The following is a 72,089-nucleotide window of genomic DNA, read 5'->3' as shown; positions in this document are numbered from 1 at the left end:
TATTCTACAATTCTGATTTCATTTGGAAGATACTTATTCTTGTAACAGTCGAAAATTGCTCCTTGAGCCGTGTCCAAAGATCTTGTGCGCTGGTGTGAACACGAAAGTTCCTTGATACAAGAAACAAGAATAACGTGTACAAAATAATATTTTTTGGTTTGATGATTTTGGGGTTACGATCTCTCTCGAATTTGGTCCTCTGATTCTATCTTCGTAAGATGTAGATTTGTTGATCCAAGGGCCGTCGAGGCTTGATCTTGGATGAACAGTTGTAAGTTTCTTCAAGGGCCTTTGTGGCTTTGATCTTGAAGGTTGATGGAAGTTTCTTCAAGGGCCTTCGGGGCTTGATCTTGAATGTTGATGGATGTGCGGATCTTCAAGGGCTTTTGGGCTTGATCTTGAAGAACAGTTGGTTTTCTTCAATGGCCGTCGAGGCTTGATCTTGAATGAACAGTTGGTTTTCTTCAAGGGCTTTTAGGCTTGATCTTGAAGAATAGATGTGTGGATTTGTTTATTGATCCAAAGGGCCGTCGGGGCTTGATCTAAGGATGAACAGTTGATGAATGGATCTTCAAGGGGCGTTGGGCTTGATCTTGAAGAATGGGTGTATGAGTTTGTTAAGGTCGTTGATCCAAAGGGCCGTTGGGGCTTAATCTTAGGATGAACGGATGATGAATGATGAACGCTTTCTTCAAGGGCCGTTGGGGCTTGATCTTGAATAATGGTTGTGTGGATTTCTTCAAGGGTTTTTGGGCTTGATCTTGAAGAATAGTTGTGTGTTCTTCAAGGGCTTTTGAGCTTGATCTTAAAGAACGGTTGGATGTGTGGATTTGTTGATGTTGTTGATCCAAAGGGCCGTTGGGGCTTGAGCTTAGGATGAACGGATGAACACTTTCTTCAAGGGCCGTCGGGGCTTGATCTTGAATAATGGTTGTGTGGATTTCTTCAAGGGCTTTTGGGCTTGATCTTGAAGGTTGATGGATGAGCGGATCTTCAAGGGCTTTTGGGCTTGATCTTTGAAGAACGGTTGGTTTTCTTCAAGGGCCGTCGAGGCTTGATCTTGAATGAACAGTTGGTTTTCTTCAAGGGCTTTTGGGCTTGATCTTGAAGAATAGATGTGTGGATTTGTTTGTTGATCCAAGGGCCGTTGGGGCTTGATCTTGGATGAACGGATCTTCAAGGGGGGTTGGGCTTGTTCTTGAAGAATGGGTGTATAGGTTTGTTGAGGTCGTTGATCCAAAGGGCCGTTGGGGCTTGATCTTAGGATGAACGGATGATGAATGATGAACACTTTCTTCAAGGGGCCATCAGGGCTTGATCTTGAAGGTTGATGGGAGTTCTTCAAGGGCCGTTGGGGCTTGATCTTGAAGGAGGATTTGACGAAGAACGAAGAGTGTTTTCTTGATCCTTCGGGATTTTCTTGGGAATTTGGGGGTTGGATGCTTGAGAGCTTTAGAGTTTCAAAGCTTCAAGGATTTTGGATGTGTGGGGAGTATTCTCTTCTAATTTTGGGAGTAGAGAAATGTATTTGTGAATTGGTTGATGCCTGATACCTTGATGGAGAAGCCTATTTATAGGCTTTGAGAATGAATCACCACCACAAAATATTTTTTTTCCTTTCCAAGCACCATTGCCTAATTTTCCCACTTAATGCAATATTGAAATTGAAGTGGTGTAACTTATGGCCTAATTTCCCACTTAATACCATTTTAAACTTGAAGTGGTGTAACTTATGGCCTAATTTCCCACTTAACACCATTTTAAACTTGAAGTGGTGTAACTTATGGCCTAATTTCCCACTTAATACCATTTTAAACTTGAAGTGGTGTAACTTATGGTCTAATTTCCCACTTAACACCATTTCAAACTTGAAGTGGTGTAACTTATGGCCTAATTTCCCACTTAATACCATTTTAAACTTGAAGTAGTGTAACTTATGGTCTAATTTCCCACTTAACACCATTTTAAACTTGAAATGTGTATGCTTTGTCATTGCCCAAAATGAGAAGAAAAACTTGTTTAATCCTTCAAGGGTATTTCTTCCTATTTTGTTGAGTCACACACCATGTGTACAATTTGTACAACACGTGGCGTATGCCATGTATGCCTTGACACGTCAAAACTTTAATGCATTGGTGAACATTTGTTTTACTGAAATTTCGATGTCTACAAATGCCCCCACTTCAAGGCGCGTCATAGACATGTGCTTGACACGTGTAGAAGATGCGTTTTGAAGTCCCTTAATGTAGATGTCAACCCAAGGGCCGTCGAGGCTTGATCTTGAATTGGGCTGGAAATTTCTTCAAGGGCCATTGAGGCTTGATCTTGAGTTCGACTGGAAGATTTTCTGGTTTCCTCCAATCGTTGATTTTCCACAGGCTTAGTCTTGAATTGGGCTGGAGGATTCTTTTGGTCTCCCCCGAAGGCCTGAACTTACTCCTTTTATCTGGAGTTGAATTTGATTCAAGGGTGGTGAACACTTGATTTTGAATCGGACTTGTGATTTCTTCAAGGGCCATCGAGGCTTGATCTTGAATTGGGTTGGAGGATTCTTTTGGTCTCCCCCGAAGGCCTGAACTTATTCCTTTTATCTGGAGTTGATTTTGATTCAAGGGTGGAGAACACTTGATTTCGAATCGGGCTTGTGATTTCTTCAAGGGCCATCGAGGCTTGATCTTGAATTGGGTGTAGGATTCTTTTGGTCTCCTCCACTCGTTGATTTTCCTTTGTGCTACTCTTGAACTGGGTAGCAGGATTCTTTTGGTCTCCCCCGAAGGTCTGAGCTTACTCCTTTTTTCTGTTTCTTTGTTCAATCTCTCCAATTCGTATTGAAGAGGGTTAGAGGATAGCTCAGCATATGCAGTTGTAGCTTGTCTCCACATGCTTCAATGTATCATTTTCACTTGCCTTACTTGCTCCCCTTTGCAGAAGTGGTATTTCCTTATGCAGGTTTGGCATCTTCTCTTGTAGTATTTGTCTTCTGATACAGGAGTAGAATGCAAACCTTGCATTTGAATGGACCATCACTTCTTGGTGGCAGCGCAAGTTTGAGTGGAGGTTCCGACATATTGCTCTCTCTGTCCTTGTCTTGGCAGGTGAGAACAAGGGCAAAGGAAAAGACAGGGAAAAAGCATGATATGAGATACCTTTGCTTTCGCCCTTGATGATATGAGATACTTTTGCTTTTGAAGAAGCAGCGAATGAATCAACACATATATTTGTTGTGCTTGTCTCCACATGCTTCGATTTACCGTTTCCTCCTGCCTCATCTGTATTCCAGGCATCTGGTATCTTCTTTGGGGGTACATCAATAGTTGAAGATGAGTACTTGAGAGCAGGGCTGGGAGTGCACTCTCGGAGGTGAGGAAGAGTTGGGCATTTTTTTTTTTTTTTTTTGTTTGCAGGTCTGCCTTGCCATAAAAGATGAAGGTCGACATATATAGGGATTTCCCAATAGCAAGTGGTGGTACTGTTCTTTTACCCTTGTCGACAAACGTTTTGATCCCGCAAATCCGGCTTTTTGAAATAGTGACGACTCTTCGATCTTTGAATACGCCTCTTTGATTTCTAAACGACGCCTCTTCGATTTCTGAATGAGCGCCTCTTTTGACAAAGCTGCACGCATTTTCTGAAAAGCAGAGAAAGCGTCGCCAACTTATGCCGGAAAATCCAGCTTTTGAGATTTGCAGAGCGATGTCTCTTCACTTTTGAATAAGCGGCCCTTCGATTTCTGAACCAACACCTCTTCCTTTTTATAGAGGTATTGATCACCTCTATCATGCACACTTTGAAGGTTGCTCATTCCTGAAAATCATCTCCGGCCTTTTGAGTTTTAACTCCATCCACCCATCTCTTTTAACACCTTTTGAAAAATGGCTAACCCATCGAACCTTAGCTTAGAATTGAGTCTCAGCAGTGATCCGGTTGTGCCGCGTCAAGGTAATGTATGGTGCCCGTCTTTCTTATCTTCTAACGGTCCTCTTACAGGTGAAGACTCAGTGATGCAGAATGCAACAACAGCTACAATAGTTGCTAGGAACCTCCTCACACCAACAGATAGTAGGCTGCTTTCAGGACGGTCCGATGAGTTGGCCGTTCAAGAGTCCCTCGCTCTCAGTGTTCAGTGTGCGAGCTCTGTGTCCAACATGGGCCAACGTCTGCTTGCTCGGTCTCGTCAAGTGGAATCATTGATGGCAGAGGTGGAAGATCTTAAGTAGGAGATTAAACAGCTTAAGTACGAGAATAGAAGTTTGCATGTGCTTGCAAATAACTATTCGTCGGGCATGAAGAGGAAGCTTGATGAGATGCAAGAATCTCAAGGTCGAATGCAAAGTGACCGTCAAAGGCTTGCGTCTTTCTTCCAGAGGCACCTTTTTCCTGGGTCATCCAGCGTTCCGCCAAGTATTGAGGCCTCGAATGCTCTATCTCCGATGCCTCTTGCTCCGATGCCTTCTGCTCCGATGCCTCCTGCTCCGAGAGTGTTGCCATGTAGTGGGGCTTCACGTACACATCCTTTGTGAAAGCTTCATCTTTTTTTTTTTTTTTTTTTGTACACACTTGTAATTTTTCGGAGATCAATGTACATGGTTTATTTTATTCAGTGTATTGTGCTAAATACAGATAAAACATATACATCACCAAGATGTGTTTTTTCCCTTTTTTTTTTTATTTTGATGATGTGACTGTACTTGAAGTTTTGAAGTTTCAAGTTGCCTACGTACCCTTGGTTGAGGAGGGATCAAGTCATGACGTAGTTCAAATGAGTGATGGTTTTTTTTTTTTTTTTTGATGATTTTGCCGTACACAGTTTATGCTCTTGCGGGCCAGGAGCGTGATACATGGAAGACTTGTGCTGCTTGAACTTGTATTTGTCGCAAAGCTTGTCCACGAGTCGGTTGGAGAACTGCTTTCCGTTGTCAGTGATAATGTAGCGAGGCACCCCATATCGGTGGATGATATGCTCCTTGATGAAACGAACAACAGTTTCCTTTTTTACTTCCCTTAAAGGGATGGCTTCAGCCCACTTGGAGAAGTAATCTGTTGCAGCTAGGATGTAAGCTTCCCCTGCAGATGACTTTGGCGTAATTGGTCCTACAACGTCCAATCCCCATGCGTCGAACGGCCATGAAGCAACTGTAGGGTGTAATGGTTCAGGCGGTTGATGTATGAAGTTGGCGTGGAATTGGCAGGCTTGGCACCTTTTGGCGTGTTCCAGGCAGTCCTTCACCATGCTCGGCCAGTAGTAACCCATTCTTTTAAGCCGGAAATGTAGCTTTGGTCCAGACTGATGTGCCCCACACACACCTGAATGTGTTTCTTCCATGGCTAGATTAACTTCTTCCTCACCTAGGCATCTCAGGAACACTCCTTCAAAAGAGCGTCGATAGAGTGTTCCTTTGTAGTAAAGGAAGCGAGGTGCTCGTCGACGTATTTCGAAACGGTGTCTGAGATCATCTGGAAGCTTTCTGTGCTCTAAGTAGTCGATCAGCAGCTGTCTCCACTCTTCAGCATCGACTGGAAGTACTGAGATGACATTTGTATCATCTAGTGACATTTCATTAACGAGCGGAATCACCCATCTTTGGAAAACTGGCACGTCTGCAACTTCATCTTTTCCTAGTGTCATACTCGAGGCTAGATTGGCGAGAGCGTTGATAGGAGCATATTCATGCGACTTAAATGGCTTGTTCTCGTGCATTTACGTTATGTTTCTCTAGTTATTTTAGTCCCTTATGCTTCTTTTGTGTGTTTTCAGGTTCTAAGGGCTTAAGGAAGAAAAAAAGATGCATTTTGGAGCATTTTGGAGCAAAATTGGGCTTGGAATGGATGGCATATGATTGGAGCCAAAATGTTGGACGAATTTGAAGGCCTTGTATTCACTTTGGACATAAAACAAAGGGCCTAGCCCATTCTCTCTTAAACCAAGCCCTTTGCCATGCATTTCCTTCCAATTCCAAAGCCCACAATCAATTCAAATGCCATGCAAATCCATATTCAACACCCTAAACTACAAGCATGCATCATCTCACCAAGCAATCAAACAAGCCACATGCATGTCCCTTTAATCATTCAACCACATTCCCACTTTCCTAGCTAACCCTACATGCATTCTTTATTCACTCTTCATCATTGCACCACAAATCATTCAACCACATTCCCACTTTCCTAGCTAACCCTACATGCATTCTTTATTCACTCTTCATCATTGCACCACAAATCATTCACCCACATGCACTCATATTCCCATTTCCTTTCCAACATCTCACATGCATTTCCACCTTCCTACTTCATCATTTCACCACATTCTCCCTCTTTAATTCCACATGCATTCACTTCATCATTACACCACCACTCATTCTTTAATTCCACATGCAATTCTTCATCATTCCTTCACACAAATGCTTAAACAAACATCCATATGTTCCCTCCACTCCTCCTATAAATACCCTTGCATTCCCATTCATTCAAATCATCTCATTCACAACACAACAACACACCACAAACACATTCCTTTCTCCCTTAGAATCCAAAAACCATCTTCCATTTCCACCAATCCTCATCCATTTCCATAATTCCCCAACACTTCCATCCCCCCAACCAACCTATCCTTAAACCTTGTGCTACAACAACGAGGAAGAGAAGAGTGCCTAAACGTTCATACAATTCAAGTTTTGAGTTGTTGGAATGTTTAGGTGTTTCTTTGATTTCAAAGTTTCATTTTAATTCTCTTTGTTTTGTACGTATGAGAAATGGAAGAAAAGAGTGCTTAAACGTTCATACAATTCAAAGTTTTGAGTTGTTGGAATGTTTAGGTGTTTCTTTGATTTCAAAGTTATGAGGAACTAAACCCCCTTTAGCTAGGGGGTAATTCGAAACTATGTTTATGTTTGTAATATGATTTGATTACTTTTAATTACGTTTCATAAGTTGTGAATTCAATTTGTTTAACTGTTTGATTGATAACCTATTTATGTATGTTTATTAAGAATGAACGCTTAATTTTCATGCATGAATTTGACGCTAGAATATAAGTGAGTTTCACGTAATAGTTATGAACTTATATTCACAAGTAGTGGAGGTTGCTTATAAACAATCGTGTTAAACATATTCTTGGCATAAGTTTCATGCAATCATAGTAACGAATGCCTCGTCAACACTTATAGTTTTCATGATGCTTAATGATTCTTGCTTGTATCTCTATTATGCAATTCATGTAGGGAACTTGTAAGGAATGCTTTGGATTGTCGTATGCAATCATCCAATTCATTAACTTAAGGAAAACTTGACGGTTAATTTAAGCGGACCTAATTAACCCGGAGCGTTGAGAATTCATGGTTTATTGAAAAGCAATTAGACATCGTTTTGTATGCAAGTATAACATATGTGGAGATGAACCCCTTAGCTAGCTTCTCATCCATTCATTTCCGTCAAATCCATATTTACAATTTGTTTTGTTTCCAAGTTTCCATTTTTAGTTTAAAGTCATCCAAATCCAATCCCCCTTTACTTTATTGTTCAATTTAGTTAGAAATCAATTTAGTTTGTGTTTTTAAAGCATTTTGAGTCTTTTGGTTTGTCTTAGTGTTTTAACGTTTAGTTTCACATTCTTTGAGTCTAGTTTAGTGTTTTATCTTGTTTTTACGTTTTTGAGTCAGTTTCCAAGAGATTAACAATCCCTCCTAATCCCCGGTCCAGAACGATCCCTACTTATACTTATACTACAATTGACAAAAAGAGGGTTTAATTTGTGTGCGTACAATTCATATTGCAAACATAAACATAGTTTCGAATCACCCCTAGCTAAAGGGGGTTTAGTTCCTCATAACTTTGAAATCAAAGAAACACCTAAACATTCCAACAACTCAAACTTGAATTGTATGAACGTTTAGGCACTCTTCTCTTCCATTACTCATATTACAAAACAAAGAGAATTGAATTTAACCATTGAAATCAAAGAAACGCGTAAACATTCCAACAACTCAAACGTGAATTGTATGAACGTTTAGGCCCTCTTATCTTCCTCTTTATTGTGGCACAAGGACTAAGGGATGTTGTTGGTGTGTTGAATGGATTGGGAATGAGATGATTTGAATGAATGGGAATGCAAGGGTATTTATAGGAGGAGTGGAGGGAACATATGGATGTTTGTTTAAGCATTTGTGTGAAGGAATGATGAAGAATTGCATGTGGAATTAAAGAATGAGTGGTGGTGTAATGATGAAGTGAATGCATGTGGAATTAAAGAGGGAGAATGTGGTGAAATGATGAAGTAGGAAGGTGGAAATGCATGTGAGATGTTGGAAAGGAAATGGGAATATGAGTGCATGTGGGTGAATGATTTGTGGTGCAATGATGAAGAGTGAATAAAGAATGCATGTAGGGTTAGCTAGGAAAGTGGGAATGTGGTTGAATGATTTGTGGTGCAATGATGAAGAGTGAATAAAGAATGCATGTAGGGTTAGCTAGGAAAGTGGGAATGTGGTTGAATGATTAAAGGGACATGCATGTGGCTTGTTTGATTGCTTGGTGAGATGATGCATGCTTGTAGTTTAGGGTGTTGAATATGGATTTGCATGGCATTTGAATTGATTGTGGGCTTTGGAATTGGAAGGAAATGCATGGCAAAGGGCTTGGTTTAAGAGAGAATGGGCTAGGCCCTTTGTTTTATGTCCAAAGTGAATACAAGGCCTTCAAATTCGTCCAACATTTTGGCTCCAATCATATGCCATCCATTCCAAGCCTAATTTTGCTCCAAAATGCTCCAAAATGCATCTTTTTTTCTTCCTTAAGCCCTTAGAACCTGAAAACACACAAAAGAAGCATAAGGGACTAAAATAACTAGAGAAACATAACGTAAATGCACGAGAACAAGCCATTTAAGTCGCATGAATATGCTCCTATCAAGCGTCTGCCATTTGATTTTCCTTTCTTGGCACATGTTCCAGTGTCACAGCTTCGAACTTTTGTAGCAGTTGGGTCGCTAGCCGGAAGTATGGGACGAGATCATCTTTCCTCACCTCATATTCAGTTCAGAGTTGATTGATTATGAGCTTGGAATCGCCATATACCTCAAGAGCTGTGATTTCCATGTTGATCGCCATTTGGAGCCCGATGATCAATGCTTGGTACTCAGCAACATTGTTGGAGCATAGCTCATTCAGTTGGAATGAGTAAGGTAGTATTTGCCTTTGTGGCGACATGAATACTACTCATGCCCCCGCTTCGTCTGCTCGTGCGGATCCGTCGAAGAACATCGTCCATGTTGGGAAGATGTCGATGTAGAACACCTCCTCGTCAGGCAAGTCGTTTAAGATTTTCCAATCAGCTGGGATTGGATGATCGGCAAGGAGCGTTTGGTGCTGTTTGCAGTTTCAGTTCGTGCAGGCAATGAGCGTTTAGTGCCGTTTGCAGTTTCAGCTCGTGCATGCAAGGAGCGTTTGGTGCCGTTTGCAGTTTCAGCTCGTGCAGGCAAGGAGCGTTTGGTTGTCACCTTTTAGGCTCGTGCGAACGAGGAGCTTTGGTTGTCGCCTTTTAGGCTCGTGCGAACGAGGAGCTTTGGTTGTCGCCTTTTATGCTCATGCGGACCAGGAGTGTTTGGTTGTTGTGGATTTGTCAAGCGGTCTGGGAGAGGCGTTCCTCGCAATCTTCATAGGAAGGAGCCTTGACCGAGTAATTAAAGAAGTCTTCTGGGAAGAGGTCGCACATTGTGATGGGGATGGACGATCTTTGTGTCGAAATTTCATTATCTCCAACACTTTCACATTGTTCTGGAGGTTGACAAGAGCTGTTTTGCCCCCTTTTCGACTGATAAACTTGTGGACAAGATGGTTGCTGCTTGTCCAATTTCTTCGAAGTGATATTCGAAAGGCATTCCTCACAATCTTCATAGCAATGAGCCTTGGTCGAGATATTGAATAAGTCTTCGAGGAAGAAAAGATCCCGCATGAACGATCTTTGTGTTGAAATTTTCTTATCTTCAACATTTTCACATTGCTTTGGAGGTTGGCGAAAGCTGCTTTCCCCCCTTTCTGATTGGTGCACTTGTGGAGAAGACATATGTTTCTCGTGCAGTTTCTTCGAAGCGACATGAGTCCATCCTTCAATTTCACTTGACTTGGAGCATGCCCCCAACAGTCGAGGTGAAGACTTTGAGTCGAAAGAGCCAGAAGTGACATATTTCTTAGGGATTTCATCTTCAGTGCCGTCCTCTTGGGTTTGTTGGCATGAAGATTTGCCAGTGTGGACGATGATGCGCCTCCTTACCTTCAGTGGTCCTTTTGTATCGACCTCTAGGATTGCTTGGCGCTTCATCCTTGAAGGAATCAAGCTTCGAACGTCACCTTTTTCTGCTAGCCCATCGAACTTTTCTTCCTTTGGTGTTGTCTTCCTCTTTCCAAAAGGCTTCTCATTATCTTCAAATCTTTCCGAAGTTGATCGTCGCAGAGGAGAGATAGCTGTGTTGCTTTGTTTCTTAGGCTTTAACAACCTTTCAAAAACAGAGCTTTGGGATGTTGGCGTGCTAAGCCTTTTGAAGACAGAGGTTCGGCCTTGACTACCAATGCGATTAAGCACTGAAATTCTGGAGCTTGAATGGCTCATCCTATCGAAGACCGACGTCCGAGGGGCGGGTTTAGGCTCTTTTTGGTCTTGTTCAATGCTCACGCTGATGTGTTGAGCGCTAGCTTTCTTCACTTTGCTTGAAATCTTCACAGGTGCATTTGGTGTGAAGCCAAGTCCGGCTTTGTTGTTGTCAACTCCGTAACCATGCTCCTTCAACTTCTTTTGAGTTTTGGTGAGGTTACGTTCTTTGTCATTGACGGTGTTTGAAACCTTCTTTCCAAGATTTGAAGAGGAAGCAAAGTCATGCCTAGCCTTTGACATGAGTTCGTAGGCATTTGGGTTAAAGCCTTCTTCAGTCTTCTTAGTTGGAAGAGAGCTTGGTTTCATTTTGACGCCATGATGTGCCTCCAGACGGTTGATGAGTCCGGCGGTTTGCAAGTTTTTCTCCTCTGCAGTCCGTGTGAGCTTTGCGATTGCTTCATTCATCTGAGCCAGCTGCTCCTCAATTGAAGTTACTCCAGTGGTCATGACTTGCATGGTTGTATTGCCGCTCGAATCAGCGTCGGAGAGTAGGGACTCTGAGTATTTCCTCAAGCTTTCCCCTCTTGATGCCCTTAGCGAGGCTAGGGTGATCACAGGCTCGTGCCTCAGGTGCTCTTGTTCCTTTGACAGAGTTAATGCAGGGGCGGAAGCCGCGGCAAAAAGAGCTCTTGCCTTACTTCGGGTTATGGTGCCCGAAATATCACCACTTGCGGCGATGATGTTCTTGTTCTTTGCTTTGATTGCAGGAACAGCTTGATCCTTTCTTGATGCCATTTGCGTTTTTCGATGATTTGAGGATAGAGATGAGAGGTAGAGATGTCCCACTGGGCGTGCCAAATTTGTGAACACGAAAGTTCCTTGATACAAGAAACAAGAATAACGTGTACAAAATAATATTTTTTGGTTTGATGATTTTGGGGTTACGATCTCTCTCGAATTTGGTCCTCTGATTCTATCTTCGTAAGATGTAGATTTGTTGATCCAAGGGCCGTCGAGGCTTGATCTTGGATGAACAGTTGTAAGTTTCTTCAAGGGCCTTTGTGGCTTTGATCTTGAAGGTTGATGGAAGTTTCTTCAAGGGCCTTCGGGGCTTGATCTTGAATGTTGATGGATGTGCGGATCTTCAAGGGCTTTTGGGCTTGATCTTGAAGAACAGTTGGTTTTCTTCAAGGGCCGTCGAGGCTTGATCTTGAATGAACAGTTGGTTTTCTTCAAGGGCTTTTAGGCTTGATCTTGAAGAATAGATGTGTGGATTTGTTTATTGATCCAAAGGGCCGTCGGGGCTTGATCTAAGGATGAACAGTTGATGAATGGATCTTCAAGGGGCGTTGGGCTTGATCTTGAAGAATGGGTGTATGAGTTTGTTAAGGTCGTTGATCCAAAGGGCCGTTGGGGCTTAATCTTAGGATGAACGGATGATGAATGATGAACGCTTTCTTCAAGGGCCGTTGGGGCTTGATCTTGAATAATGGTTGTGTGGATTTCTTCAAGGGCTTTTGGGCTTGATCTTGAAGAATAGTTGTGTGTTCTTCAAGGGCTTTTGAGCTTGATCTTAAAGAACGGTTGGATGTGTGGATTTGTTGATGTTGTTGATCCAAAGGGCCGTTGGGGCTTGAGCTTAGGATGAACGGATGAACACTTTCTTCAAGGGCCGTCGGGGCTTGATCTTGAATAATGGTTGTGTGGATTTCTTCAAGGGCTTTTGGGCTTGATCTTGAAGGTTGATGGATGAGCGGATCTTCAAGGGCTTTTGGGCTTGATCTTTGAAGAACGGTTGGTTTTCTTCAAGGGCCGTCGAGGCTTGATCTTGAATGAACAGTTGGTTTTCTTCAAGGGCTTTTGGGCTTGATCTTGAAGAATAGATGTGTGGATTTGTTTGTTGATCCAAGGGCCGTTGGGGCTTGATCTTGGATGAACGGATCTTCAAGGGGGGTTGGGCTTGTTCTTGAAGAATGGGTGTATAGGTTTGTTGAGGTCGTTGATCCAAAGGGCCGTTGGGGCTTGATCTTAGGATGAACGGATGATGAATGATGAACACTTTCTTCAAGGGGCCATCAGGGCTTGATCTTGAAGGTTGATGGGAGTTCTTCAAGGGCCGTTGGGGCTTGATCTTGAAGGAGGATTTGACGAAGAACGAAGAGTGTTTTCTTGATCCTTCGGGATTTTCTTGGGAATTTGGGGGTTGGATGCTTGAGAGCTTTAGAGTTTCAAAGCTTCAAGGATTTTGGATGTGTGGGGAGTATTCTCTTCTAATTTTGGGAGTAGAGAAATGTATTTGTGAATTGGTTGATGCCTGATACCTTGATGGAGAAGCCTATTTATAGGCTTTGAGAATGAATCACCACCACAAAATATTTTTTTTCCTTTCCAAGCACCATTGCCTAATTTTCCCACTTAATGCAATATTGAAATTGAAGTGGTGTAACTTATGGCCTAATTTCCCACTTAATACCATTTTAAACTTGAAGTGGTGTAACTTATGGCCTAATTTCCCACTTAACACCATTTTAAACTTGAAGTGGTGTAACTTATGGCCTAATTTCCCACTTAATACCATTTTAAACTTGAAGTGGTGTAACTTATGGTCTAATTTCCCACTTAACACCATTTCAAACTTGAAGTGGTGTAACTTATGGCCTAATTTCCCACTTAATACCATTTTAAACTTGAAGTAGTGTAACTTATGGTCTAATTTCCCACTTAACACCATTTTAAACTTGAAATGTGTATGCTTTGTCATTGCCCAAAATGAGAAGAAAAACTTGTTTAATCCATCAAGGGTATTTCTTCCTATTTTGTTGAGTCACACACCATGTGTACAATTTGTACAACACGTGGCGTATGCCATGTATGCCTTGACACGTCAAAACTTTAATGCATTGGTGAACATTTGTTTTACTGAAATTTCGATGTCTACAGCTGGTACTCCCGATGGCACAAGAAATCGCAAGTGATGAAAGAGTTGTAGTAATGAGCTGCATCAAGGCTCGATCGTGCATCTTCCAAATCTTGTAGTCATCAGATTCTTGGGAAGAACCAATTTCATCAGGACAATGTGTGAATCGAGCAGGACAATGTGTGGAACCATCCACAAATCCCATGATTCCATACCCCTCGAGCAAAAGCTCCATCTGAAAATGCCAAACCAAGTAGTTTGTCTCATCAAGCTTGACCGTGACAGATGTTGACACAGTAGAAATGAGAGAGGTAATGGGGGGATTGAACAATTTACAGTTGAGAGGCAGAAACCATTGCTGCAAGAAAACCAAAAACTTGTAGCAGAATGGTAATTGCGGACTTTTGTCGAACAGTTGGCATACACGAAAACAGACGCCAAGAACTATGAGCTATGAGATCTAGAATAATCTCCACAGAAAACAGAGGAAGCAAAAGGCAGCAAGGAGATCAGAAATAGAGAGCGGAAGCAAACCAAGATCGGAAAATCGCACGATTAGCTATACCAGCGACAATACCATGTTAACCAAGCTGTGATTATAAGAAGAAGTTCACAGTATTGTTCTAAGAATATGAAAAGAGAGAGAGAGAGAGAGAGAGAGAGAAAGAGAAAGAAAGAAAGAGAGAGAAAGTATTCTTCAACTGATGTTTTTATATTTTCTCCCTTACAATCTTACAGCCTCAAGTTTATATACTACCTTTTACAAATCTTACTGCCTAAGTCACAACATAACCAACTTTAACTACCTTCTCTACCTTCTTTATCTTTTGACAAGTGTCATCTTTTACTACCATTGGATTACTACCCTTAACAGGACTGTGATTTAGAAGTCAGGTGTACAGAATTCAAACGATGGTTCCGATGAGGGGTGCTGTCAAGCACAAATTCTTCAAAAAATCAAAAATAAAAAATCAAACAACTGCATACCATTATTATTGTGATTGATCAGATCAGAGCTCCGACCGTTTTGCTCCCAATCATAGCGTGTGGGCTTCTGCCCTCTTGGCCAACCGATCTCGCTGGTCTCTTTATTTGGCAACCCATCGTCGTCATCTTCTTCTTCTTCTTTAGCTTGATTTTCTAGTTTTTCTGCGATGAGTTCAGTTTGCTCCTTGATGGGTTTGCAATTGCAAGCTGGACGAGCAGCTGGATTTGCCATTGTTCGATGAGAATAGATGCTCCAGATTAACCCATTTGGTTTAACTTTTGGTTTTTATTTATTTTATAATTAGTTTTATTAAAACTTAACAGCGTTAGATGTGGGTGTAAAGTAAGAGATTTTAATTATAATTTTGACAAGTTTGATGTCAATTTATTACTTCACCTTTAATATAAATATATATTTGTATAAAAAAAACATGTATAATTTTACATAATAGTTGTTTATGTGTATATATGGAAATCAAATCTTCTACACCCAAAATAGGTGTGGCCTCTCTGTGGCTTCAATAAGTGTTTGACACGTATTCATTATCTTAACTTTTCTTAATTTTGTTGTCATAAATTTAATATGTGTCAATTTGATCTCGTGTATATGTAGGTCTCTCTATTTTTAGCAACATAACCACTAAAATATTTAGATCACATCCACACCGTACTAGGTTGGAGTATAAATTTTCTTCACACCGACCACAAATAAGCTTTTCTCTCGAGCGACGAAATTAGGTTATGGTGCAATATGGTTATGTTAGTGCAGGAAGAAGGAGAAAGATGAAGATAGATTCATAAAGGGGAAGTGTCATTGAGTTTGTTGGAATCTTTGTGTGGGCTTAGTATATAGGGGCAGTTTAGTCACTCAATTCATGAGGAAAAAAATAACCATTTAATTTGTAATTTAGTTCCAAATTTAGTTTTTTTAACATTATCCTTAGAGAATTCCATAACAAAAGCAAGAAGAAAGTTGAAATGGAGTATCATGATGTTTGTTTGTAGTACAAGAAAGTGTTGACCCTAAATTTTATAAAGCGTAAGTGGCGCGCTAGCCATGTAACTATGAGCTAACTACATTATTTTTGTGAATGTGGGCATGCCAACTCGCATCGTGCTCGGTCGGGCGAGTAGAATAGATGTGGTGATGGTGGTGTCCAATGCTTGCCGACTTCTGAACTTGAGCAACTACGACCAATGAAGGAACTCGTCTCCGTCTTGGGTTCGAGAACCTAAAAACAAGGTTGCCTAGTTCATTGCGAAGTTTAGGATCTCATGTACCAAGTTTGGCTGCCTCGACTATATTCGTGAGAATATAGGCACACCGAATTGGTACTAGGCTGTAAGGACACATATACTCAAAGGAGATGAACGTTTTTATGGTGAATACGGTTCAATTGTCTGAATGCCAAAATGCAAAATGCACCTAAGAGTAACCAATCATAGAACATTTCACTTCGCTAGAAAGCTAATGAAGCTACATTTTTGGGCAACAGAATTAAGAACTCTTTGCCTAGCCAGAAAAAATGGAAATCCTGTCGGTTATAACCGACAAGAATACATTTGTATTACTTAATATAAATATATTACTGTCGGTTGTTAATGCTTTGAATTTTTTTTTTTACAGTTTTATTATTATTTTTTATTTACAAAAATTTTCCTATAACTTCTATTTTTCATTTTTTTTAAATTCCATTTTTTTCCTATAAATTTTATTTTACAAAATTTGTTTCATATATATTTTTTTTAAATTCCATTTTTTTCCTATAACTTTTATTTTACAAAATTTTTTTCATATATATTTTTTTTAAATTCCATTTTTTCCCATGACTTCTATTTCACAAAATTTGTGTCATTTTATTTTAAATTCTATTTTTTTCCCTATAACTTCTATTTCACAAAATTAGTGTCATTTTATTTTAAATTCTATTTTTTTCCTATAACTTCTATTTCACAAAATTTGTATCATATTTTTTTTTAATTCTATTTTTTCCCTATAACTTCCTAAGCCATTATACAACACTAAAGTAAATTAAGTAACATGAAACAACATTAAACAATATGAAACAACATTAACCAACATAAAAATTATACTACATAAAAAAAAACATTTAAAAATATGAAACTTAAACAACATTTAAGTTGTAGTTTTTAAATAATAAATTATGTTTGGCCCTCAGTTGGAGACGGTTTTTTGTGACAATGCTAAAACGAGCCCTCTGACCCTTTGGTCCTTGATTGGAGACGAAGACAAATATGACCATGTACTGTTCATTAAAATATTAATATCTTGGAGGGCCAGAAGGCTAAAGCAAGTCGTCTGGCTAGCCCTCGGTTGGAGATGACCTTAGAAGTAGTGCTATTTATCCAAACTAAAAGTGCTCCTATGCTGTTTCAATCTACGGTGCCAATGTTGTTTACTTATCCAAATTGAAGGTGTTGCCAGTTGTCAACACAGTACTATTTACTTATCCAAATTGAAGATTTGTTGACAAGAGGGTTATGATAGTGTGTTTCTTAAAGGTGTGAGAAGGGTTTCGCGTAGAGTATTTGAGTTGTTAATTGGTTGAAAGGGCTCTCTACATTGCAAATCCTCTTGTATTTATAGGAATGAATACGTGATGGCCAAGTATACCGAATGGTATCATTATGATATTCTAGTTCTTCGACGTATTCTCTAAATATACTCAAAATTATTCTCGGCCAAAACTCTATCAACACCAAGTCTCGCCGTTTTCGATTAGGATTCTAAACCTGAATTAATTATGCAATTGATTCAACTTTTATCCGGAAACCAATCTTGATCTTTAATATTTCTCTCATCCAACAACTTAGAGTATAAGCTGAGTGCGTGCAAAATCGGTCCAAACATAACCTTGTGATTTATGGAGGATTTAAGTCGGCAGCCTATATATGTCGTTGGCAATGACAAGTAACATGTGAAAATGGCAAACCGAGGAAGAAGTATGTGCAGATCAAGGCCATTCCCATGACATTTGGGACACGTTTTGCAAGACCCGAACGATATAATAAAAAAACAAACAATAAAAATAAGTTAGAAAGAGAAAGATTTATAAAATAATTATGTGAAAATGAATTAAAATACCACAATAATTGAGGCAGCTGGGAGAAGAGATAGAGATCTTGAAAACGAGGTGTGAAGATTTCTGGAGAGAGGATTGGTGGCATTTGGAATCCTACTCGACTCCACAGATACAGAAAGTGCAGAGCTTTTTACATGGAAAAGCAACATCTCTTAACAATAATTTTTGGGGTTTGAGAGTTGGTTGGAATCAAATCTTTGTAGGTATCATCATCTATGTTGTGCTTAGTTGGACTAATAGCAATCTGCCAACGTGTGATGTTAATTTTCTAAGTTAATTTTGTTGTTTTGGTCATTAAGTACTATAGTCTAATAATATTTATCTTCACTTGTAAACGAGAGATTTTATGTTTGATGCTGATAGATTACGAGTTCAAACCAAATTATTGATGCTAACTCATTACGTGGCTTAGCTAAATCTCTCATCACTTATTGTAAATATATCCTTGTGTTAAGAAAAAGTCAAACATACCAATTTACATTTTCTTCTATTTATTTATCTATTTATTTTTTATCCACTTTCAAAAGAATTACATGTGAGGGAATAAGAGGTGCATTTCGACAACGCATAAACGACAAAAGTTGATAATTATGTTCGATGCAACTACAAATTGGCTCGATACAACTCGAGTTCTGAACATATTTAGGTCAAAATAGAAGGGTAGAGAAGGCTAGAAAGGTGCTGGTACATGAAGAGAATGTAATAGAGCAATACTGGCGGTGCCTTGAGTATGTTCTAGGGTTGATTCTGTTTCAACTATATGTTTTACTTGGATTTGGATCCTCTCCTGACCTAATGGAGATGATCCTCCTGACCCATCATCGTGAGCCGTTGGATTTTTATCCAACGGCTACAAACAGGGGGGTCCTTTTAAATTTATAATAATTGTAGCCGTTGGATAAAAATCCAACGGTCTACGATGATGGGTCAGGAGGATCCTCTCCATTGGCTCAGGAGAGGATCCAAATCCGTTTTACTTGTCACAAATTCTGGATTTGGATCCCATCCGAATCCAAGTTGCGGGGATTCTAAGGATCCTCACATTATAATCATTCATCGTGTATTATGCAGTTAAAAATCATTTGAATTTTTTTATTTAAAACTAAATATAAATAGTACCTGATGATAATTGACTGCACAATATACAATAAATAATTAAGAAGTAAAAATTCCTACCATCCCCACAAAGTAGATCGAGAGAGAATGCTCTTCCACAAATTCTAGCATCAAATCATGAAGATGTGCATATACTATCTAGTGTGGACCCCAAGGAATAAGCAATTAGAGGAAGAATGGCTGGCCCATGATCAAAAGGAATCTCCTTGGACCCATGTTACCAAAAATTAAAATAAAATAAAAAATAGGTTTTTTACAAAATGATCTATAAAATTTGTATAACTTCTCATTTTAGTCTTTGAGATTTAAAATTGATAGAGTTGGTCCCTGCGTTTGTCCATCATCAATCATTTTTGTCATTTTGTAAAAAATCTTCATTAAATAAAGATAAAATGACAAAAATACTCTTAATTTTTGTCACATAATTTTGGCCTATGTTTATTAAATTGAAGGTAGTTTTGTTATTTTAATCTTTATTTAACATAACTTTTCACGAAATGACCAAAATGATTGATGATGAACAATCTCAAGGACCACTTGTATTAATTTCAAATTCCAGAGATCAAAGTAAAGAGTTATACAAATCTCAATGATCATTTTAGCTTGAAAGCCTAAAAAAATAAAAGAAAGAAGCAGCGGCCGAATTGAACGAACAATTTTCACTTCTATCAGAGTTTGGGCTGGATCAAGTCACTACATGTTTGTGATGGACCAACTTAACTTGAATTGGGCTTCTTCACACCAAAACCCATAAGCTATTGACCGACAGCGTTGACTTACCCTACTGTGTTGACTGCTACCTTGATGATATTTGATGTTCAAATGCTAACATTTATCCTTACACAAGTCAATATTTTTATATTATTCCTAATTATACTTGTAATAAAGTCATTTTCTTTTTATCCGTAACACCGACGTTTAAACTGAGCATATATTAAAGCCTTTATTTTGTCACAATGTCACAAGACAAAATCTCAAATCTCTCCAGGTCACCTATAAAACAACAATGCCAATTTAACATGCCCAAATCCTCCTCTCCATCAGCCACCATCTTTATCTCTGATCTCTACACCATGGCCGACGGAGAACCGCACCACGGATACCAACTCACCCCCGAACTCATCGGCCTACTGGGCGTTGCAGCCGGAGCCATAATTGTCACGACGTACCAACTCCTTGTCATCCACTTTTGTTGCAGCCAAATGCGCGAAGAAAACAACATACAACAAGAGCAAACACAACATGAACAACGTCGTCAATGGCATGACGTCAACCGAAACTTCAGATCAACAACTGTACGCAGCGTTAATTCGCCCTCCTACAATAAGGTGATCCCGGTTTTGAAGTACACCAAGGAATGCAGTGAAGGAACCTGCGCCGTTTGTTTGTGTGAATTTACTGACGGCGAGGAAATCCGTGTGCTGCCGGAATGTGCACACTTGTTTCATGTGGGGTGCATTGACATGTGGCTCAGCTCACACTCTAACTGCCCTCTTTGTCGAACTGATATTATTCCTAGACGAGCACCGCTACACGTTGTTCCTCCTCCGCAAGATGTTGAGGCTCCTCCTCCGCAGAATGCTTTGCCTGCACCACATGTTGTGATACTGATGACAAGTGTTGGAGTTTGAGTACTTGTTCTGTGGAGTCATGGATTGATGGCTTTTATTTTGAGTTGATTAAGCCACTTTTGTTGAAGGAGGTTTCATGTAAGGGTTGTGATTTTGACGCTCCAATTTAGCTTCTGATACTGTGACTTACGTAACTATACACTCGTAATGAGAGTGACAAAACCTCAAACGAAAGTGGAGTTTTCATTCATATGTAACTGTAACTATAATCTAAACTGCTTTTGAATTACTGGATGCATATGTGCCCTTATTGCGAGGGACTATAGGATTGGAATAATAGTCATCTCAGCTCGTTTGGCAGCTGGGACGAAGCGGATTGAAACTAAGTCCAATCTGAATGAAAGTCTCACCTTTTATGTAGAAAAAAATTTCTAGAGTCCGCTAGTCGAACCATAAAAAGGGTCCTTTATGGTACAATTTGGTATGCAGACAGGACAGAACGAGACAGAACGGGACGGAACGGAGATTCCATGCTACGTTTGGTGTACGCTAGGCCGGAATGGAATGAAGGATTAAACGACAATCGTACCATCCACTCTTACGAGTTCGACCTTACCTGAGCCATCCACTCTTACGAGTTCGACCTTACCTGAGCCACCGTCGACGAGTTCCACGTCATTCTTCACATCTTTTGCCTAATCCTCGCCACGTCATTCCTCACATCTTTTGCCTAATCCTCGCCGTCCCATCCCTCGAGCAACGGTGTTGGCCACGTCCTGCGAGTGGGTGGTCTTAAGGTTTTCGCGGTGGAGGGTGATAGTCTAGTTGTGGGACTAGCTAGCAGGGAGGAAGGTGGGTTTGGGTTCGGATGGGTTGCTGGGTTTATGGTGGAGGAGGAGGAGGCTACAGGAGTTGGCAGGGGGGGAGTCGAAGAGAGGGAGGCTACGGGAGAGAGAGTAGATAGTGAAATTAATGAAAAAAAGGAGGGGTATTAGTATCTAAAAAGTTATAATTTTGTGTTTCATGGGCTGGAACAAGTCGTTACAGGGGGAGGGTGGCACAAAAAATTGACATTTTAGTTCAATGGGACAGTGCACCCTAGGAAAATTGGTGCACCAAACGTGGGATGAGTACGTCCTATCTTACTGCGTTCTGTCCCATCCACGTACTAAACAGTATAAATGTTGGAATCGTCCGTTGCGATATACTACCTTTTTCTGCAGTCCCTATCCGTAGTCTCACGGTCTCACCCAGTTCTCTCTAAAACTTGGGCGGTTGATGAAAGTTTTTTCTTTCAGTAGAGGAGATTTGTAAGCCACTACCCGATACGATATCATAGATTGTTAGTTTGAATCCATTTAGTCATATCATGCACAACATGTCTTACCCTTAAACAAGTAAATATATCGTTCCATTTAAAAGAAAAACAAATCAATCCAACATGCCAAACTTGCACACCAACAGCCAATTACCAATTGTTCGATAGCAAGTGAACTTCGAATCATATTGCAAAAGGTCGCAAGGGCCCAGATAGGTAATCATGTTTTAGAGTCATTAGGGTGGGAAATCCCAAAATTAAGCCTCATAGTTTCAACTATTCATCTATATGTATGATTTTGTTAAACTTTTGTACTTCATTGATTTTTTTATATTAATAATTTTGGAATTAGTTTATGTATAATCTATCTAGTTTTATTTTTACGAACATTTTGATGTAACAAAATTCAAATTCCAAAAAAAATTTGCTCATATATTTTTGAGTCGGATGGGTATTACAAAGTTTTTTTTGGATTACTTAATAATATTATTTTGATTATAGATTTAAATTTAAGCTGTTTGATTTTTTTTATCGTTAAAATTGATTAACCTAGATGTGAGCTGTTGGGTTTAAAAAAATTAATCGTTGAAAAAAAAAACAAAAAACTAAAAAAATGACCATTGGATTGCAATGGTAAAAAAATATGCGCCACACAACAAAAACGCATTCAAGTGGAGTGTAGTTGGGTGCCCCGCAATGGATCATAATGAAAAAAGTTGAGGTTCTGTCATAAAACTAATTAGCAATATGGTGAGTAACCCAACCTCTTAGACCATCTCCAACCCTAAGGGATAAAACTTAAAAATTTAAGTTAAAAAAATTTTAAGCTGGAAAATTTTAAGCCATAACTCAGAAATTATTTATCTCCTCCAACTCTTATTGTTTAAAATTTTAATTTGAGATTATTAAATAATGATTATAGCCTAATTTTTTTTTTCGGTATTTTTTTAAAAAAAATAAATTTTATGTAGATTATCCTTTGTTGCAGTCTTATTAGATTAGGGATGTGATTGTGTAAATCCTAGTGTATATAGGGGTATCTTAGAATATTCCCTAAGAGTTAGATATTATCCTATTAGAATAGTAATCCTATTAGGATAAAGATTTAACCTATCATACTACTATAAATAAAGGCACAATGGACTGATACAACACACACCTCAGAATTACATCTCTCTCTTACCGCCGGCCCTCTCCTTCTCTAGTCCCAAATACAGTTCTGTAAATTAGGCCTACAATACGTTATCAGCACGCTCTTGCCAGAAACTAAGAAACTGAAGGATCGCGGAGGAGGCTCTTCTACACAATCAAGGGCTTAATCATTTTCTGCCAATCATGTTCTTTAAAAATAAATTAAGATATTTGAAACAACCTTTAAGCATGAAAACATTCCCCATGATGCATGAACACTCTATATTTATATTTCCTTTCAATTATATATATTGCATATGTGTTAAATATTTTTTCAATATATATATTTGTTCATGCAATACGCAATTAAGCTATATGGAATTTGTGAGTCAAACCATCGAAATTAATTTAAAAGCAATTAGGGTTTTTAACCTTAGAATTCGAAGAAAGAAAAAATTGGATTTTTCATGGTTGAGTCACAACTCCATGCCGCGCCGTCGAGCCGACATGACTGGCCTGCAGCCACGCCACAAGGACAGCGTCGTTTCGACGTCATGGACCATCTTGCAATAGCCCCGTGGGCTTGCTGCCCCTGCACTGACAACCAAGCTTCGACCTGGGTTGGGTTTTACGCGGGCCTAAAGCCTTGAGCCCACCAACAGGCCTACAACTTTGCTGGACCGTCCCTTACAACTTACCCCAACCTGCCAGCAAGCCTTGTGCTTGCTGAGCTTTGTCTTAGCTCCGACCTGCCTGTAGCAAGCCTCGGCTTGCTGGGCTTCACCATTTATCACGGCCTGTTATCACCAAAGCTAGCCCAGATGGCTGGGCTTGTTTCCCAAGCCCAAAATTGAAGCCAGCATGCGGCTAGGCTTCACGTGCACACCCCCAGGCCATCACATGTGCTGGGCTCATTTCCCCCCGCACCATTTTGGCCCAAAACTAGTTGCTTGGGCTACTAGGTTCCTTCCCATAACCGGCCCGTGGCCTACAGCCATGATTGGGCTGCCTTTGCAACCAACCCGTGGCCCATTAAACCCCTTAAGGGCTTTGCCCTGTACACGACAACCAGCCCATTAATATTAGGCTATGATTTTTCAAATCCAATGCTATTTGTTTAGCATTCCTGCTAATATTACCCCGAATGTTATTATATTGCTCCTACATTAAACCTGGATGGTTACAATCTATTAAATTAATTAAAGTGACCAGCAGTCCATTAATCTGACAATTAATTCAAAATTATTGGCCTGAAGCTTATTTTTTAGCAATTAACGATTCAATAAATTATTTCTTTTCTTTGAACAGTTGACTATCTTTCGTAGTCCCGACACACTCACACATAGGTTCCTGAAGCAATCCACAAACTCACTACACTTAGTTGTATATTGTATTCTGTGTTCTTGCAGGTACCCCTATATATGAACTAAACATTCATAACTAAATCGAACATGTACTTTGGAATTTAGCGCCTTTGAAACCCGAAGTTTTCATTCAAAACTTACCACATGAAACCCGTAGCTTTCATACTTAAATTAAACCAATACGTCTATAGAACCCAAATGTTCTATAATGTATGTCTATGGTTTTCCGTATGACTAACCACGTTTTTGTTGTACCATCTATTTTAGGGACATATCGAACTTAAACAAGCTCGATTTCACTGCTTTGGAAGTATTTGGCAGAAACTACCTAAAGTGGATTCAAAACATGAAGCTTCATCTTACTGCAAAGAGTCTTCGAGCCACCATCGAGGAACCTACCGACAACCCACTCAATAAAGCTCAGAAAGCTACTACTATGATCTTCATCCAAAGACACATCCATGATGCACTGCAGATTGAGTACTTCACTAAAAAGGACCTTCGCACCCTCTGCGTTACTCTGGCCAATCGTTTCGATCACCAAAAAAACATTTACTTGCCTGAAGCAAGACACGATTGGCAGCATTTACGCTTCTAAGACTTTAAGTTTGTGAATGAATACAACTCTGAAGTTTGTTAAATCCGATCACTGCTTAAGTTCTATGAAGAGAACTTAACTGAAGAGGATCTCATAGAGAAGACCTATTCGACCTTCAATGCCACTAATATTGTCCTACAACAAAAATATAGGGCACAAAGTTCACCAAATTTTCGGATTTGATTTTTGTTTTACTTCTCGCTGAAAAGCAGAATCAACTTTTGATGAAGAATTATCAAGCTCGACCTACTGACTCGAACGCTTCGCCTGAAGCGCATACAACGAATTCTAGCATGCACAACAAACAAAAATCCTGTCATGTCCGTGGAAATGGGTGGCAAGCCCCACAATGAGCCTAAGGTCAACAAAGCAAAGGCCCACCCAAAGGAGGAAATTTGACCCAGAAACGCCAACCCATTACCCTTACGGCCCCAAACTTCAAGAATAAGAGAAAAGTTACAGTTCAATTGAATTTCACTGAGCTGGACATGTGCTACCGCTATGGATCAAAGGATCATTGGTCACGCATATGCCGAGCTACCCCCAAGCTATTGCCAATTATCATTCTCGTCGTACATGTGGAACATCCCGAAGATGCTACTACAACTATGGAGGTTTTAGATATTCAAGAGGTATCCGCTCCCATGGAAGAATAAAGTTTTATTTTCCTAAGACATGTTAGGGTGTTTTACACCCCTAGTGGCCAAACCCACTAGGTGTGGCCGAACCCCCTTATTTTTCTAGGTTTATCTTTAATTTTTGGACAATTTTTCTAAGTCTTTGGAATTATTTGTTTGGTTTTGGTTTGTTTTGAATTATGGATAACAATTTTTATGGATATTATTTCTCGATTGATTAATTGACTTAATGGAATTATATTTATGCATGTGACCGATTCAATTAAATTATTTCTAGGTAAGACTAGTGGAGAAGTTAGTTATCTGGCTGATAGTGCTACCTTGCACACCATGTTGTGTAAGGAACACTATTTTACTAACTTCATACCTAAAAATGCACATTTGACAACCCTTTTAGGCCCATCCAACCTGATAGAAGGATACAGAAATGCCCATAATATTGTCTAATGGTACTTAATTAATCATTAAAGAGGCCCTCTAGTCTCCAAGTTCCGAAAGAACGTTGCTGAGCTTTAGAGATATTCATGAGAATCAATATCATGTTGAAACCACCGAAGAGAATGGTTCTGAATTTCTTTGTATCACTTCTTACGAATATGGCTAGAAACGTATTCACGAGAAGCTGTAACGTCTCCCGAGTGGGTTGTACATAACAACCATTTGATCTGTGGAGACCCACCCTATGCCTGGGTTCCAGAGCACTCTCTTGCTTTGGCATGATCATATAGGACATCCTAGACGGGATATGATGCGCCGTATCTTCAAAGTATCACATGGGCATCACCTAAAATCTTATCCTGACCATCTACCATGCAAAGCATGCTCCATGGAGAAGTTGAATATTCAACCCTTAGCTATAAAGATTATTCACGACCCCCTTAAGTTTCTTCAGAGGATTTAAAGGGATACTTGTGGACCTATCGAACCAACATGTGGACCATTTAAATACTTAATGATATTGGATAATGCATCAACACGTTGGTCACATGTCTACTTATTGTGCACACGCAAATCATTAAGCTTAGGGCTCATCACCCTAATTATCCGATTAAGTTAATTCGACCGGATAATGCTGGAGAGTTTACGTCATAGACTTTTGATGATTATTGCATGTCAGTTGGGGTTGAAGTTGAACATCCATTACCCCATGTTCACACCCAAAATGGCCGAGCAGAAGTTTTCATAAAGCGCATTCAAACGATAGCTCGGACTTTGGTTATGCGAACCGAATTGCTAGTATTTGCCTGGAGCCAGGCAATATTGCACGCAACTATACTGGTTCACCTGAGGCCTACCTCTATGAAACCTCATTCATCATTATGGTTGGTTACTAGATAGGAGCTTGATATCTCGCATTTACGTGTGTTTGGCTGCGCAATTTATGTGCCAATAGCGCCGTCGCTACGTACCAAAATGGGTTCTCAAAAAAGAATGGGAATATATGTCGGTTATGATTCACTATCAATTATTCGCTACTTAGAGCCCTTGAAAGGAGATCTCTTTACCGCACGTTTAATGGATTATCACTTCGATGAGACAGTCTTCCGATCGTTAGGGGGAGATAAGATCACTAACGTTCCTATAGAACGCTGCGAATTGTCATGGATTACTCCCACTTTTGTATCATTTAGATCCCTGCATTGCCCAGTCTGAAATTGAAGTACAACATATTCTAGATCTTCAGAGCATTGCTCAAATGATGCTGGATGCTTTTATTAATTTAGCAAAGATGAAGAGATCACATATACCCGCTTTTAATACACTTGCAAGGATAAACGTACTTAACGTATGCCATAACACCACATTGGAAGGCCGAACCATCCCCAAAGGTGGGGTGGCCGCACCTCCCACGCAGCCCAGTACATTAATGGCTAGCCAATCATTTGCTTTTACCCAAAAGCATGGCAAACCCTTTGGTTTAAAGGATTCACAACCCCGGAAGAGGAAAATGACACAAACTAGTGACTCTAGTCTAAATCCGACCACCGCTTACTCTTCTGTCCAACACATAAGGTTATTCTAGATTATAATGATGCCTTAAACGAGACTAACCGGCCTTCCGAGAATCATGAGATTTCAGTCCATTACACAGTATTGGATGAGGTTTGGAATCAAAATGAAAGGATTGTCGATCATGGGTTAGCGTATATAGTTGCTACCGACATCATGCTTAGCGATGACATTAGACCACGTTCCATCGATAAATGTCGACGTAGAGCCGATTGGTCAAACTGGAAACAAGCAATCTAGGTCAAACTCGATTCGCTTGCGAACCACAAAGTGTTTGGGCTCGTAACTCTTACTCCACCACATGTGAAGCCTGTAAGCTACAAGTGGGTTTTTCGTGATGAAGCGTAATGAAAAGAATGAAATAGTGCGAGCGATACAAAGCACGCCTCGTAATGCAAGGCTTCTCTCAACGCCCTGGGATTGATTACGAAGAGACGCATTCCCCTGTAATAGACGTCATAACGTTCTGCTATTTTATCAGTTTGGTAGGTTTCAAAAAACTGAATATGAAAATTATCGACGTGGTAACCACGTATCTCTATAGGGATCTAAATACGGAAATCTACATGAAAGTTCCAGAAGGATTTCCATTAACTAGATCAAATAGTTTTAGACTGCGGAACACCCTCTTGATTCGATTGAGGAGATCACTCTACAGATTGAAACAATCTGGACGGATGTGGTATAACCGTTTAAGTGAATATTTGACAAGTCATGGTTATGTGAACAATGAACTATGCCCATGTGTGTTTATCAAGAATTCACATTTGGGATTTGCGATCATTGCAGTTTATGTCGATGACATGAATCTCATCGAAACTCCAGCGGAGTTTGAGGAAATTATTTACTTGAAATCGGAATTTGAGATAAAAGATCTTAAGAAAACTCAATATTGTTTCTGCCTGGAGATCGGGCATTGTTTGGATGAAATCCTAGTACATCAACTAATCCCGTAAGGTGTTGCGATGTTTTAACGAGGATAAAGCAAAGCCTTCAAGTACTCATATAGTCATTCAGACTCTAGACACTAAACAAGATCCCTTCCGTCCCAAGGAGGATGATGAAGATATTTTGGAGCCTAAAGTTTCATACCTAAGTGCAATTGGTGCCTTATTGTACTTGACTTAATGCATTAGACCCGACATCTCCTTTGCTTTTAATCTTTTGGCTAGATACAGCAACGCGCCTACAAGTAGACATTAGAATGGTGTTAATGACATTTTCCACTACCTCAAGGGTACGACGGATTTGGGCTTGTTTTACACTTATGAATCCTTGAGAGAGTCGCCGCCCTTCTTGGTCATCGGGTTGATTCTCGCCTTGTTAGTTATGCAGATGCTGTTTATCTATTTGACCCACATAGGGCGCATTCTTAAACGGGCAATGTCTTTACCGTTAGAGACACTGCACTATCTTAGAGGTCTACCAAGCAAATGCTAGTTGCAACTTCTTCGAACCATGCTGAGATTTTCGCCTTGCATGAAGCCTCGCGTGAGTGTTTTTGCTTGACAGTAGTCATGGAACACATTCGAAGCACTAGTGGTCTTACTACCGTCGTTGACCTTCCTACAACGATCTTTGAAGATAATGCAACATATATTGAGCTATTAAAGAAAGGATACATTAAGAGAGACAATACCAAGCATATAGCTTCGAAGTTCTTTTGATCTCACCAACAATAACATCAGAACATTAAAGTTAAGCAAATTTGTTCCCATGAAAATCTAGCTGATCTCTTCACCAAGTCTACTTTTCAGAAACTCGTCCAAGGAATCAGAATGCTTAAACTATCCAAGTTGAATTGCTTGTAGTTTTTTTATTTGGAAATTATGTCCAACTCAGGGGGAGTATCCAAAAGCATACTTACTTGATCTTAATGTACTCTTTTTCCTACAATTAGGAGCATTTTTCCCATTTGTTTTTGCTACTTAACGAGGTTTTGATGAGGCACCCATTATGGGATGATCATATTCCATTGAGTTCACTACTTTCATCCCATTTGACGTTTGTTTTAGACATTATGTATACTTCTCACTCTTCTTCTTAGTCTATGGGTGTTTACCTACCTTAGGTTTTACCATAGCGAAGTTTTGTGAGTTTTTACTACTATTGAATACTTTCTTTAAATTTGAGACTCACATTTGCCCGTTGTGCCGATGGCTTCACTACTGGTCAACCTTAATTGCTGAAGACCTGATGCGAAGTTTTGTTTGAGTATTTGCACACTCAAGGGGGAGTGTTGCAGTCCTATTAGATTATGAATGTGATTTTGTAAATCCTAGTGTATCTAGGGATATCTTGGAAATATTTCCTAAGGTTAGATATTATCCTATTGGAGTTGTAATCCTATTAGGCCTCGTTTGGCATGCCGTATAAGATCATCGGATAGTACTAATAATACGGAGCGGATGTTTAGTGAGTGTTGTATTAAATAAGCACCAGATTATTGAATCTGGCCCCACTTGTTTTATCCCCTTCACACTCGCTTGTTTATCCCGTCCCAAACCTCTGTATTATTAGTCGGGTGCATCTCTCTCGTTCACACTGGCTCACTCCGTCCCTCTGTCACGTACTCTCCTTCAATTCTCTCACATTGCCTGCTATCTCTCGTCTACTTCCAGGTTCATCTTCGTTGCCATCTTTTTTTTTTCTCTCTCTTCCTCCCTCCTTCTTTGCACACACACCTCCCACATCTCTGTTCGCCTTTGATTTATGACAACAAAACTTTCCATGGGTTGAAGGAGGAAGACGATGATTCAAATTTTTCCGATCTGGGCTCCGACGACGAGAAGGACGACAAGGAATGGAGCTAGGCTTCGACAAGGAAGGGGATAACAATTTGGATCTGGGCTCCGATGAGGAAGGGGACAGGAATTCGAATATAGGCCCCAAGTTCTTGACCCAGGCCCCTACTCCTCTGCAATTGGTCGCCAAGGGTGGGATTGATGTGCAAGGAAGATGGTGAAGAACGAAGATGTGATTGAGAAGAGTCGTGGGTTTTTTTGTCTTCCTCTTTTTTTTTATTTATTTATTTATTTTAACAACAATTATTGTGAATTTAAAAAAAAAATTATTATAGTCGGATGTATTATCCGATGCATAAATTAATCCGATACAATACCAAACGCCTGACTAATTTAGTCAGTATCATCCGACGACTATTTATCCTATCCAACTGAAATAGTCAGTACAGTCCGAGCTACCAAACGAGGCCTTAGGGTAAGGATTTAACATATCCTACTATTATAAATAAAAGCACAATGGGGGTGATACAACACACACTTCAGAATTACATCTCTCTCATCTCTTTCTCTTGTTACTGGCCATCTCCCTCTCTAGTCCCAAATACAGTTTTGTAAATTAAGCCTACAACACTATTTGTTTTTATGAACATTTTAATCTAAAAATATTTAAATTCTGATAAGTAATTACAAATCATACAAACACATAGGTATATAAAAAGTTTTAAGTTAAATTTGATTTAAATAATTATCTTAAATTATTTTAGATGTTAAATTTAATTTTGGGCCGTCAAATCAATTTTTTTACCATTAGATTTGGTTGCATTTGATCATAACCGTTAGATTATAAGTTAAAAACAAAAAAAGGTTTGAAATATGACAGTTTGGCGGTCCAGAAAAATTTAAGTCAAGCTTAAATCCTGAGGGAAATTTAGCCCCAGAGATATATTTTCTCTCCACGGCTTATTTTAGCTCACTGGTTGGAGATGCTATTAGGGGGAGAGGGGTTTAAAGCTTATATTTTAAGCTTTATCCCATGGGTTGAAGATGATCTTATAAGTCTATGTAAGATCCTTTATTTCATCAATGTTGAACTCATTCTCAACAACATAACGCAGGAACGTGCGCCAGCCATTGGATTCCAACAGTGCACCAATCCCAGTCGTTGAAAGGTTGCTTGTTGTGCACTCGCCCATATACAATCTCTCCACGCTTCTGCATCTGACGCACAGGGCCTGCTTTTGTCTTGTCTTCACGTGCACTGCAAGCTGTGGCCCTCGACCCACTTGTTTCCCTTGTCCATCCGGGGGAATAGGTGGCAAAACCAAATTCCCACCCTCAAACTCTTCTTCTTCTTTTTTTCCACCCTCAAAATACGTCATTAGAGATATTGTGGGACCCAGAATTCAGGTTTTTCTTTTTTTGGGGTTTTTTCCGCCCTTCCTTGAAGACAACCTTACATAATTAGCAATACAACTAGGCCATACTTTGTAGAGCTTTTGTCCATATTTTCCTGGGCTGGTTTAATCCAGTCTGTTCTACGAAGTAGGATTCTCTCTCATTCAATGATCTTTATCTTTCCTCAATTCGTCTTACATTTTTGTTTTTATCTTCTTCTTTATATAAAAAATTTAAAATAAGATATGAACGTAATTTAATCGTAACTGCTTAAATAAAAGAGAAGAAAATGAGAGAGATTAGAAAATGAGAGAACACTCAAGACCAAGTACACACAAGATCCCTTATTAATAAGGCCTAGACAAAGCTCCAAATTATTGAATATCTACCAAGAAATTTTTTAGTCTGGCTATAATTCCGCTCCGAATGATACTAATTTACTAATAGTAGCACCTATGATGGCTATAGGAATTGTGGTTGGCATTTTGAAATAATGATTATGTACTTTTTATATTAGCACGTATCACTTTATCAAAATCGTTTTTAGCTAAAATAGTGATAATGCATACCTCAGTTTTATGTTTTATGAAAAAAAAATTGAAACGAGACGTATTCATGACTACGATTTTAGGTTGCCAACAATGAATAACATGTAAATTAATAATAACCCCATGATACATAACACATAACGAGTAAATCAATAATAATAACATGAATATGTACATATTAAAAAATAATATCACATCGAAAATGTAACGTAATAATGTGTAACTTAAATGTAAGAACTTTCATATCTGACTGTTTAAAATTGTTTAAAATGTACACTATCTAATAGGCGTTTGTTACGTGTACTAATTGGGGAAAAAATACGCATCCATCATGAAATTACTCGAAACTTGTCCTCAAACCCCACACATATTCCCATCAATAGTTGCTCTTCACAAACCCAAAGAAAACTCCACCACAACGATAAATTTTTAATTGTGATAGAAATACGAATAGTACATCACGTGTTTTTATGTAAGTGAAAGAAAATTTTAATTTTTAAATTATTAATCTTTTAACACACATAACTCACAATTTATATAAAGATACGTGATGTACCAACTCGTGTGACACTCATACCAAAAAAATCTATCCACCACAACACAACACACAAACAAAAACACAAACACACTGCTTTTTTCCAACTCCACCAAACTCCAAAACCTCACACACGCAAACACTCACACACGCAAACACACACACACACACACACACACACTCTCTCTCTCTCTCTCTCTCTCTCTCATATCATGGACAGCCCACCCACCGTTTTGAACAAACCACCGCCACCTTTCCCAGCACCGCCGCGAAGCGTCGACTTCTCTGCCCTCGAATTCATCCTTGGCCTCTTCGCCGTCATCACCATCCCCGCTCTCATCTACGCCTTCTTCTTCGCCATCAAGTGCCCTTCCAACCCTTTCCGCCGGCGACCCCGCAGGACCTCCACCACCGTCCCCAGCCCCACCCAACACGAACCCAACACCGAAAACAAAAACGACGTCATTTCGGAGCTCAATTACCAGAAGGAAACTCACGTTAAGGAAATCGGAACTGAGTGCCCTGTTTGCTTGTCTCTGTTTGCCGACGGCGAGGAGGTCCGGCAGCTCTGCGTCTGCAAACACTCTTTCCACGCTCTGTGCATAAACATGTGGCTTAAGGAACACTCCAACTGCCCCATTTGTCGAGCTTCGGTTGCAGTTGATCGGAGCAGTAGTAATAATCGGACGGCGGGTGCTGCAGCTAGAGGTAGTGATGATCTGCAACAAGGTTTGCCTGATGATTCTGCCATGGTTTGACTATTAATTGTTTCTGGGTTTTGGTGGCTTAATTCTTTTGCTCTTTTTCTGTTAAGTTATTCAAAAACTCGCCGACAAAAGTTGTAAACCTGCAGCTGGTATTTTATTAGCTTTTAGTGATGAGAATTAGGGTTTGAGAGAAATGTAGAAACGAGTAGTTAATCTATGATTTCAATAATTTGAAGACCCTTCGAAATTTGAACTTTCACATTTTTCTGGGTAGCGGGAGGATATACATAATATTTGGGGGTTAAAGATTGAGACTTGAAACTCATACTGAAATTTCAGTTACTAGTTGGTCTCGTTATTGTAAATTACTGTCTGACGCATGCAAATATAATTTATTAAATCATTGAAACAAAATTTATGCAGGTATATAAAACTGTGATTTCTTTTTGGAGATGAATGACTTCTTATGCATGAACAAAGAATTAAAAATTAAATTAAACTTGTTCTTATTGATGGAGAACATTTTACTACTGTTTTGAAGTTCTTTACTTAGATTTATATATATATATATATATATATATATATAAAGTATAACTTTTAGGGTTTTCATTATTTTATTTAATTATTTTTTTTTGCTTAGCGAGCAGCTGATAAAGAATGTAGTGGTTAAATTTTGAATCCTCTCTGGATTCTTATTGTTAGGATTCTAAATTAATCAATCTTAGCCGCTCACCACATATTTTGCAATCTGAAATTATTTGAACAGTTAATTCTTTTTACATGGCATAATGATTTTTAACCGCAGCATATGTGGTGTGCAACTAAGATTGGTTGATCCTATAATCGAAAAAAAAATCCAAATCCGAGTGGCTGAGTCATAAAAGTTTTACTTTTCATCAGTCTGAGTTCATACTACACATAATGGTGCTGTTGTTGTTTGCAATTTAATTAAAAAATAAACAACCAAATAAACAACACGTTTTATGGGTCCATATAGCTAGATTGATCAATTTCAATATTATACCAAGAACCTACATTCGGTGAGTTGTCAACAACCCATTTCACCTTGATGAATAAGTTGCCACATTCTTTCAAATTAATAAGGACTACTTGATTGTTCATTAAGAAGTAAGATGGATGATCATGTATAATTTATAATCTTATCATGAAAGCGGTGAGATTTTCAAATACAACAAAGGATATGTCCTGCTTATCATATGGTATACAGCCGACGATATGCTTTACTAATCATGTGGTCAGTGTTGTATAATATCAGTGCTTAGTGCTTATTTGGACAGAGACAATAAAAAACTCACCCTATGGGAGATTCCCAGTGCAATCTACCAAGTCTAAAGTCTAACTTGGCGATGGAAGCGTCATGGTATGGGGAGGAAATTTCCAATGTCACATTAATCAATTGAGTGATCGGATAATGTGGCCCATTTTGTATCAACACCTGTATTTTTTCCATTGTCTCATAGTCCTACTTGTGTCTTCAAGCACATAAACTTTTTTTCCCAAAGATTGACTCATACGGTCCTTTATATTTCTTCGGAGCATACTTTGGTTACTCAAATGATAAGTTGAAACTTTCACTCACAATTTATTATTTTTTATTCAAAAAATACGTATTTAGATCAGAACTGTTCATATTATAAATTATTATATAAAAATCATTTCTGCAAAAAAAAAAAAATCAATTAAAACTAAGATCGTTTAGTCATTGAAATGTATAAAAACTTAGGGACAAAAAAGGTAAATGCAATACAAACCGTCTGTCTATTTGCTATAATTGATTGTTTAATTGACCTTAGTTTTAATTTATTCTTTTGCACAAATATGATCTTCACATAATGACTAATAATAGGAACGATTCGGATGGTAAGCGCAAAGTTCTTTACGTCAGACACAAAGAATTTTGAGTAGGAGTTTTTGTTCATCCTTGAGTCATCAAGCATTATTGTTTATTTTTTTCTCGCACCACTAATGAACCATCAGTCACAATAATTTCAAAATGATAGATATGTTAAAAACTTGGAGGAGTATAGTTGAATTCCTCCTACTAATGGTCACAAAGACCACACTATATATTATCTATGAAAAGCTAGATATAGCCATTGCCAACCCTCAGTGGATCAATTTATTTCCCAACTTCAAAATACACAATTTCCCCATCTTTGGTTCAGACCATGGTCCAGTTAACCATCCTGAGTTTAAAAACTTAGTTAAAGCCAGTTGGGTTTGTAACTTTCAGGGCCACCCTAACCACCTCTTCCGAACCTGTGCGAACACTTTTAAATTTAAAGCCAAGACTTGGGGGAAAAACACATTTGGTAATGTTACCAAAAAGATAAGAGAGCTTCAATATCAACTTTCTCTTGTCCAAGAAAATTGTTTGAAGAACCCCTTAGACAACAGATGGATTGAGTAGGAAAATAAAATCAACGAGACCCTTCTAAAATCTTTACAGGGATGAAGAGAGCCTCTAGGCTCAAAGGGCTAAGGCTAATCGGCTTCAACTTTGGGATAGGAATACTAACATTCTGTTTGGATGAAGAAATTTAAGATTATTAAACCATTTTAAAATGACGAAAATTGAAATGATAAAATTTTATTTTCTAAAATTTGTAAATTTTCTTGTTTGGTTAACGTAAAAAAACAATGGAATTTGAATACGGAATTGTTATTTTTAAACTCTCACTCATAGAAATTGGGAAGTGACACATAATTACTTGAAATTTAAACTTGGGAATTGGAGGCTCCAAATTCCAAGTTTTCTTCCAAGCGGAAATTCCAAATTTTTATGTTTATAAATCCAAACAAGAGAATTGGCTCATGCCAATTTATAAATTTTGACTTTTATCTAAATTTCAAGTTTATTTCTCTCATCCAAACATAGTGTAAGTAATTTTTCATAACCAAGCAACAATTAGGAATTAGACCTATTATTCAAGATATCAAATGACTTGCATCCTCCTTCGAGTTAGTGGAATGCAACCATGTTTTCAGAGAAACGAATTTTACGGCAAATGCTATCACACCCGGGGATCATCATATTAGTAGTATGTGTATTTGGGATGGTTGTCCCTCACCAAGCCAAAAATGCTCTTCTATTTGGCTCTAGAGGTATCAAATGTTCCCGAGGCTTCTCTTTAAATTAATTCCTTTTTTTCCTAAAATAAAAGTCCTCCTACTAATAATTTTTACGATCAATCTTTTAACTAGTTTAATATAACTTTTCCAGTGAGAGAGCAAATTGAGCTAGGCTATGAGCTACTCTGTTACGATATCTTGGCATATAACTGCATTCTTAGCTTCCTCCACAAGTTGCCAAACCAAGAGCGATCCTCCTCCAAACATCAAAGTTAATTTATGGCATGCCATTTTTAGTGTAGGCATATTTACACAAGAGTAATGCTAAAGAAACTAAATTTTTAAATCAAATTGCAAACCAAATGACGTATCACCAATAAGAAATCCTCCTCCAAACCACATGACTGCATTCTTAGCTTCCTCCACAAGTTGCCCATCAAGAGAGAAATCCTCCTCCAAACATCAAATTTAATTTATGGAGTAATGCTTAGAAGACCAAATTTTTTAAACCAAATTTGCAAACTAAATGATGTGGTTGTAGATGATTGGATTATTAATTAAATGTCGATTAACATGCTTGTTTTTTATTGGTGACACATCATTTTGGTTTGCAATTTAGTTTAAAAAATTTGGTCTCCCTATCATTACCCTAATTTATGACATGCCATTTTTAGTGTAGGCATATTTAGGGTTGATTTGGTATTGATATGCTTTGAAAAAAAAAACTGTTTTTGCTATGCTGTGAGAATAAGCTTATTTTTGCTGCTTCACGTTTTCAGCTTTTTTTTTTTCCGCCCAAAACTGTGAAAATAAGTTGTTTTTAAGTGTTTACCAAACACCTTTTTGCTCAGTTTTTTTTTTATACCCATTTTTTATAAAAGCACCTCAGTACCAAACCAGTACTTACTCTTTACAAGTAATGCTAGGGAAACCAAATTTTTTAAACTAAATTGCAAACCAAATGATGTGTCATCAATAAGAAACAAGCACGTTAATCGATACTTCATTAATAATCCTATTATCAACAACCACATTATTTAATTTTTAAATTTTGTTTACCTAGCATTAGTCTTTAGTACTGGTTTGGTACTAAGATGCTTTTAAAAAAAGTGGGTATAAAAAAAAGCTGAGCTCAAAAAAGTGTTTGGTAAACACTTAAAAACAACTTATTTTCATAGTTTTAGATGAAAAAAAGATGAAAACATGAAACAGCAAAAATGAGTTTATTTTCACAGCACAATAAAAACAGTTTTATTCAAAACACAGCAATACCAATCCAGCCCTTACACAGTTAGGTCTTAGCACAAGACACAAGTCCGAGCGGCAGCAGATCATAACCGACATTTCAAATTCAATAACCAGATTGGTAGCCTTTCCCTCTCCCACTAAACCCATTGCCCACCTGCATCCACCAAACCAAACCCAAGCTTCACTTCACGCCGACGGCCACCCTTCACCTTCTCCCTCCTTCCTCCAAACAACCGCCCAATTCCCCAAATCTCTCATCTTTTTTCCTTTCCAATTTCCCCCAAAACCCACCTCTCCTCCATGAAAAGAGCTCGCTCTCAATGGCTCATGATTTTAACCGCCACCTCCCTCCTCTTCCTCTTCCTCCTCCTCACCCTTACTCTCGCCGGCCACGGTAAATACTCCCCCTCCGCCCCCGCCGACTTTTATTACGAGCAACGCGAGTTCACCACCCTCGACCGGAATTTCGGAGACACGACGGAAGACACCGACAACGAAAACAGCCACGGGTTAGGGATTCCGAAACTCCCGAGATTCGCCTACCTCATATCGGGCTCCAAGGGCGACGGCCCCCAGCTGCGGCGGTTGCTTCAGGCGGTTTACCACCCCAGAAATTACTATTTACTGCACCTCGATCTCGAAGCTTCGGATGCTGAGCGGCTCGAGCTGGCGAAGTACGTGAAGTCGGAGAGCGCGATTCGGGAGTTTCGGAACGCGATGGTGATCGGGAACGCCGATTTGGTCACCGCCAAGGGACCCACCATGACTGCCGCCACGCTCCACGCCATTGCGATTTTGCTGAAGCGGGCGAAGGATTGGAATTGGTTTATTAATCTCGGCGCCTCGGATTATCCCCTCATGTCCCAAGACGGTAACTTTACTAAATTTGGTAGTTCTAATTTAAATTTTTGATTAAGGGTTAATTATGTTTGCTAATTAGGTTTTTATTACTTGGGTTATTCAGATCTGTTGCATATATTTTCTTTCTTGCCAAGGGACCTCAATTTCTTGGAGCACACAAGTAACATTGGGTGGAAAGAGTGAGTAAAGCTTCAAGCTTTTTAATTTGAACTTGTTTGTTTTGAGTTCTATTGTTGGACTTGGTTTTTACGGTTTGTTTATGTGCTTGTGCAAAATGTTGCAGAAATCAAAGAGCAAGGCCTATTATTATTGATCCTGGTTTGTACCACTCTAAGAAATCCGGCGTGTTTTGGGCTAAAGAGCGAAGGTCAATACCGGCTTCGTTCAAGTTATACATGGGTACTACTCTTCTACATTTAAGCATAGCATACGTTCTGCGTTGATTATCTTATATGCTGGCTAGAATAGAAATTGATATGGTCATTGCATATATGATTTCCAGTTGAGTATATTGAAAGGGAGAACCGAGTGGATTCTGCTAGTTACTAATGGATGCTGGCGTGTGCTAATACAATGTATGCTTCAAGAGTTTTTAGACTACTAATAGGGTTTTGTTAGGTGAATGGGAAATTATGACACGGAACGGAAATGGTTTCACGGTTTTCATACTGTAGGTTTCTAGCGAAAGATTAAATACTGCTTCAAACCCAAAACAATATGGTTCTTCTTTAGTTTTAAGCTATCTGTACAGCCTCCTTAATCTAATTTCGCATTACATCATTTACCTTGAGAAGAAAAGCAGAAAATAGCTGGGATTTCTTAGAACTATGTGTTGGATTTGCTTTCTTCAAATAATCAATGCAGTTTTAGCGCTGAGTACCATTTCTAATGAAATTGGATAATTTGTGTGTTTTGTAAGACTGGAGGTCATTGGATTATCTTCAATGTCAGTAAAATATGATATTTGAAAACGTAATAGATTGTCCTCATCACTGTTTCCTTAGATTTTTAACTAGTCTGCTGTCGCAGTAGTCTTGTGTAACACTTGAGTGGTAACCTGTTATTTTTATATTTGGGTTTTGCAACCTTGTTTGGGAATCCGAAAATGCCATTTACTTGATGCAAACGAAACTTTTTGTACTTGTTGGGAACTTGTAATGGATTATGGAACTGTAATTTATCTTTGTTAGTTGCACCATCTGTGGCTGATGGTTTGTTGAACCATTTTATTTTGCACATCTTAAACCTAAAGCTTTTTACTTTCAGGGTCGACGTGGGTGGTGCTGACCAAATCATTTCTCGAATTCTGTGTTTGGGGATGGGACAATCTACCCCGTACTCTTCTCATGTACTACACCAATTTCTTGTCATCCCCAGAGGGCTACTTCCACACTGTTGTGTGCAACCACAAGGACTACCAGAACACGACCGTGAACCATAACTTGCATTATATAAGGTGGGATAGCCCTCCGAAGGCAAATCCAATCAATCTAACGCTGGAACACTACAACGACATGGTCCAAAGTGGAGCTCCGTTTGCGGGTACATTTTCCAGGGACGATCCAGTTCTCAACAAAATCGATAAGGAACTCCTGAGGAGACCAAGTGGCCACTTCACTCCCGGTGGTTGGTGCTTAGGAAATTTTGGTAAGAATCCTTGTTTAGTGTATGGGAATTCAAATGCTGTAAAACCAACTGTAGTTTCAAAGAGGCTGGAGAAACTCATTGTGAAACTTCTGGATTCCGAAAATTTCAGGCCTAAGCAGTGTAAATAGTGTTGCAAAGCTTTGTCTTCCCTCCCCATTCTCTTCTTTAATCCTTCTTCTCACTAGAGCTCTTGCAGAATGAAGCATCGCTGCTATGTATTCGGAAAATGGATTGCCATATTGTAACGGCTAGTGATTCAAAGTCGAAAATTATTTCATTATGAAAAAAATAAAAATAAAAAATAAAAAACAGGCGAGATACTGTCGTAAGTTCATCCGAAATTCATAATATGGTTTAAAAAAATGGATGTACTTAATGGCTTCGCCCGGGTTCGAACCGGAGACCTTCAGTGTGTTAGACTGACGTGATAACCAACTACACCACGAAACCCTGATGCTCTATTCTCACAACACGGCTACTAAATATAAAAAATGAAACATGGGCTGGCCGGTTTGTCCGTGCAATTTTGTCAATTCAGGATTTTTCTCCAAGGTTCTAAAAAACGCTAGGCACTAGTCAGGTGGCGGGGTTGGGGCCTAGCGCATAGGCAGGTAGGCAGGGTCTAGGTAGACATCTAAGCGAACTAGGCGTATTTAATTAAATGTATTATATTTCGTATAAATAAGTGTTTGTTTATAGTTAAAATATATAATAGTCTCTCTGCACGCACGAGGCATTTTCTTATTCACGGACGCTACGTGCCCCTAAAGATATTTTGCGTTAATCGCTTTTCATTATAATTTTTAAGATATATTTTTTAAAAATATGATCCAAGTATGGAGGTGAGGTTGAAATATGCAAGATAGCTTATAGTGAGTGCGTGTGAGGTTTTTTTATTTTTTATTTTTTATTTTTTATAACAAGGACGTAGCATCGTAAAGATGTCTTGCAATAGTTGTTTTCCATTGTAATTGTCAATGTATGTGCTTCAGAAAGTATGATACCAAGTATGGAGGTGAGGGATGAAATTTGGAAGATGGCTGCACATAACTAGAAGCAATAAATTTGAAGCTGTTGACGTGGATACTCTTTCACACACAGCAGTGGCGATAACGGTGTTCTCTAACATTACCTTCGCAAGCATGAAGCATGTACAATATAACTTATTTTCCTTTTCCTTGTATTTTAAAATCATTTAACTTGGGAAAGGTCATAATGTTTTCATTGGTCACTTCACTAAGGCTCATCTTCGGCAAAGGATCATGATGATATGAAGACCTCAATATATTGTTGTAGAGCACAAAACACAAACTTATGAGTTATTGTCTTTGTTTGCTGAAGGACTACGTTAATAAGGGAAAAGATTGTTTACCAAAATGTAGAACAAAGGTGAAATAGGGAGGCAGTAAAATATAATGTTTGTGGTGCTTTTTGTACTTGGGGTCGGGGATGAATTTTATTTTATGTTTTGTTTTGGTTTTTTTTTTTTTCTAAATGCAAATTCATATTTAGTGGTAACCGATGTTGTAGTTGATTTTTCAGTGGAGTTGTGTTGTGGATTGTGGGAAACAAGCTAAACTTCCATGTTATGTGCAAAGACCATGATCAGAGTTTGGTTTGATGGGGAACCAATTGGTAGGAAACGTATATGAAGCCTTTGACGTCTATCCAAAATTTCAATATATAGATCTAACCAACATAAATTATATGGTGAACTCTCATGCAATTGGGGAGAAAATGAAACTGATTACAAAAGTAAAAATGAAGTCAACCTTCTTATAATTGAGATTTATAATATGAACATTCACAACCCAAAATACACAAAATTATAATAATCATGTAAGAACAGATATTGAATAGAGGACAAAATAATTACCTAAGCCATAAGTGCTTTGGGCAAAATGGGGATCGTGATATTAAATGAAGATTAAGAATGTTTTTGGCTGCGATGTTTGTATGTTTACTCAACAAACAGAGGAATACATAGAGTAAGGAGAAAAATCATGTCTTTGCACGACATCTTACCATTCACATCAGCATTGGTTGTGTTGTCGAAGAAGATGTAAACTCTTCTCTTGGCCGCAACATTCTTCTCAAAAGTAGGTGGGTGGAGAACTGATCGCATCTTATCCATTGTGGCATGCGGCTTGCAAAATTATTTAAATGTACCCACCAATTCAAATATTTTCTGAAATGGAAGTCCATCTCTTCCTCCTTTGTTTTCTTTTTTTTGGCCATGTGTAACTGAAACGACCCGAGCAACTCTCTAATGCGTGGAATCGTTATCAGATTAATCTTTCTCTGGAGTAGCATCGGTTCACACCCCCACCCCAAAAAAAAAGTGCATGTCGTCTTCTTCCTCCTCTTGATTTCCAGAGTTGCACGAACGGTTTTACAATATGACAATGATGAGGAGAGAGCGACATGGGTTTGTAGGAGGAAGGAGTGAAGCGTCCTGGGAGAAAAGTGAACTCACTCTTCTTATGCTTATCCTTCTCCACGATCCAATCTTTTTTTGTGCCTTTGCTTCCATTCAAATCTTTATCCTTCCGCACATTCAAAGAAACAAAGAAAATGAAAAGACTGACTTATTTACCAGATTGCACCGTTTATATATGAAAGGACAGCCCTGGTCATGTTATGACTTGTGAAGATCCCATGTTTTCATATGATCAAATGATTAAGTATGAAGTTTATCCACCAAGAACAGCTTATGCTCCTCCTCCTTCCACGCAACACCTTCCCATATCAAAAACCAACCAATGCAACAATTAATCAAGTAAAAATAATTAATCCAAAATAAATGAACAAATTGAGTATTTTATTCCATATCAGATATGTGAAAGGTAGGTGAAATATGGAAAGTAAAATTAACGACATGAGAGTGAAGACAATTAATAAAACCAATTGGCAACTGCTAATTGCATTTTCAAATTTGAACGCCATTTTTTTTTCCCAACGTGTCTAAATTATAACCGCTCAGTTTAGGAGGATAATTATCTCTTTTTTTTTTCCCAAATAGGAGGATAATTAGCCAACTGTTCATCTTCAAATATTGTCCAATATTTTAGATTGAATTGTAGAGATAAAATTCAGAAATTGAAGAAACGTGGCATACCTGTAAAGAAGGTGGATGGATTAAGGTGCAAAACAGGCAATGCCCCTTTAGGTTTTCCTTCTGCAAATTTGTCAAAGCCTCCTCAAACAAAACCGAAAATAAAAACAAAAACTTCACCGTTGCCAAAGCCTTCTCAAGCCAAAAACAGAATGCCAGTATCAATTACAAAGAAAACAAATTTCAGACCTCATTACTTGTTTGTTCCACGATTAGTAAATTCCAGAGACTGATTTGTAGAAGAACTTCGATTTAATAATTCTGTGAAAATGCATGAGAAGATTAACATTAAGGAATAAGGAGCACTGTGATAGAGAACAAAATACTAAAGTTTAATAATTGAGAACTATGGAGGAGGAATTAAACTCAGTTAACCGTAAGAAAAAAAAATAGTATCACCTACTTTATCGAATGACCCCAAAAACAATTTCAATTTGTTCTTTTTAGGTTCTTTTATTTTGTGCTTTATTTACATCTCCTTCCGCAAAACCGCTTCCTCTCTCACGTTTGAATTTATTTTCATGCACGTTCACATTTATTTCTACAAAACTACTCCCTTCACATGCGTCAAGTGTTCAACTGCTGAATAGCAGTTCTAATTCTGAACATATTAGGGTTCTTTTTATTTTCTTTATTTATTTTTTTTTATTCCGTTAGTTTTACGATAACGTGAGTCTGTAAACTGAAAGCAGTTTGAAAACTGCAGTCTCTCCCACGTTTCTTTCCTCAATTTTTTTTTTCAAAATTTTCTAATTCTAAACGTATTAAGTTTTTTTTTTTCATTCCATTAGATTTTACAATAACGTGAGAATCTGTAAACTGAAAACTGCAGTCTCTCTCCCACGTTTCTTTCCTCCTTTTTTTTTTTTTTAAAACTACATTTGTCTCTTTATGTTTTTTTTTACCCGTTTGTCCTTATTTTTTGAAATTTTTGAATTTTTTGGGTTTTGATTGTGAAGGAAACAAATGGATATTTTTGGTATTTTGGAAAGCTTCACCAAATTGGGGCTCTCACTTTATATATACTAGCCTCTCCACACAAAACAATAAGCATGGAGATCACAATTGCATGAAAAAATATCTTCATCATAGCATTTGGTAGAGAAAAATAAAATTATTTTTTTGTTTACAACAACACTGACACCATAAATATTAGCAATATCCAAAAGAATCCCTTTCATTATGCAACCTTACTACGAGAAAACAGGAAACCCATATACGTCGGCTTGCTCTGTAATAGTAGATATTGCACTAATAATTTAGGAGGCTCTCCTCTCCATATTTTCTCTTTAACTTTCCTTTCCGTACAGCTAGTAAGATTACAACTCGAAGAATTGCTTTGAAGAGATATATACAAACAAAAGCAAACTTAAGGTATTGAAAAAATATATACAAACAAAAGGAAACTGAAAGAGATTTTGAATACACAAACACCACTAAAACTCAAACTTAAACTCAACAGAAACTAAATAGTAGACATTGAAAAGATATATGTTCTTGAATCAAGAACTTCAACAAACGAACATCAATAAAATCTAATATAATCTGTCAAAAACCAAAACAGAGAATTTGAAGGCCTTGTAATGTCGAGGCTGTGCACACTTATATTAAATGGTTGATGCACCTGTAGCTCAACCAAATCCTTTGGTTGGCTAAAAAATAAAAATAAAAATAAAAATACTATAAATGCATTCATCCAATTTATGAGAAATCAAGTGAAAGCAAGGGTAAATGATAACTAATCATGAATACATAAGAAACACAAACGTGCTAAAAATATAAATTGTCATAGCGTGTCAAGATACTCATAGTGCCACACCCCGACCGAGATCAGGGCATGCTGGCCGTCACGTGGAAGTGACGTAACCATGTGCACAGTGTGGAAGCTAATAAAATAAGAATAAAAGTACGAATAAATAAAAACCAGCTATACACAGCGTAGAAACATACATGTGCAAGCGTAAGTGTGAAAACAAAATTCAGAGCACGAAGACCTAATGCAGTCCAAGAGAAACAACACTACAAAAACACACCCAAAGATGGTCCTACACTGGTGATAATCTGTCAGATATGCCGGGAAAATCCTCTGGGGAGCCACCAAAAGTGCTAGCCAACTAGAACCTGGAGGGGCGCAAAACAAAAAGTGTGAGTGGGCAAAAACAAAGCTTTTCAACAAGCATTTCATAATTAAAGTTCTAACCCCTCGCCGTAAAACCTGTATACTTCCCAAAAAAATAAAATATACATACATACATATATATATATATATATATAAGTCATGCTCAGAAATATGCCATGCCAAATGCCTCGAAATAAAATGCAAGTGCTTAGGAAATGTCAAATCAATGTCATGTAATCTGTCAGCCAGAGTCACCTAACGTGACCTGTACAGCTGAATCTAGAGCTCAAATCTCCATCTCACTAACTATACTTGCACACGAGTCGGAACCACCTAAAGTAGTTTGTACGACAGGACTGGGTGTATAATAAGTACGCTCAAGTGCTATGATCACGTGAAGGCTGGGCGAATAATCGCAGGTTACCTACGAGTCGGAACCACCTAAAGTGGTCTATATGACAGGACTGTGCACCTAACTTGGATCCAAGATGAGCGTGTGGTGCGAGAGGTGAACATCACGTGAAAGATTGTGCCCAACTCTGGGCAGGAGCACTAACACCGGGGGTGCAGGTTATGAGCTCTCTATGCATCTCAAATCACTACTGAACATAAGCGTAAACCATACTCACCTAACACTTACCTGTGCGCCCACAACACCAACATACAAACATATATGTATATATATACTACTAATAATGCATAAACAAACAGCAAACATAATGCATGGCGTATAAGTGTATAAACGTTTCCATTCATTTTCTGGGAAAAACATAAGTATATAGGTATATACGGAAAACCAAAAGCCCACTCACTGGTATGTAGAAGGGTTGTAACCCCCTTGCCTCGAGTGACCGCGCTCGTCCTCGGGATAGGTCTCACCTATATGTGTGAAACAACTGTAAAAACGTTAATTTTAAAGCACATAACCAACCTTACGAAATAACTTCTCATACAATGCTCAAATGGGGTGTATGAATACACCAACGTGATCTACTCAACCTCAGGAACATCCTCATATTTTTAGAAAAATTTTCTGACGCCACACGAGCCCCCACGCGCAGGCACGTGCCTGGCACACTGACGGCGTCAGTTAACACCGTCAGGAATATTCCGTTAAATCTAACTGATGCCGTTAACGCCGTTAGGAATATTCCGTCCAAACTGAAGGAATATTCCGTCATCTTCTCCGGCCAAACTCCGACGCCGTCGCTGGTGCCGGAAAACCGGGAAAACTTTAAAACCTTGTATCTTCTTCGTTTTTCAACCAAATTTCACAAAATTGGTACCAAAATGAAGCTTACAACAAGAGGAACAAATCCATACCACTTTCAAGCACTAAAACCCACGGAATCTCGCCGAGAAACACCACCAAGTCCAGCCAACCTTGTAACTCACGATCCCGACGTCCAAAACCTTCAAACAAACCACCCCGAGCCTCCTAAGGACCTCACCAAGCTTCCTACAAGCTTGAAATTCCCAAAAACACAAGAATTAACGTGTGCATGAACAATGACCAAATCGGCGTATCCCGAGCTCGACGTGAAAACGAAGGTATCCTAACCTAAAATGGGCATGGTTGAACTCCTAAGGACCTCACGAGCATGAATATGTAATTTGTTTCCTCGATTTGTGAAGGTTTCAATGGTTTTTGGGTGTGTCCGTACAAGAAGAATAGGAATGGGAGAGAGAGAGGGATCAGGACAGGGCAAAGAGAGAGAGTGAGTGAGTGTGGTATGTGTGTGGTCCAAAATTAGCCAAGCAACATCCAAAAAAACCACACAACAAAACAACCATACTAGGGGTAAAACCGTCATTTCACCTCTACGGTTCGAAAATTCGGAACGGGCTATCACACATAGCATATATTTTTTTGGCATTACCATTTCGCAATTCATTAAACAATATATGGTTCGAAAAATCTTTGCTATGATTCACATATTATAACATCAATTCATAATTCAATGTCTATAGTGCATGAAAATGTGATGCCTTGGTTGATCACGATGATAATAAATCAGATTAAAAGACGGCCCAAAAAGCAATCAAATTTAGAAAAAAAAAAATGAAAACTAATGAAAGGGACTTGAAAACTTTAAGTTTTAATAATAATGACAAAATAAAGGGTAAAGTGAGTAGTACTAGGATTGACTTTTTAGTGTAAAAGTGTAATTTTTCGTTAAAGTGAATAGTACCGTGGGCTTTTCGTTAACACTCCAAAAAAAAAAAAAAAAAAGCTTCAAAAGTGCCATTAGAAATTATTAAGTTTGGAAAAATAAATACCAAAACATAGTTACTAAAAAGAAAGTATAATAGCATGGTAATTGCAAAATACATTTCCAACAATGTATATGAACATTTGAATATTAAAAAATAAAAAAAAAAAAAAAAAATCTAAAATCGGAAAAAATACCAAGCTTCTACTTGGCATCCATAACTCCATTGGTGACTCTCGCTTCAACGTTTTTAATGGAAAAAAAAAAACCCAGAAGAAACCTTTACACAAAATAAAATTATCCAAGTAAAATTAAAACATGGACAAAAAAAAAAAGAAATGAAGGCAGTTTATTTGAACTTAATTAGTGACTTACTGAATAAGCTCAGAGTCTGTTTCACCTAGCTAAAAGAAAAATATAAATCAAGATCAAATCACACCACAACCCATATGAAAAATGAATAATATAAAATAAGAACAATAATAAATTTACGAAATGGGAACCAACTATTATTGGCACTCAAAAAGTGTAACTGTAAACTCCAAATTTTCCATGTTAGAAAGAAAATTACTCTCATGAGAAGCGCTAATAGATTTTTGGAGTTCCAATTACCATTCCTTATGAAATTAGTTGATTTTTTGCTTGAGAGTCAGTTTAGAATAGGAAAAATATGAGATTAGCAAAATTTTAAAATTGCTTCTTACTTGATAAATTTACTCTTTACTATGTCTAAAGCAACTTCGTTCTGCAAGCATCATCAAGAGTTTTACGATACTTACTACATGCAAAAATAAAATAAAAGCTTTGAAAAAGTCAGCTACACCTACTCAGTTGCGGGCTGCGGCCTATGCGACTTTGGTTCCGTTAAAAATAGCCATATGTTGCTCGGCCTATCCCTCCTCCGTCATACAACGCAGTACCTCTATCTCTCGTTCCTGCAATGCACTTCGTATGGGAAAAAGCAGGAAAAGATTGGGAAAAACTGGGGAAATGGATGAATAACAACAATCCTAGAATCTGAAATTAAAACGCAAGATAAAAAGGAGATAGAGATCAAAAGCCAAAGAAACGAAAAGGAAACAGTACAAAATTCAGTCGAAATGGAATTCAAATTACAAAAGTGATTGCTTCGCTTTTTCAAAATTTTATCAATTTTCGGATTCGAATTCGAGAGTGATGAAGTTGGAGAGGGACCTCAGGGAAGAAATTGGAGACTTGAAAGCCCTGGGCGATGAGAGCGAGCAATCGCTTGAGAGCCTCGCACTTGTCGGAGTCGAATGGAGAGGAGCGACGCTGACGTCTTGGGGATCCTCGTAGAGATGGGCGTCGGTGCCGATCTGGAACACCATTGTCGAGGCCTTGCTTAGTCTCCTTCGTTGCTCCGAACTTATTGAACATCTTCCGCCACGGGTTTCTCTTTCTCCTAAAATGGAGGAGTTACTTCAGCACGTCTCTTTTCTATCTGTTTGTTTTTACCTTCTTTTTTTTCAATGAACAAACTAGGCAAGTGCGTGGGTGGGTCTGAGCATGCTAGGCAGTCTTAGGTGGACGCTTCAGTAGATTTAGATGCTCTTTTTTAATTTTTAAACGTTTAGACATTAATTGGGACGGTGACCAACCGTCTAGCGCCTAAACGGACAATGTTTTTCTCTAAAGCACATACTTAAATGAAAGATTATAAACAATGATTCTGAAATGGCTCGGAATCAGAAAAATAAAGCCATACGATTACTTTCCTTTTTTACAGATTAATTCCCAATTTAAATCTATTGAGGTCTTTTATGAATCTGGCTAATGCCCGGAGATGGGGTGCAAATAATTATCTTTTTTTTAATTAATTAAAACTCCAAATTAAATTTGTAAACTGAAATCTGCTTCTCTCTGGGTTAATACGGTGGTTGATCCGTTTTGCTTGGAGAAAAGGAAGCAACGGGTGTGTTGCAGAACCAGGGAAATGAATTAGATGATGGGTTGCGTGGCTGTGTTGATAATTTTGCAGGGAAACAGAGATTGGTGGAGGTCGGAGGGGGGTCTTGGGGTTATATTCTTTGGGTGGAGCCGTGGAGGTGTTTGGGCAGTGGTCGTGCTATGGCAAAGGATGGTAGGGGAGAGGTAGGGGAGGTGACGCCAACGTAGAAGAAAGAGGAAAAGCTGACAACTTTCGGACTCATCAATTTGTTATGTTTCCTTTTATGATGCAAGAGAAAGTTCAAGCTGTAAACACCTACGAATTTGATTTGCAGATTTGAACCGAGGAATTTGACGATCACTGCCAAGTGTAGATGCTAGAACAATATCGATGATAATTACTCAGGGGACTCCTCTCGTGGAGTCTCTCAGAAAGATTCTAGTGCAGCAAGTTCTGTTTCTGCTTCAGTGATGAACAATGCAGCTGCTTCCAGAGTGCCTGAAGTTCGGTTGAGACGTGAGTAACATGCTTACGCGTATCATATCAATCGCCTGACGCTTCCATAGTTCCATACGTTTTATTTCTGAAATGCAGCTGCTTGATGGCTGCATCAAGTGGTATTTGTTTCTGAAATGTTTTGTTCATTTTATTCTTGCAAAAAGGAAATGCACCGAAGAAGAGAAGGGTATCGGCAATAATGGCGGGAGGTCTGCGTGAGTTCAGTTCCAGAGGTCCGTAATTCATATGAACGTTTCAGATTTGTGTATTTGTGAAATGAAAGAAGACTATCGTAGTAATAGAGTACTAGTTGTAGGAGATGGGGCTAGTCAACATATGATTCTCTTCTTCTTTTCAGTTTGTAACTGTGAAGTTTGTTTGGTGAAGGAGCATCGCAGGAAATAATTAAGAGGTCCCTTATGTAGTAACTAGTAACTGTTTATTGGATAGTGTATATATGGTTTTTCATTGAGGATAATAAGTGTGTAAAGTTTCTTCAATACGAGGAGCTCGTCTATTTCATCAATATTTCTAACATACTGGTTAAATATCAGTGAAACTTTTTTATTTCGTCAAAACTAGTGTTTGACAATCTCTAAAGTTTCATTTTAAATTAGGTAGAGAGACTACATTTGTAAACAAAATTTGGTAAACTAAATGACATGAAAATTGATGATTGGATTATTACTTAAGTGTCGATAAACATGCTCATTACTATTGATGACACATAATTTAGTTTACAAATTTTGTCTATAAATTTAGTCTTCCTAGCATTTCATCATTTTCATCGAATGCAACCGATATTGATACTTGACATATGCATCGATATTTTCATAAATTTGCATACATATTTATAGTGATACCAATATTTTAAACATTGAGGATAATGAATACGGTTTCTCTTTGAATAAAATTTGGGACTTCGTCGTGGTTATGCCAAGCAAAGTTTTCCAGTGCCACACAATCGTCAGAGTTTTGTAATTTATTTTGGCTTATTTGACCAATGATTGGTTGAGTATCAGTATTTATAGCGATGATGTTCATGTTGCAGATGACATAATTTCTGAGTTTTCTGAAAATGAGAAGTTAATTTGAACCCAACAGGATTTTCTCCGGATCCTTTTGATGAGAATTTTGGGGATCCGTAAATCGTGTCTGTTTATCGTATATTGTGCAGTTAATTTCTATTAAATACTATTTGTATTTAATTTTAAATAAAAATATTTAAAATAATTTCTGACCACACGATTTACTAATTCTTAGGATCTTCACAAAGAGGATCCAGATTCAATTTGAATGTTTTTTCAATTTGGGTTTTTTTTCTTTCGACTTCAATTTGTCAGTACGGTTTGGTTTTTGAAATCCACTCCAAAGACCATCTCCAACCCATGGGATAGAGCTTAAAATATAAGCTTTAAACCACCCCAATATATATACACACACACACACATGTTTCATGCATTAACTAATTTTTGCTATGTGGAATTTGTGAGTCAAAGCTGAAATAAATTAGAAGCAATTATGGTTTTTCAAACCTTAGAGTCAAAAGAAAAAAAAATTATGGGAATTTCATGCGGCCGTTGGCACCACCGCGCTGGCCTGTAACCCAGTCACGTCGACCACGCCACGAGGATGTTTGGACCATGGCAACAGCCTTTTGGGCTTTGCTGCGTCTACACGAACACACTAGGCCTTCAAACTAATAGGGTTACATGGGCCTGAAGCCCCAGCCCAAACCGAGAAGGCCTACAACTCTTTGTGGACCTGTTTTTGTGTCTTCGACCCAACCTACCAAAAGCCTTATACTGCTGGGCTTTGTCCAGTGCCATAAACCCACTTGCAACAAGCCCGTGTTACTTACTAGGCTTCGCAAGTGGGTCTGCCCGTGTCACTTGCAACAACTTGCTAGTAGCTTCTACTGCTGGGCTTGACTTGCCTCGACCCAAAATCCGACCCAAATTTTTGGCTAGGCTTTGCAAGTGCTAACCCGCAAGCCAGCCTTCGGCTGGGCTTGCTCCCATGCCTTGTTTTGGCCGCAACTAGCAGATTTTGCTGCTGGCTTACCTAGACCACACGGTCCAAGGCACGTAGCCTTCATCGATGGCCAATAGCTTGCAGTCGAACTGCAAGGCATATCCCCACGTCATTACTAGCCCACTTTTGGCTGGACCGCATTATTTTTTTAACCTAATGCTAATTTTTGGGATCCCCGCGTTATAAATCATACCTAAATAATTTTTGGGGTACTTTGGTTTACTCTCATTAATTCTAATTTAATTATCACTTGGTTTGTCACCAATTGAAGCTAATAGGACCCGTTTGTCATTATTTTGCTTCCACAATCAACCCCGTTTGGTCCCAATCTATTGAATTAATTAAAAGTAACATGCAGTCCATTCATCTGATAATTAATCCAAAATTATTAACCTGAATATCACATTTAGACATTAACGATTCAATAATTTATTTCTTTTCTTTGAACTATTGACATCATTTCGTAGTTCCGAAGTGCTCACATTTGAGTTCCTAAAGCAACTTAAATCCACTACACTTAAATCAACATATTGTATTATGTGTTCTTGTAGGAACCTTTCTTTTATGAACTAAACATTCATAAACTAAATTGAACCTGTAGTTTCAAATTTAGTGTCTTTGAAACCTGAGGTTTTCATAAAAACAAATACACCTATGAAAACCAGACGGTTTTCATGAAAACCATGTCTTAGAACTCGAATGTTCTAACTTTGATGCTTATAGATGATTCATTCCTATATTACCAATCACAATCTTGTTCCCTCCAAATCAATGGATTGTCAAACCGTTACAAGTTTGATTCCCTTTATTTGGGCATTTCTAATAGAAACCACTTTATGCTGGGTACAAGACATGAATCTCCACTTGACTATCAAGAAGCTGAGAAACCATTGACGCCAACAATGGCAAGGAATAGCTGAATAAGCTTCTACCATGATCTTCATTTGAAGATTTATGCCTAAAGCATTACCCATGGAAATACCTCACGAACGAGGATTCCATGGCTCTTTGGCTCGCTTCTATGACTGTTTAATCATGAAAGACATTGCCTGAAGCATACCATGATTACGTCTATAAATGAGTGCAATTCTGAAGTTTATAAATCCGATCGAATTTTGACTGGAGAATACTTGTCTCGTCATTCCTTGTTTCTAACTCATTTCTAAAGCAACCGTGTAGAAAATGGAAGTTTACCAAATTCTCGAGTCTGATTACTACTACAAACATGAGAGAAAGGTATAGACCCAGCTTCGGCTGGAGTCTACCGAACGGTATAGATTCAGTTCAGCTGGATTCTACTAAATGGCTCGACCCAGTTCGGTCAAAGCTTACCGAATGGTGGTGTCCTACTTTAGTAGGGCTGCACCGAAGGGCATGCTCTGCTTCGGCAAAGATGTATTGAACGGTATTGCTTTGCTTCGGCGGATGCCTACAAACATACCCTTTTAGTTTCTGTTGGAGCCTACCGAACCCAAGTCTGGGTCTATCTCTCTCATAATCTAATTTTGAGTTTGGTTTTACAGCATATGGTATAATCAAGCCCTACCAAGGTGTGGCATCATGCCCGAAGCATGATCCTTGGCACCTAAGACCTAAAACTTCAAGAATAAGGGATAATATTTCCAAACCTTAACCTTGCAGAACCTACTTCCATCTTAATGGAATAGATCATTGGTTATCTACTTGTTTGTGCCTCTACCAATGTCATTGAGGAGTACCATTCTTGTAGTCAATATGTGAAATTAATTTTGCTCCATCGAACATTGTTGGAAGAGCAGAATCTTGACATGGATGACCTTGTTAGCCGAATCCCCTCAGTAAACTATTTACTTTGTGAACATTTTTTCATGTTCTTGGATTCAAGTTTGGTGTAGGCACGAATTCAATTAGACATGTGACCGAATTCAATTAAACATGTGATTAGGTACGAATGTCGGAAAGTTAGTTGTCTGGAAGAATGTGATACTACGCACACTAACTTTATACCTAAATTACATTTGTAGCAACAACTTCAAGTTTATCCAACTTGATTAAGAGCATTGGCATGCTCATCATTCTATAAATGGTACTACATTACCATTTAAGATACCTTATATTCTATCTGTTCTGGAAGAACGTCGTTGAGTTTTTTTAAGGATATTCTAAAGAATAATGATCATCAATGAAACCACTGAAGAAAATAGAGTGGAATATCTTTGCACCACCTCCAAAAATGAGCCCGAAGCTTTAATTTGGGGCTAATAGGCTATCTCCCAACTGGGAACATGCCACGTGTGGTCGGCCTGGAGCTTGGTGATTAAACAGTTTATTTACTTTGGCACGACCATTTGGGACACTTATGTCGAACAATGATATTACGACGCATATTCTTACCCGAAGTAAGGATTTTATGCCTACAAGCACACTTTGCCAAGCCTGCTCATTAGGGAAATTGATTTTCTAATTCATCCCTTGCAAAGATACAAAACGACTCTCTCTTCACAGTGGATTTAAGGGAATATATGTGGACTAATCCAACCAAAATGCGGACCATATAAATACTTATGGTTTTGGTTGATGAATTGATAAACTGGTCACATGTTTATGCACACACATTGCTGCTAAACCTCATGGCCGATTTTAAGGGTTCACCACCCTACTTATCCCATAAAGTCTACGAGACTGGATAATGCCGGAAAGTTTATATCGACGATTTTCGATCAAGTATTGCATGTCTTTTGGGTTTATAATTGAACATTGAATTCCCATGTTCACCCCAAATAGCCTCGTTTAGCGATCATAAAGCGCAATTTAAATGATCATCCGGACCTTATTGAACGTACCAAGTTTTCAGTTTCTGCCTAGGGCTATTCAATCTTGTACGGAGTTATGTTGGTCTGCCTTAAGGCCCATTGCCACCTAACCTATTCGACGTTACAGTTGGTTACTGGGTACGAACCAGACGCTTTGTATTTACGCATTTGGGTGTGCATTCTATGTGCCAAGTTGCGCCGCCACAACGTACCAATATGGGTCCTCAAAGAAGGATGTGAATCTTTGTCAATTATGATTCTCCTTCACATTAGCTCTCTTAAAGCCCTTGCATGCGATCTCTTTACCGCTTATTTGCGAATTGTCATTTCAATGAGATAGTCTTCCCGTCGTTAAGGGGAGATAAGAACGTCAAACGTTCTTGTAAAACGGCGTGAATTTACGTGGACGTTGCCTACTATGCCTCATGTCGATCCCCATACTGCATAAAGTGTGATAAGCAAGTGCGATGTATTCTAGCTTTCAGAATATTGCTCCAGATGCATTTCTCTGATCTCTACAGTGACGAGATCATATACCAGCCGAAAACATGCCTGCAATGATAAACGTACTTAATGAACGTCGAGTCAACATCCCCGAATGGTGTGTTACCTCTATTAGACGGTTTGGCCGTCCTTATTGGGAGGCCCACATCGACGGATAGCTAATCAATCTATCTTGGCCTGGAGCACGATAGATTACTCGGTTGATAAGATTTAGTTCCCTAGAAGAGGAAGACATGGCACAATAATGAATATATACTTGATTGCTGTCTCAAATCATTTCCATTTCATGAGAATAATCCAGATTACTCCTGAGACTTGAAGTTCTCGGTCCAGTATACTAGTTTAGATGAGTTAATGCAATTGAAATGAGATCATCATCGATGATGTTTTCACTTATATGGTAGCTATTGACATAAATGAAAAGTGACGATATTAAACCATGTTCCATTGATTAAGTGACAATGTAGAACTGATTCCTTACCAAATTGCGTTTTGGACCTATCGTTCCTACATTGCCCAAGGTAACCCTGTTATATTACAAGTAAGAAAGGAAGTGTACTAAGATAAATGAAATCGTGCGATATAATGCATGCCTTACAGTGCAAAGTTTCTCTCGAACACCCTGTGATTAATACACTACTACAAAAGGGTCTTATAGTGTCAGTAGGTGGTGTCGGTTTAATATAATATAGTGTCGAACTAGACAATTGCGACACTTATTGAACATGACGTCGGATTTATTGTCACTTATAAGTGTCATAAACATTTAATGTCGCTTTTAAACCGACATAAACATTTAATGTCGCTTAAAACCGACATACATTTTAATAATTTTTAAATACTAGTGTCGCTTTAAATAATACAATGTCGCTTTTAAGCGACATTAAATAATACAATGTCACTTTAAATAAAACAATGTCGCTTTTAACAATATTAAATATAACATGAACTTATAATATTTAGTAATATAAGAATTTATTATGTTAAATTAATAATTAGAATTTATTTATACTTTCATTAAGTATAACATAAGATTTTGTGATATCCACTAGTGTAAATATTTTAAATTGAAGATCGAGTTCATTCATTGTATTCATATAGGGTCAAGGAGTGTAGCTGTAAAAAATCATCAAAATTGGAGTTCAAATCACCGTTAAATCGTTATTTTTCGTTCATAACCGTCGAAAAGTTTTGTCCCGTTACTTGATCTCTGAATGTTTATTTTTTGCCATTTTTGGCGTATGCGATCTCGAAGCATGCATAAACAAGTTTGATGGTTGGATCATTGAAATTAGTTTTGTAAAATGCGTATCCCATCAAAACGATAGATTCACTAACACTTAGAATTTATTTATACTTTTTATTAAGTATAATATAAGATTTTGTGGTATCCACTAGAATAAATATTTTAAATTGAAGATCAAATTCATTCATTGTATTCATATAGGGTCAAGGAGTGTAGCTGTAAAAAATCATCTAAATCGGAGTTAAAATAACCATTAAATTGTGATTTTTTGTTTATAACCGTCGAAAAGTTTTGTCTCGTTACTTGATCTCTGAATGTTTGTTTTTTTCCATTTTTGGTGTATGCGATCTCGAAGCTTGTATAAACAAGTTTGATGGTTGGATCGTTGAAATTAGTTTCATAAAATGCGTATCCCATCAAAACGATAGATTCATTGACACTTAGAATTTATTTATACTTTTATTAAATATAACATAAGATTTGGTGGTATCCATTAGTGTAAATATTTTAAATTGAAGATCGAATTCATTCATTGTATTCATATAGGGTCAAGGAGTGTAGCTGTAAATAATCATTTAAATCGGAGTTAAAATAATCGTTAAATTGTGATTTTTCGTTTATAACCGTTGAAAGGTTTTGTCTCATTACTTGATCTCTGAATGTTTGTTTTTTGCCATTTTTGGCGTGTGCAATCTCGAAGCATGTATAAACAAGTTTGATGGTTGGATCGTTGAAATTAGTTTCGTAGAATGCGTATCCCATCAAAATGATAGATTCACTAACACTTAGAATTTATTTATACTTTCATTAAGTATAACATAAGATTTTGTGGTATCCACTAGTGTAAATATTTTAAATTGAAGATCGATTTCATTCATTGTATTCATATAGGGTCAATGAGTGTAGCTGTAAAAAAATCATCAAAATCGGAGTTCAAATCACCGTTAAATCGTGATTTTTCGTTGATATCCGTTGAAAAATTTTGTTCCGTTACTTGATCTCTGAATGTTTGTTATTTGTCTTTTTTGGTGTATGCGATCTTGAAGCATGTATAAACAAGTTTGATGGTTGGATCGTTGAAATTAGATTCGTAGAATGCGTATCCCCATCAAAACGATAGATTCACTAACACTTAGAATTTATTTATACTTTTATTAAGTATAACATAAGATTTTGTGGTATCCACTAGTGTAAATATTTTAAATTGAAGATCGAATTCATTCATTGTATTCGTATAGGGTCAATGAGTGTAGCTATAAAAAAATAATCAAAATTGGAGTTAAAATCACCGTTAAATCGTGATTTTTTGTTTATAACCATTGAAAAGTTGTCCCGTTATTTAATTTTTGAATGTTTCTTTTTTGTGCTTTTCTGAAGTATGCGATCTCGAAACATATATAAACAAGTTTGACGGTTGGATCGTTGAAATTAGTTTCGAAGGATGCGTATCCCATCAAAACAATAGATTCACTAACACCTAGAGTTTATTTATACTTCCATTAAGTATAACATAAGATTTTGTGGTATCCACTATTGTAAATATTTTAAATTGAAGATTGAATTCATTCATTGTATTCATATAGGATCAAGGAGTGTAGTTATAAAAAAATAATCAAAATCAGAGTTAAAATAACTGTTAAATCGTGGTTTTTCGTTTTGTAACCGTCGAAAAGTTTTGTCTCGTTACTTGATTATGTATTTTAATATCAATTAGACTATGTTTCAATTCATGTGTGATGATATTTTATCATAAAATTATATTATTGTTTTTTATTATGTATTAAATATTATTTATTAAAATATTATATGACATAACTTGAAATATTTAGGCGGGAATGAAAATTTGAAATGTTTTAGGCGGGAATGAATGTTTGAAATGTTTGAAATGTTTTAGGCGGGAATGAATGTTTGAAATGTTTTAGGCGGGAATGAATGTTTGAAATGTTTGAAATGTTTGTGTGTCAGACCTTGCGTCGGTTTTAACCGACACAACCTCTACTTATTTCGACGCAAGCTTTGAAATATTTTAGTGTGTCAGACCTTGCATCGGTTTTAACCGACGTAACCTTTTCTTAATTCGACGTAACATTTTCTTATTTCGACGCCAGTTGCACTATCAAGTCTGTCACACTCACGTCACTTTTAACCGACGCAATATGTTATTATTTCGACGCCACTTGCTTTTCAGTCAAGTGTGTCAGATGTGGTGTCGGTTTCAACCGACGCAAAGTCCAAATATTTCAACCATATTTATACCCCTTTCTTCCCCATTACTTCCATGCTTTCGTTTCCCTCTCTTGGTTACTCCTTTGGTTTTGCCCCGTCTCCTTCTCCCATTTCAGCCTTACTCATTCTCCTTTCCACTAACTTTTGCTATGGATCAACAAAGTGAAGATAAACGTTCTGAGGAACTTCATTTCGAGGAGGAAAAGTTCAAAGGTGGTTCATTTGTGAATTATTATTAATTTTTTGTTTTGTGTTTAAACTAGTATTAGGCTTAAACTAAAAATTTACTTTTGTTTCTTGGTTGTTAATTGTTTTTTTTTTGTGTTAATAAGGAACATCTCGACGGAGGCGCGGACCCTCAATTCCCAAATGGACAAAACAACTTTGCTCGTTTGATTCGTCTGGAAAATGCGTTAGTGATAACTCTAGTGCTTTTTCAAGATATGTAGCAGGGGAGGTTAGAGAGTATAGAAATCTCCCGTTGACGACTGATTGCGTAAGATCAAGGAAGAAGAAAATGAAGTTTTCTGGAATAGAATAAAGGAATAAGATTAATCGGCTGTTGAAAGCAATGAACCATACAACTGGTTCAAAATCTTTTGCAAGAGTGTGGCAAGAATTTTGTATGAGTTGTACATTTTTAAGATATTTGTATATTCTGTATGAGTTTTTGTATATTATGTGGAATATTGGATAAAAAATATTTGTATATTTTGGCACTATTTTTATTGTCAATAATTTTTGTTAAGGTTTGTTTTGGCCTTTACATGAAATTTATTAATTTGGTTATATAATTTTTTTTAGTACCAATTAATTGAAAACAATGCAGATTCTCGTATTTTTTATTATTATTAACAAAGATGGTGTCGTGCTAGTTTGAATATTTTTTTTATTTAATTGTTATCTAACGTCGGTTTAGGTATATTTTATTTATTTAATTTTATCACAATGTCGGTTAAAACCGACAGTAGGGTGGATATATTATAATTAAATTACTAATGAGCGTCGCTTTAAACCGACGTAATGTTCAAGTATACGTCACTTTAAATCGACGTTAATGTCAGTGTCACTTTTAATCGACACTGCGTAGTGTCGGATTAAGCGAAAAAACCGACACTGAAGGCCTTTCGTGACGCTAGCATTAGTGTCGCTATTCTAATCCGACATTGCATTGTTTTATGTCGGATTTTTGCCAAATTGCCGACAGAAATTGTGTTTCTTGTCGGTTTTTGCTTCGCCAGTGATAGCCTATATTGTAGTAGTGATAGTAGTATTATAAAATGTGGTCAGTGTTTCTCTATAGGGATTTTAATGCGGAGATTGACATGTAAGTTCTCGAATAATTACATGAACTGGTTCAAATAGTTCCAAAACCATGGAACACATTCTTAACTTGTTTGAGGCATTCACTTACGGATTGAAACAATCCAACGGATGTGGTATATCCGTCTAAGTGGATATTTGATCAGTCAGGAATATGAATGAATGCCCTTACGTGTTAAACTATGAAGTCTTATTCTGAATTGTTAGAGTTACAATTTATGTCATTGACATGAATCTGACTAAGACTCTAGAATAGCTTAAGAAAACTGCCTCCCACTTAAAGACGGAATTTGAGATGAATGATCTTGGGAAAACTCATTTATGCCTCGACTTGAAGTTGAAGCATTGTTTTGATGGTACTTTGGTCTACCAATCGAACTACACCCCAAGGGTATTACCTTTGAGTATACATATGATCGTCCATACGTTATATGCAAATGAAACCATTGAAGAGGTTATGGAATCCGAAATTCCAAATGAGTTCAACTTTGCGTTTCGTTGTACTTAACTCATTGTATTAGACATGACATCTCATTCGTTGTTGATCTATTGGTAAAGATGCAGCACCAGGCCTACACGCAATCACTGAATTGATATTAAAGACATACCCTGAAAATACTATGAATTTGGGTAAATCTCAACACATCTCGAGTGGATCCGACCTCGCGATCCTAGGAATGATGCTTGCCTTTGTTGTTATGCTGACACTGGTTACTTATCAAACCCGCACAAAGCCAAATCCCCGAATGGTTATGTCTTTACCGTTAGGGATATCGCAATATCTTGGAGCTCCATGATATGACCTTAGTTGTGAGATCTTCAAATCGTTCGAAGACTTACCTCACTTCACTATGCCATAAGTGAGACATGGTTAGAAGTTCTTGTTGAGCATATTTGAAGTACTTGTTGTGTTTTCACCCATCATTGAGTCCCAATGATGATCCATGAAGACTATCAACACCAAGACATGATACATCAATGAAGTCAACACCAAGACATATTGCATCTACATCTACATCAGCAAAGCATTAGGAGATTGGAGTCATGCAAGCTGATCCCAGACAACTTTGCCGACCTTTACATGATGTCACTACAGAAGTCAACCTTCCAGATGCTTGTCCGAGGAATTGGTATGCCTAACTATTCGTATGCAATGCTTGTAGTTCTCATTTGGAATTTCTGTCAAACTCAGGGGAAGTATTCAGAAGTATACTCACTTGATCTTAATATACTTTTTTTCCCTACAATTAAGAGCATTTTTCCCACTGGTTTTTGCTACCCAACTAGGTTTTGACAAGACACCTATCTTGGGTTTGATCATACCTTTGTAAGCTATTATACTTGCATCCAGAAGATGTTTAGTTTTGACTTAATGCAAATTCTCACTTTTCTCCTTATTCTATGGGTTTTTCTCTCAACTTGGGTTTTACCATAGTGGGGTTTTGTGAGTTTTACTTTTTGTACATTTTTTTCATTGATTTGAGACTCGCATTTGCTCATTGTGCCGACGACTTCATTAGATGTACTTGTTTCATCGCTGACGACTTGATGCGCTATTTAGTTGAGTATTTACACACTCAAGGAGGAGTATTGCAGTCTTATTAGATTATGAATGTGATTGTGTAAATCCTAGTATATCTAGGGATATCTTTGAATATTTCTTTTAGTAGTTAATATCCTATTAGAGTTGTAATTCTATTAGGATAAAGAATTAACCTTCTCTACTACTATAAATAAAGACACAATAGGATGGAATAGAACACACTTCACAATTACACATTTCTCTTCTCTCTCTATGTGTTGTACTCTCTCTCACTATGGCCTCCATAATTATTTAATAAATTATGCATATGACCTTCATAATTATTCAGTAAATTATGTCTACAGTAGTCAATATTTCATTAGAGGAAAAAGAAGAATCGAGTGTGAGAATGGCGATGAAGGGCGCGTGGGCACAAAGTGAGGGAGTGATGAGTAATTTAATAATAGTAAAAATAATAATACAATATTCCCATGCAAAAATAAAGCAAGGGAGTGGGGAAGGGGAAGGGAACAGAACGGACCGGGGTAAAAGGGTTCAGTCGGTCGGACACTCGGACTGAGGCCACTCCACCAAATCACAAGAACCACTTTTTCTTTTTAACCCCCTAACTACTTCTTTTTCCATAATTTAATCATGCATTATTTCATATTTCAGTCATACAAAAATCGGTTCGTTGTAGTCTTTTTATTTCTCTGAACGAACAATAGAATATTTCCTTTTAATTAAGGAGATGGAATTAGAACTTAATTAGGTATACAGAGTAGAGCAATCTTTTCTAATCAACTTAATTAAATTTGATTTTACGTCATGCGATAATTGGATATAAAAAGTAGACATACTTGTTAATATAATATCACTAAAACCTAAACAATAATAGAGTTCACCTGCATTATAAAGATGGTGTCGATAAGTGTTTCAAATAATTTTGTGGTAAACTATCAATATGAGAGTTGCCCATGTAGAGGATCTGCACCATATTAAACCAACACGTACATACATAATAGTTTATTAACAACACCATCAACTTTTTCCATGCAGGATGAGAGCCACTCATCACGTTTCCCCAGCACAGCACCCACAGTGAGAGAGAGAGAGAGAAGCTTATGAGAGAGGGAGAGAGAGGGAGAGAGAGAGAACCTTATAGATTAAGAAACTGATAGAGGGAGAAAACATCCTTCCCAAAACCCTAAAAAGCGATAAAACAAAAAGATTAGTCTTAGCCTAGTGGGAGTGAGAAGGAACAATGTACAACCAAAAGAAAACAACAACAAGAAGAATTATTAGTATATAAATACATAAAAGGCTTCTCCTTTATTTTGTTCCTCATCACTCCCACCCTCCCCTTCTTTCTTTCTTCCTTTCTCTTTTTCTCTCTGTGACTCTCTCTCTCTCTCTCTCTCTCTCTCTCTCTCTCTAGCTTCTTTCTCTTTGTTGTTGATGTGATTCTCTCCACTATTATCTCCAAAAACCCATCAACCTTTTACAAAAGAAAGAAAGAATTAAAGGCCACCACAAGAGAGAATCATGGTTTTCTCTTCCATTCCAGCTTATCTTGATCCGGCCAATTGGCAGCAGGTAACCTCTATTTCTACCCTCTTCTTCAACTTGGTTTTTCTCAGGGAATTTCTTTCCCCCACAAAAGTGAGAAAACAAAAAATTCAAAAGCTAAATATTCTTATTGTTTTATTTCATGATCTTCATGCATATACCAGATATTTGATTTTTGCCTTTTAATTTGATTTTTCTCTCCTTTCATTTGCAGCAACCAAATCATCACCACCACTTAACAGGAAGCAACACCAATAACATTAGCAACAACAACATCAACAACAACTCTCACTTCCTTCCGCCTCCTCCTCCGCCGCTGCCTTCAAACCCTCATGACGGCTGTGGGGTAGGTGGTGCGGGCTCGATCAGGCCAGGCTCTATGGCAGATCGAGCTCGCATGGCCAACATCCCCCTCCCAGAGCAAGCACTAAAATGTCCGCGGTGCGAATCCACAAACACTAAGTTCTGCTACTTCAACAACTACAGCCTCACACAGCCCCGCCACTTCTGCAAGACTTGTAGAAGGTACTGGACGCGAGGCGGTGCCCTGCGTAATGTTCCAGTTGGCGGTGGCTGCAGGAGAAACAAAAGGAGCAAAGGAACCAGTAGCAGCACCTCCAAGTCCCCAGCCAGCAGCTCGGACCGGCCAACCGGTTCGGCCGGTTCGTCGGGCCACTCAAATTTAGGGTTAAACAACAGTAGCACGGCCGGCTCGGCGGATAATAATAACATGAGGATGAGCCCGCAAATCCCACCTCTGCGTTTCATGTCGCCTTTCGCCACCGACATGGCCTTAAATTTCGGCATGATGAACAATAATAATAGCAGTAATTATGGAGTTGGAGACTTGAATGGTTTTCATCAGATGGGGAGTGGTCTAGGAGCTAGCGGTGGATCGCTCTTTAATTTCCAGCAGCAGACGCCGTCATTTCCGTTCATGGCCGGGTTGGATCCTACGCCGGCGGGGCTTATGTTCGAGACCAGCGGAGTTGAGGTACCGGGGTATAATCAGGTGCGGCCGAGAGCACCGTCTGCTGGGATGAGTATATCTCAAATGGCTTCGGTGAAGATGGAATTAGAAAGTCAGCAACAACAACAACAACAGCACCAGAATCAGGAGTTGAATTTGTCGAGGCAGTTGATGGGGATGAATAATAATTCAGGAAATGATCAGTTCTGGAGTAATGGCGGCGGCCGCGGCAGTGGTGGTTCTAGTACTACTACTGCATGGACTGATCTTTTGGGGTTTAATTCTACTTCCACTACTAGCAATAATATTAACAATCCCCTATAAAATTCAGTTCCAGTTTGTACTTTGGTGATTAGATCGAATACTTCGCTGCGAAGCTAGCTTGGAGTTTTACTTAATTTTATAGAAAATTAACTCAGAAGACATCAAGACTCAAGAGCTCCCTTCTTATCATTTGATGAAGAAATGTGAGGAAATTAAGGATGATGAGCTTTGTTCTTCGTGCTGATAATGGTAGGTTTTTGTTTTATGTTCTTTTTTACTTTCTTCTGTCCGGCTTCATCTGTGAGCTTAGGGACTTTTATCTTTTGGGTTTGGTTTTAGGAAGGCATTATATATATGATGTATGAACTATCTAGCATGCTTGCAACACAAGTACTGATTAATTAGTGATGAGTGTATAAGTACTTCATGGAGTTTTGAATGAAAATCGAACGTGTTGTACTTTAATCAGTTAACAAAATAGTACTGTCTGCGCTGAACGTCAGTTCTTTCTTCTGCTGAAATTGAACTTCTCTATATAGCAACTATTGCATATGGTTATGATAATGAGAAGATGTGTAGCTTAATTCAGTCGTTGAACTTTGTGTGAGGATGGGAAGTGTTGTTCTCGGAGAGTTAAGAGGTCTTGCATGTGCTTATAAGAAATAAGACTACTCCTACTGCTGTTATTAATCTCTATGGGGATATTATGTATATAATTATGATAATATTGTAAGAGATGATCCTTTTAACACCATTGTTAAAAGCTTAATTTGACGTTTGAACTTTTAAAATAAACTATCCTGTGTTGAGAAATCTGAGTAAAGGCCAACTTCAACTTGTTGAAATATGAAATTTTCGTGAACGAATATGTTAAGGTCAAGTGTCAATTACTTGATTGCTGATCAAGATTCAAGAGTAGTGTTAAATGGAGGCTCTCTTTTCTTGACTTTAATTGATACCATTCCCCCATTTAATACTGGGAAAGTTCATCTGTTATGATTTAGCTTGCGAGAACGTATTATAATATTGACACATTTTGTAATAAAGTAAAAAACTCCACCATTGTTAATCACTAGAAGGACTAAGCTTCCAGTCTAAGGAAGAGAAGCTTATCACTTTATATATATGCTAATTCTGGTCAGCTAGACGTCCACCGTTTTAATTGTATATGGTCGTCGTCGTCGGTATTATATTTAAGGTGGGCCAAAACAAGATGTATTCCAACTCGATTTCTTCAGATGGCCTCTTCTTTCATTCATCTTCGTAGTCCTTTTTCAAGAATATAGTAATCGCCTAATCCCATTTCAAAACCAACATCAATGATGGATCCAAGAATTTTTTCTTTGGAGGAGTGAGGTATAAAATGGTGTTTGTAATGGGGGAGGAGGACTGCCGCGTGTTAAGTGGCTAGACCAGAATGACATTGTTTTAGCCAGGGTTAAGCCCTTGCACCAAACGATGTTGTTTTGGTCTAGCCACTTAAAACCAAGGTTCTAAAAATCGCTAGGTGCTAGTCGGGCGGCGGGCAAGGGGCTAGTGCCTAGGCGGCCTACGCGTATTTATGTAAATTTATTATATATCTTGTAAATAAGTGCTTATTTACACCTAAAAAGAACAACACTTGTATGGATAATAAAAGAATGATAAAATGCAAAAATAGAAGTAGAAAAATATACAAATTATATACATCCAAAAAGTTCAATATTTAAAAAACAATAAGCATATCATCATAATGAGAAGGATTTGGATGATAGACTAAATTCTTCTTATTCATGAATCATGATCCTTGCATTGGATTGGACATAGACTAAATTATTTAACCTTGTTGTATCTAGTTTATTTCTTTTCTTTGTATGTATCTCCTCAAAAGTGCTCCAATTCATTTCACTATTGGATGAACTTGTAGTAAATCCATCACTTAAAAATTAGGTACACCATTTCCATAAGTATACCACCATGAAACCAAAAAAGAAAAAAGCACACAATTAATAAAAAATATATATAATAAAAAAACGCCTAGGACCGCCTAGCCTGCTGAGCTCCAGACCGATTTTTTGAAACAATTTTCCCAAAATCAGGGCAGGCCTTCACCGCCTAGCACCTAGGCCAATTTTTAGAATACTGCTTAAAACTACTTAAAAATTTTCCTTCTTCTTATTGTTGTCAACTAGAGCAGCCTTGCCTTCCACTAATTGGCGGTTTTAGGCTTTTAGATGCGCAAAACCAACTTCAATGGAAAGAATTTCCGGCATCTGGATGGGCGATTGCCCACCCTTGCCATAACATGAGTTCGCCCGTGGACCAACATGGTGGTGTTCCTTTCCTTGGTGTAGATGCTTAAATAAACATAAAAATGACTTCTCTTTCCTTGGTGTTGATGCTTAGTACAAACATTTTATGTAAACTACAAACGTTTAAATTTGAGTGCAAATCAATATGTATGTGAGTGTGTGATTTGGTATATTTATCCTCCCGTCATCATGGCTGGAGACAAAGTTTAAAACCCTAGCTAATTAATTGGAAGATTATCTTAATTGAAAGCCATAGATTTTGGCAAAACCATTGCCTTTCTTCAATTTGTCGGACAAAGTGTCATAAATTTCAGTCCTCCAATATTTATTCTGATCCATATTGCTTCATTATATATATGCATAGAACCCATAGAAGATAGAGAAAAATCAGTTTCCCACTTTCTTTTTGTCCAAGCATAACATAATGGAGACATATAAATACGTCCACCGTGAGAGTTGAGTGACATCCAACTCTCCAACAAAACCATTTGTTTACAAAACATGCATGCATGTCCAAATTTTGTTTTATTATATAAATTACTATTATTATGCGCATGAAGATGCAGCTTATTCTACGAAAGAAATCCTAATAATTGGTTTGGGTGAGACACTGAGATTTGGTCGATAAAAAATGATTATGTAATAATACGTGAATGTACTAAACACCACCCCGCCCTCCCCCCTGGCCCGATCATGATTGATGATGATGATGATCATCATCATGAGGCTGCGTGAATTACGTGAATTTGGTTTTGTGTACTACTTTAGGACAAGTCTCTCAAAAGACTCCAAAATCATCACTCAATTCCGCACACAGGAAAATTCCAATTCCAAAATCATAGAGGACTGCGGAGAAAATCACACATGGATATGGATTGGTCTTCGACTTTCTCTGATGACCCGAAAAATAGGAAATTAAAATTTAAAATATACTGTTTTTGCGAGTTTTTCTCCACTTTCGAGGAAATTCTTTTATGAGTTTGAAATAATTCCACGCGTTATTATTTTATTCAAATTATAAGGCGTAAAACAAATACAATAAAGAGTAAATATTTTATTTATCATCTATTTGTATTATTTTTTTAATAAATATAAAACACATCAACATATGCAAATCATATTTTTATTAAAAATTATACAAATTATGGCATAAATAGATAGTAAAAATAATATTTTTGTACAATAAAAGTGAAACACATCTACGTAAAATGATACATCTCTCTTGAGGCGTCTCGGGGTTTGTGTGCTGAAGAATAACGCAATGGAATGGAATGAAAGATGAGCAGCAGGGGCGGCAGGATATATGCATGTCTGACCATTTCGCAGCTTTGACGCGCGTGAGTGTGTGCTTGGTCACGCTATGGGACAAACTACTGTTTTGTCAGTTTCGTAGACTGGACAATATGACATGGCAGGGGGTCCCTCCTGGACTCCCGGTGATTCGATATAACGTTGCCGCGCGCTTCAGAGCTGCGTGCTACTTTCTTTCATGTATCTCTGCACTCTGCAGTCCGCGGTTAGGTTGTAGTAAACTTAGCTAGTTACTTCCATTTCTGACACTCACTGTGCGCGGTCCAACTGCTCAGTGTCAGTAGGACCAGTGCAATGCAATACACCTTCCCTTTCCTAGGGTTTCTGTTCATGCCAAAAAAATAATAAAAAAAACAAACAAACAAACTATAGTACAATGATCATTTCATTTGAATTAGGGTTAGGTCATAATATTGGTTCAATAGATAACCTTCCTAATCCGATTCGATTCAATTTGAAGGAATCTCACGGCAATAATACACCATGAATTGTATTTAATTTGTTATTGTATACTTATTACTGATCACATTACTGACCACATCTCTAATATATGTTAACTTTAAATACATAGACAAAGTTTATCTGAGGTGATCAACAAACGTAGTACGTATTACATACAATCTAAATTATTCATTAAAGATGCTTTCATGTTGATTCTATCCATGAAGGTTTATCCTCGAAGCTCAAGAGAATTTGGCCCTTTGGTTTGCCATAGCTCTTATTTCAAGTCTTGAAAACCAAGCACCAAACCTAAATCACCATGAAAATTATTAGAATAGTTATGGTTCCATCAACATTGTTCTGTTGCTCCCCTTTAACCTAGCAAGTTTCTGTTTGAGGAGATTGCTTCCCAACTTGACATAAACAGAGTTTTGAACACCCTATCATATAATCCAATTTTTCTTTTTACAGCAAGAGATTCAACCTAGCTAGGTTCTTAGTATACCCTTTACTACCACACTTTCAGTGCCATTTGAGCTACATTTGCTAGTCTTGTTAGTATAAATCAAGAAATATGACTTTCGCATACAATATCTTCCTGCGCATCTTTATTTATTATGATCTTTTGATTAAATGACTTTCCCATACAATATCTTCCTGCACATGTTTATTTATTATGATCTTTTGATTCAACAAATCAAAAGAGAAAAGTAGTGTTCGAAAATCATCACTTCCCTGAACCAAACTGTCCACCACCATAAAATATACTAATCCCTCACAGTACAAATAGAATCAAAGAAGATTTAGCAAAGCTAGTTTGCGTTGAACTGTAGTCTGCACAAAACAATGGTCCACATATCGATCTTGGACCGAGGAATAAACAGTACTGCCATGCAGCCTTGATGGCTAAGTACTTGATGCGCGCGCCAGCCTAGACGTAATTCTAGGCTTATTATTGCTAATTCTTTTTTTTAATTGGTTCTAAGGACTTGGCAAGATGTTTGCCGAAAGTAGGATAATATGTATAGCAACCACAGTTTGCTATATTATATTGTTTTGGTATAAATCGGTTACAAAAAAAGACTGCTACGTTTGTATCATATTATAATTGCACACACCTCAAATCGATAAAATTTCAGTAAGTTGAGATATTTCCCTACATGTTTTTTGATATTGTTATCGGGGATTCCATTTTACTGTAGCAAACCGAGATGACTATAAAACAGTTATTGATACCATGTATCTGCAATACAGAACCTCTTATATACCAGTATTTTCTCCAAATTTTATTTTTTCCAGTATAAGGCTCGGATACAGTAAGTACATGGTTCTTATGGGATCCCATCATCATTCCGTTTTTTGTTACAGCAAATCGGGATTCTGCTAAGAAGACACTAAATATATACAAAGTGATATGTTATTAATATGTAGGCAGTTAGAAGTTAATCAATATTTATACATAGGGTGCGTGGTAGCAAAGATCCCTGAACATTATGTACCCATATTTAGTTTTCATTTATGAACTCTCATATTAGTTCCTCTCGTTCTCTAACATAACTATGCATTGCATGAGTGGTTCTTCTATCAAATTTGTCTTCGTTTCCATTAAATCTAAGGGTATAATGGTCTTTTCATACAAAACCATTTAATTTATTTATAAAAGAGAAGAGCTTGACTCCTTAAGGTTAAGGTCTTAAGGAGGGCTTGACTCCTTGAGGTTAAGGAGGAGTTCCTCCTTAAAATACTTTGCGGCCTATATACAAATTTCGTGCTTATAATTGGAACATTTCATATTACAAATCACTATGTAAGATCATTTCTGCAAAAAATCAATTTAAAATAAGATCATTTAGTCAATCTTGAAGGAGTTTCAATCATAAGCATGGAGCTTTGTGAATAGGTCACAATGTATTTAAGGAATTTAAGGAGGAGTTCCTCCACAATCCTTGAGAATCCAAGTCTTTCTCCTTAAAAATTTATTCTCTTATTTTTAGATGAAATTCCTATTTTATCCTTCAACTTCACATAAAAGTTGACGAAGTTAACGAAAATAACTAATAGTGCAATAAATGACATAATTTGGAACGGGAAAAACCATTAGTAGAGTTTAGAGACGAAAACTAAACTCGTGATATAAATTAGGGACATTTGATATAATTAATTTGGCTTTATACATTATATATATATATATATATATATATATATATATTCCAAGTTGGAAAAGTTGCACAATTCAAAATACAAAAGTTGGAATAATAGTCATGTTCAAGAAAGGAATCTGTCTAGCTGCTAGGTTGTTTGGATTTGCTTTTGCAAGAACCAAGGCTAGCTGCTCCTGCCAAGAAGGAATAAATTAAAGCATATTCAAAAACCGTCCAACCAAAAAAAAAAAAAAAAAAAAAAAAAAATCTCATAACTGGTCATGGTTGGTTTACTAGAACAGGGGAGTGTAGAATTCAGAAGAGATTAATGATCCCGAAATTGAAGATTTATATTGAAATGTGGGCATCTTCTTCTGGTATCATCATCATCATCATCTGTACGAACAAGTGCGCAGTAAAAGGAATTTTCAGAAGCTCGGAAATCCAAGCCAACAGACCCTCTCACATCGATTCTCATGTTGCTGTGACTGTAAGCCAACCACATGGGCTTGTGGTCATATATCAGTGACATGCTCTCTCTCTTTCTCTCTCTCTCTCTCTCTCTCACAGACATGAACACATACAGTGGCAGCAGCTTTCACTTCTAACATGATGTCCTTGTTTTAACATAAATGTTTCTTGTGGATATAATCCACATGAACAGGTGGAGAAGCAACGAAAGAGACTGAGATTCCAAGCTCTTGCGGGATATAGACCTCACGTTCTCCCACATGCATTCTTTCTGCAATTATATGGGTATATAGTATATACATAAATATCCTCGTATAATTAGATGCTCAATCTTTGTCCCCAAAAAAAAAAAAAAAAAAGGAGGCTCAATCAACAACTCGTCATATATGTATGTGCGTGTAAGCGATTCAGCTTAGTATAATCTATTCTAACTAATACCAAAATTGCATAAGTAGATAGAGGTTTAGTATTACGCTGTTTTTTTATTTTGCTGAAGTTTGAAGTATCCAACACTCTAAAGAGTAAGACTAATCTCCAATGAAGCCCATAAACGCTAAAAGCATATCAGCTCGCTCCTAACCACAGTCAAATAGTAACAATTAACCCTAGCTTTATGTATAATTAATATGGTAACAATTAACATGTTAGGAAATTAGAATCTGATGAACAATTGAGTATTACGTAATGATACTATCATATATACGTGTAACAATTGAGCTGTTTCAAATTCGATTCTCATGCATGTATAGTGAGTTCGAGACGTAATTACAAATGATCGTTGTGTGAATTAGCCTAAATTTCTTTTCTCAATTATTGTTGTTAAAAAAAATTTCAATTGTCATTATTAGGAGCAATAACCCCCTTTACAACATTAAAGATTACCATTGATCTAGCTATCAATAGTCAATAGAAATTGGATTTTAAGGTCCCTACCTAGACAGCATCTCGAGAACAGCATCCTATGAAGTCACTTTGCCAACATTTCCAAAGAACTTGGCCTTAGCCATGCAATATGTA

At 37.8% G+C, this 72,089-nt stretch overlaps 4 protein-coding genes, 1 long non-coding RNA gene and 1 other non-coding gene across 6 annotated transcripts; 4 read left to right on the top strand and 2 right to left on the bottom strand.

Annotated features, from left to right (window-relative positions):
• The first annotated feature begins 19,778 nt into the window (after positions 1–19,778).
• On the top strand, positions 19,779–20,336 carry LOC103963597 (RING-H2 finger protein ATL51-like). Its single transcript, XM_009376428.2, has one exon. The coding sequence runs from the start codon at positions 19,779–19,781 to the stop codon at positions 20,334–20,336; it is 558 nt and encodes a 185-aa protein (XP_009374703.2).
• Positions 20,337–32,680: 12,344 nt separating this feature from the next.
• On the top strand, positions 32,681–33,523 carry LOC103963576 (RING-H2 finger protein ATL33). The gene has a single exon (XM_009376407.3). The coding sequence runs from the start codon at positions 32,770–32,772 to the stop codon at positions 33,313–33,315; it is 546 nt and encodes a 181-aa protein (XP_009374682.2). The 5' UTR covers positions 32,681–32,769; the 3' UTR covers positions 33,316–33,523.
• A 4,207-nt stretch (positions 33,524–37,730) lies between these two features.
• On the top strand, positions 37,731–40,250 carry LOC103963577 (beta-glucuronosyltransferase GlcAT14C). The gene is made up of 4 exons (XM_048582889.1): positions 37,731–38,476; positions 38,570–38,645; positions 38,750–38,865; positions 39,733–40,250. The coding sequence occupies exons 1-4, from the start codon at positions 37,906–37,908 to the stop codon at positions 40,239–40,241; spliced, it is 1,272 nt and encodes a 423-aa protein (XP_048438846.1). The 5' UTR covers positions 37,731–37,905; the 3' UTR covers positions 40,242–40,250.
• A 239-nt stretch (positions 40,251–40,489) lies between these two features.
• On the bottom strand, positions 40,490–40,563 carry TRNAV-AAC. The gene has a single exon. It is a non-coding gene; the product is annotated as a tRNA-Val (tRNA).
• A 4,098-nt stretch (positions 40,564–44,661) lies between these two features.
• LOC125476932 lies at positions 44,662–49,028 on the bottom strand. Its single transcript, XR_007258217.1, has 3 exons — positions 48,755–49,028; positions 48,388–48,577; positions 44,662–44,880 (listed from the first exon to the last, which is right to left on the bottom strand). It is a non-coding gene; the product is annotated as an uncharacterized LOC125476932 (long non-coding RNA).
• A 13,976-nt stretch (positions 49,029–63,004) lies between these two features.
• LOC103963578 (dof zinc finger protein DOF2.4) lies at positions 63,005–64,885 on the top strand. Its single transcript, XM_048582954.1, has 2 exons — positions 63,005–63,210; positions 63,398–64,885. The coding sequence occupies exons 1-2, from the start codon at positions 63,160–63,162 to the stop codon at positions 64,475–64,477; spliced, it is 1,131 nt and encodes a 376-aa protein (XP_048438911.1). The 5' UTR covers positions 63,005–63,159; the 3' UTR covers positions 64,478–64,885.
• Positions 64,886–72,089: the final 7,204 nt, after the last annotated feature.

The sequence above is a fragment of a genome, unplaced genomic scaffold (assembly GCF_019419815.1).
Source record: "Pyrus x bretschneideri cultivar Hongxiangsu unplaced genomic scaffold, Pyrus_bretschneideri_v1 Contig2, whole genome shotgun sequence".
NCBI lineage: Eukaryota > Viridiplantae > Streptophyta > Magnoliopsida > Rosales > Rosaceae > Pyrus > Pyrus x bretschneideri.
The sequence above is the reverse complement of the archived record's forward strand: the minus strand, read 5'-3'. Positions and strand labels throughout refer to the sequence as shown.

Excerpts from the sequence above, each read along its gene's own strand:
- LOC103963597 (XM_009376428.2), top strand. The coding sequence starts at position 19,779 with ATGGCCGACGGAGAACCGCACCACGGATACCAACTCACCCCCGAACTC.
- LOC103963576 (XM_009376407.3), top strand. The coding sequence starts at position 32,770 with ATGGACAGCCCACCCACCGTTTTGAACAAACCACCGCCACCTTTCCCA.
- LOC103963577 (XM_048582889.1), top strand. The coding sequence starts at position 37,906 with ATGAAAAGAGCTCGCTCTCAATGGCTCATGATTTTAACCGCCACCTCC. Across the intron at positions 38,477-38,569 it reads TCCCCTCATGTCCCAAGACG|ATCTGTTGCATATATTTTCT; the intron begins GTAACTTTACTA and ends TGGGTTATTCAG. Across the intron at positions 38,646-38,749 it reads AGTAACATTGGGTGGAAAGA|AAATCAAAGAGCAAGGCCTA; the intron begins GTGAGTAAAGCT and ends AAAATGTTGCAG.
- LOC103963578 (XM_048582954.1), top strand. The coding sequence starts at position 63,160 with ATGGTTTTCTCTTCCATTCCAGCTTATCTTGATCCGGCCAATTGGCAG. Across the intron at positions 63,211-63,397 it reads ATCCGGCCAATTGGCAGCAG|CAACCAAATCATCACCACCA; the intron begins GTAACCTCTATT and ends TTTCATTTGCAG.